At 54.0% G+C, this 69,517-nt stretch overlaps 1 long non-coding RNA gene across 2 annotated transcripts; it reads right to left on the bottom strand.

The window, feature by feature from the left end:
• Positions 1 to 15,796: 15,796 nt before the first annotated feature.
• Positions 15,797 to 45,062, bottom strand: LOC309653602. Of its 2 annotated transcripts, none has more exons than XR_014259267.1 (3): positions 44,789 to 45,062; positions 36,676 to 36,720; positions 15,797 to 15,942 (listed from the first exon to the last, which is right to left on the bottom strand). It is a non-coding gene; the product is annotated as an uncharacterized lncRNA (long non-coding RNA). The 2 variants fall into 2 exon arrangements; XR_014259268.1 differs by lacking the exon at positions 44,789 to 45,062 and adding an exon at positions 39,031 to 39,118.
• Between the last annotated feature and the right edge of the window lie 24,455 nt (positions 45,063 to 69,517).

Below are 69,517 nucleotides of genomic sequence, written 5' to 3'. Positions count from 1 at the left end.
CTTCGTGAGATGGGACAAGCTGCGGCAACCTAGGTTTCCAAAGGAAGAGAGAGAGCAGTGTGCCGCCCTGGGCTATTCATGCAAGAAATGTTCCGAAGAACCTACACGGCTGCTTGTTGTTCAGCAGGCAGAGAGGAGACGTGGGGGGGATCCAAGTGGTAGCATGGTAAACCGTGCGGAGGGCAGAGTGCTTGGAGTCCTGAAAGCTATCCTCGCGTTCCATTGAAGCACCACAATGGTGGAGACCTCATGGAAACCGAGGCAGGCAGAGCTTGCCGGTGGAAACTTCGGCACTACCCTGAGGCTCAGTGTGGCATTTCGCTTTCCTAGGAGGAACGAGGTCTGCAGAATTAACTCTCCTCCAGCGTGGCAGGATCCTGGTTTCTCGGGGGAAAGTGCTCGTTTGCTACGCGAGCGTACCTGCGGAGGCTAGAACCCGGGAAACTTCAAGGTTTCGCAAGCAGCCCCTGAGACACTAGAATCCAAGCTTCCAAAGGGAAAAGGCTGCTTTTGTCGGCAGAGCCACCTACCCTTGTTAGCACCCAGCATAAGAACCTGCAGGATGGGAATTGCGAAGGGAAACAAACGGGACACACTGGGCACCTGAGAAGTTCCCCTCGACACTTGCAAGCAGCCTGTTTCTCTGGGGGAACATACTCGTTTCCTCCTCGTTGGTGCCTGCAGTGATTAGAAGCTGGGCCTTCCTAGGTTTTCGAAACAGCTCCGAGGCTACAAGAATCCAGATTTCCAAAGGGGAAAAGACTGCTTTTCGAAGCAGGGCCATCTATCCTAGTTCACAGCAAACATGAGTTCCTGCAGTAGTGGAGCTGCCGAGGGAGAGCATGGCGAAACCCTGGGAACTTCGCTAAGTACCTTTTATTGTGCAGGCTTTGAAGTGTGGCAAGATCCCTGAAGCGAGGGCTAGTTGGCCTGAGCGAGGCCTAGTTGGCTCTACCTCTTCCGGGGCCTAGCAGGGTAAAGGAAGAATTGTGCTCTTTGCTCAGCTTGGACCTCACATAGACGTCCTGCTAAACCAACGAGCCAGGCGGTGTGAGCTCATGGATGGAAGGCTGAGCAGAGTGCTTTTCTGAGTGCAGGTAGGGCCCTTGTCCTCACTGAGTCCACGTTTCCCATCACATGAGAACGGCTCTGACTGTCTTTACGAGCTGTTACAAGCTGCGGCAACCTAGGTTTCCAAAGGAAGAGAGAGAGCAGTGTGTCGCCTTGGGCTGTGCATGCAATAAGTGTTTCAAAGTGCCTACAAGGCTGCTTGTTGCTCTGCAGGCAGAGAGGAGACGTTGGGGGGATGCGTGTCGTAGCATGTGAAACGCTGCAGATGCCAGAGTGCTTGGAGTCCTGAAGCTATCCTCACGTTCCACTGAAGCACAACAACGGTGGAGACCTCATGGAAACCGTGCCACGCACAGCTTGCCCAGTAGAAACTTAGGCACTACCCTGAGGCTCAGGGTGGCCTTGTGCTTTCCCAAGAAGAACGAGGTATGCGGGATTAACTCTTCTCTAGCGTGGCAGGAACCCGATTTCTCGGGGGAAAGTGCTCAATGCTACGCAAGTGTACCTGCGGAGGCTAAAACCCGGGGAACTTCAAGGTATGGCAAACAGCCCTTGAGACACTAGAATCCAAGCTTCCAAAGGGAAAAGGCTGCTTTTTTCGGCAGAGCCACCTACCCTTGTTAGCACCCAGCATAAGTACCTGCAGGATGGGAGCTGCGAAGGAAAACAAACGGGACACAATGGGCCGCTGAGAAGCTCCCCTCGGCACTTGCAAGCAGCCTGTTTCTCTGGGGGAACAAACTCGTTTTCTCCTCGTTCGTGCCTGCAGTGAGTAGAAGCTGGGCCTTCCTAGGGTTTCGCAAACAGCTCCGAGGCTACAAGAATCCAGATTTCCAAAGGGGAGAAGACTGCTTTTCGAAGCAGGGCCACCTATCCGAGTTCACAGCAAACATGAGTCCCTGCAGTAGTGGAGCTGCCGAGGGAGAGCATGGCGAACCCTGGGAACTTCGCTAAGTACCTTTTCCTGTGCAGGCTGTGAAGTGTGGCAAGATCCCTGAAGGAGCGCTGGCCTGAGCGAGGCCTAGTTGGCTCTACCTCTTCCGGGGACTAGCAGGGTAAAGGAAGAATTGTGCTCTTTGCTCAGCTTGGACCTCACATCGACGCCCTGCTAAACCAAGAGCCAGGCGGTGTAAGCTTATGGATGGGAGGCTGAGCAGAGTGCTTTTCTGAGTGCAGGTTGGGCCCTTGTCCTCACTGAATCCACGATACCCAGCACATGACACCGGCTCTGACTGTCTTCGTGATATGGGACAAGCTGCGGCAAACTAGGTTTCCAAAGGAACAGAGAGAGCAGTGTGCCGCCTTGGGCTATTCATGTAAGAAATGTTCCGAAGGGACTACACGGCTGCTTGTTGCTCAGCAGGCAGAGAGGAGTCGTGGGAGGCATCCGTGTGGTAGCATGGGAAAAGGTGCGGAGGCCAGAGTCCTTGGAGTCCCGAAAGCTATTCTCGTGTTCCATTGAAGCACAACAACGGTGGAGACCTCATGGAAACTGAGGCACGCAGAGCTTGCCCGGTGGAAACTTAGGCACTAACCTGAGGCTCAGGGTGGCCTTGCGCTTTCCCAGGAGGAACGAGGTCTGCGGCATTAACTCTCCTCCAGCGTGGCAGGAACCCGGTTTCTCGGTGGAAAGTGCTCGTTTGTTACGCAAGCGTACCTGCGGAGGCTAGAACCTGGGCAACTTAAAGGTTTGGCAAGCAGCCCTGAGACATTAGAATCCAAGCTTCCAAAGGGAAAATGCTGCTTTTGTTGGCAGAGCCACCTACTCTTGTTAGCACCCAGCATAAGTACCGGCAGGATGGGAGCTGCGAAGGGAAACAAACGGGACACACTGGGCCCCTGAGAAGCTCCCCTCCACACTTGCAAGCAGCCTGTTCTCTGGAGGAACATACTCGTTTCCTCCCCGGGCGTGCCTGCAGTGAGTAGAAGCTAGGCCTTCCTAGGGTTTCGCAAACAGCTCCGAGGCTACAAGAATCCAGATTTCCAAAGGGGAAAAGACTGCTTTTGGAAGCAGGGCCATCTATCCTAGTTCACAGCAAACATGAGTCCCTGCAGTAGTGGAGCTACTGAGGGAGAGCATGGCGAACCCTGGGAACTTCGCTAAGTACCTTTTACTGTGCAGGCTTTGAAGTGTGGCAAGATCCCTGAAGGAGGGCTGGCCTGAGCGAGGCCTAGTTGGCTCTACCTCTTCCGGGGCCTAGCAGGGTAAAGGAAGAATTGTGCTCTTTGCTCAGCTTGGACCTCACATCGACGTCCTGCTAAACCAACGAGCCAGGCGGTGTGAGCTGATGGATGGAAGGCTGAGCAGAGTGATTTTCTGAGTGCAGGTTGGGCCCTTGTATTCACTGAATCCACGATACCCAGCACATGACACCGGCTCTGACTGTCTTCGCGAGATGGGACAAGCTGCGGCAACCTAGGTTTCCAAAGGAAGAGAGAGAGCAGTGTGCCGCCTTGGGCTCTGCATGCAAGAAATGTTCCGAAGGGACTACACGGCTGCTTGTTGCTCAGCAGGCAGAGAGGAGACGTGGGAGGCATCGGTGTGGTAGCATGGGAAAAGGTGCGGAGGCCAGAGTCCTTAGAGTCCCGAAAGCTATTCTCGTGTTCCATTGAAGCACAACAACGGTGGAGACCTCATGGAAACTGAGGCACGCAGAGCTTGCCCGGTGGAAACTTAGGCACTAACCTGAGGCTCAGGGTGGCCTTGCGCTTTCCCAGGAGGAACGAGGTCTGCGGCATTAACTCTCCTCCAGCGTGGCAGGAACCCGGTTTCTCGGGGGAAAGTCCTCGTTTGTTACGCAAACGTACCTGTGGAGGCTAGAACCTGGGCAACTTCAAGGTTTGGCAAGCAGCCCTGAGACATTAGAATCCAAGCTTCCAAAGGGAAAATGCTGCTTTTGTTGGCAGAGCCACCTACCCTTGTTAGCACCCAGCATAAGTACCGGCAGGATGGGAGCTGCGAAGGGAAACAAACGGGACACACTGGGCCCCTGAGAAGCTCCCCTCCACACTTGCAAGCAGCCTGTTCTCTGGGGGAACATACTCGTTTCCTCCCCGGGCGTGCCTGCAGTGAGTAGAAGCTAGGCCTTCCTAGGGTTTCGCAAACAGCTCCGAGGCTACAAGAATCCAGATTTCCAAAGGGGAAAAGACTGCTTTTGGAAGCAGGGCCACCTATCCGAGTTCAGAGCAAACATGAGTCCCTGCCGTAGTGGAGCTGCTGAGGGAGAGCGTGGCGAAACCCTGGGAACTTCGCTAAGTACCTTTTATTCTGCAGGCTTCGAAGTGTGGCAAGATCCCTGAAATAGTGCTGGCCTGACCGAAGCCTAGTTGGCTCTATCTCTTTGGGGGCCTAGCCGGGTAAAGGAGGAATTGTGCTCTTTGCTCAGCTTGGACCTCACATCGACGTCCTGCTAAACCAATGAGAGAGGCGGTGTGAGCTCCTGGATGGAAGGCTGAGCAGAGTGTTTTTCTGAGTGCAGGTAGCGCCCTTGTCCTCACTGAGTCCACGTTACCCAGCACATGAGACTGGCTCTGACTTTCTTGTGAGCTGGGACAAGCTGCGGCAAACTAGGTTTCCAAAGGAAGAGAGAGAGCAGTGTGCCGCTTTGGGCTGTGCATGCAATAATTGTTTCAAAGTGCCTACAAGACTGCTTGTTACTCAGCAGGCAGAGAGGAGACGTGGGGGGTGGGGGGTCCGTGTGGTAGCATGGGAAACGGGGCGGAGGGCAGAGTGCTTGGAGTCCTGAAAGCTATCCTCGCGTCCATTGAAGCACAACAACGGTGGAGACATCATGGAAACCGAGGCACGCAGAGCTTGCCCAGTAGAAACTTAGGAACTACCCTGAGGCTTAGGGTGGCCTTGCGCTTTCCCAGGAAGAACGATTTCTGCGGGATTAATTCTTCTCCAGCGTGGTAGGAACCCGATTTCTCGATGGAAAGTGCTCGTTTGCTACACAAGCGTACCTGCGTAGGCTAGAACCCGGGAAACTTCAAGGTTTGGCAAGGAGCCCCTGAGACACTAGAATCCAAGCTTCCTAAGGGAAAAGGCTGCTTTTGTCGGGAGAGACACCTACCGTTGTTAGCACCCAGCATAAGTACCTGCAGGATGGGAGCTGCGAAGGGAAACAAACGGGACACACTGGGCACCTGAGAAGCTCCCCTCGACACTTGCAAGCAGCCTGTTTCTCTGGGGGAACATACTCGTTTCCTCCTCTTTGGTGCCAGCAGTGAGTAGAAGATGGGCCTTCCTAGGGTTTCGCAAAAAGCTCCAAGGCTATAAAAATCCAGATTTCTAAAGGGGAAAAGACTGCTTTTGGAAGCAGGGCCACCTCTCCTAGGTGAGAGCAAACATGAGTCCTGCAGTAGTGGAGCTGCCGAGGGAGAGCATGGCGAAACCCTGGGGACCTCGCTAAGTTGCTTTTAAACTGCAGGCTTCGAAGTGTGGCATGCAAGGAGGGCTGGCCTGAGCGAGGCCTAGTTGGCTGTACCTCTTCCGGGGCCTAGCAGGGTAAAGGAGGAATTGTGCTCTTTGCTCAGGTTGGACCTCACATCGACGTCCTGCTAAACCAACGAGCCAGGCGGTGTGAGCTCCTGGATGGAAGGCTGAGCAGAGTGTTTTTCTGAGTGCAGGTAGGGCCCTTGTCTTCACTGAGTCCACGTTACCTAGCACATTAGACCGGCTCTGACTGTCTTCGTAACCTGGGACGAGCTGCGGCAACCTAGGTTTCCAAAGGAAGAGAGAGAGCAGTGTGCTGCCTAGGGCTGTGCATGCAAGAAGTGTTCCGAAGAACCTACACGGCTGCTTTTTGCTCAGCAGGCACTGCGGAGACGTGGGGGGGTCCAAGAGGTAGCATGGGAAACGGTGCGCAGGGCAGAGTGTATGGAGTCCTGAAAGCTATCCTCGCACTTCGTTGAAGCACAAAACTGTGGACACCTCATGGAAACCGAGGCTCGCAGAGCTTGCACGGTGGAAACTTAGGCACTACCCTGAGGCTCAGGGTGGCATTTCGCTTTCCCAGGAGGAACGAGGTCTGCAGAATTAACTCTCCTCCAACATGGCAGGAACCCGGTTTCTCGGGTGAAAGTGCTCGTTTGCTACGCATGCGTACCTGCGGTGCCTAGAACCTGGGCAACATCAAGGTTTGGCAAGCAGCCCCTGAGACACTAGAATCCAAGCTTCCTAAGGGAAAAGGCTGCTTTTGTCGGCAGAGCCACCTACCCTTGTTAGCACCCAGCATAAGTACCTGCAGGATGGGAATTGCGAAGGGAAACAAACGGGACACACTGGGCACCTGAGAAGTTCCCCTCGATACTTGCATGCAGCGTGTTTCTCCGGGGGAACATGCTCGTTAACTCCTCGTTGGTGCCTGCAGTGAGTAGAAGCTGGGCCTTCCTAGGGTTTCGCAAACAGCTCCGAGGCTACAAGAATCCAGATTTCCAAACGGGAAAAGACTGCTTTTGGAAGCAGGGCCCCCTATCCTAGTTGAAAGCAAACATGAGTCCTGCAGTAGTGGAGCTGCCGAGGGAGACCATGGCGAAACCCTGGGGACCTCGCTAAGTTGCTTTTAATCTGCAGGCTTCTAAGTGTGGCAAGCAAGGAGGGCTGGCCTGAGCGAGGCCTAGTTGGCTCTACCTCTTCTGGGGCCTACCAGGCTAAAGAAGGAATTGTGCTCTTTGCTCAGCTTGGACCTCACATAGACATCCTGCTAAACTAACGAGCCAGTCGGTGTGAGCTCCTGGATGGAAGGCTGAGCAGAGTGCTTTTCTGAGTGCAGGTAGGCCTTTGTCCTCACTGAGTCCACGTTACCTAGCATATTAGACCGGCTCTTCTGTCTTCGTAAGCTGGGACAAGCTGCGGAAACCTACGTTTCCAAAGGAAGAGAGAGAGCAGTGTGCTGCCTTGGGCTGTGCATGCAAGAAGTGTTCCGAAGTACCTACACGGCTGCTTGTTGCTCAGAAGGTACTGCAGAGACTTGGGGGGGATCCAAGTGGTAACATGGCAAACGGTGCGGAGGGCAGAATGTATGGAGTCCTGAAAGCTATCCTCGCACTCCATTGAAGCACAACAACTGTGGAGACCTCATGGAAACCGAGGAACGCAGAGCTTGCCCGGTGGAAACTTAGGCACTACCCTGAGGCTCAGGGTGGCATTTCGCTTTCCAAGGAGGAACGAGGTCTTCAGAATTAACTCTGCTCCAACGTGGTAGGAACCCGGTTTCTCGGGGGAAAGTGATCGTTTGCTACTCAAGCATACCTGCGGTGCCTAGAACCTGGGCAACATCAAGGTTGGGCAAGCATCCCCTGAGACACTAGAATCCAAGCTTCCTAAGGGAAAAGGCAGCTTTTGTCGGCAGAGCCACCTACCCTTGTTAGCACCCAGCATATGTACCTGCAGGATGGCAGCTGCGAAAGGAAACAAACGGGACACACTGGGCACCTGAGAAGCTCCCCTCGACACTTGCAAGCAGCCTGTTTCTCCGGGGTAACATACTCGTTTCCTCCTCGTTGGTGCCTGCAGTGAGTAGAAGCTGGGCCTTCCTAGGGTTTCGCAAACAGCTCCGAGGCTACAAGAATCCAAATTTCCAAAGGGGAAAAGACTGCTTTTGGAAGCAGGGCCACCTATCCTAGTTCACAGCAAGCATGAGTCCCTGCAGTAGTGGAGCTGCCGAGGGAAAGCATGGCGAAACCCTGGGAACTTCGCTAAGTATCTTTAACTGTGCAGGCTTTGTAGTGGGACAAGATCCCTCAAGGAGGGCTGGCCTGAGCGAGGCCTAATTGACTCTACCTCTTCCGGGACCCTTGCAGGGTAAGGAGGAATTGTGCTCTTTGCTCAGCTTGGACCTCACATCGACGTCCTGCTAAACCAACGAGCCAGGCGGTGTGAGCTCCTGGATGGAAGGCTGAGCAGAGTGTTTTTCTGAGTGCAGGTAGCGCCCTTGTCCTCACTGAGTCCACGTTACCCAGCACATGAGACCGGCTCTGACTTTCTTGTGAGCTGGGACAAGCTGCAGCAAACTAGGTTTCCAAAGGAAGAGAGAGAGCAGTGTGCCGCCTTGGGCTGTGCATGCAATAAGTGTTTCAAAGTGCCTACAAGGCTGCTTGTTACTCAGCAGGCAGAGAGGAGACGTGGGGGGGTGGGGAGATCCGTGTGGTAGCATGGGAAACGGTGCGGGGGCAGTGTGCTTGGAGTCCTGAAAGCTATCCTTGCGTTCCATTGAAGCACACAACTGTGGAGACTTCATGGAAACCGAGGAACGCAGAGCTTGCACGGTGGAAACTTAGGCACTACCCTGAGGCTCAGGGTGGCATTTCGCTTTCCCAGGAGGAACGAGGTCTGCAGAATTAACTCTCCTCTAGCGTGGCAGGAACCCGGTTTCTCGGGGGAAAGTGCTCGTTTGCTACACAAGCGTACCTGCAGAAGCTAGAACCCGGGAAACTTCAAGGTTTGGGAAGCAGCCCCTGAGACACTAGAATCCAAGCTTCCAAAGGGAAAAGGCTGCTTTTGTCGGCAGAGCCACCTACCCTTGTTAGCACCCAGCATAAGTACCTGCAGGATGGGAGCTGCGAAGGGAAACAAACGGGACACACTGGGCACCTGAGAAGCTCCCTTCGACACTTGCAAGCAGCCTGTTTCTCCGGGGGAACATACTCGTTTCCTCCTCGTTGGTGCCTGCAGTGAGTAGAAGCTGGGCCTTCCTAGGGTTTCGCAAACAGCTCCGAGGCTACAAGAATCCAGATTTCCAAACGGGAAAAGACTGCTTTTGGAAGCAGGGCCACTTATCCTAGTTGAGAGCAAACATGAGTCCTGCAGTAGTGGAGCTGCCGAGGGAGAGCATGGCGAAACCCTGGGAACCTCGCTAAGTTGCTTTTAATCTGCAGGCTTCGAAGTGTGGCAAATCCCTCAAGGAGGGCTGGCCTGAGCGAGGCCTAGTTGACTCTACCTCTTCCGGGGCCTAGCAGGGTAAAGGAGGAATTGTGCTCTTTGCTCAGCTTGGACCTCACATCGACGTCCTGCTAAACCAACGAGCCAGGCGGTGTGAGCTCCTGGATGGAGGGCTGAGCAGAGTGTTTTTCTGAGTGCAGGTAGGGCCCTTGTCTTCACTGAGTCCACGTTACCTAGCACATTAGACCGGCTCTGACTGTCTTCGTAACCTGGGACGAGCTGCGGCAACCTAGGTTTCCAAAGGAAGAGAGAGAGCAGTGTGCTGCCTAGGGCTGTGCATGCAAGAAGTGTTCCGAAGAACCTACACGGCTGCTTGTTGCTCAGCAGGCACTGCGGAGACGTGGGGGGGTCCAAGAGGTAGCATGGGAAACGGTGCGCAGGGCAGAGTGTATGGAGTCCTGAAAGCTATCCTCGCACTTCGTTGAAGCACAAAACTGTGGAGACCTCATGGAAACCGAGGCTCGCAGAGCTTGCACGGTGGAAACTTAGGCACTACCCTGAGGCTCAGGGTGGCATTTCGCTTTCCCAGGAGGAACGAGGTCTGCAGAATTAACTCTCCTCTAACGTGGCAGGAACACGGTTTCTCGGGGGAAAGTGCTCGTTTGCTACGCGAGCGTACCTGCGGAGGCTAGAACCCGGGAAACGTCAAGGTTTCGCAAGCAGCCCCTGAGACACTAGAATCCAAGCTTCCAAAGGGAAAAGGCTGCTTATGTCTGCAGAGCCACCTACCCTTGTTAGCACCCAGCATAAGAACCTGCAGGATGGGAGCTTCGAAGGAAAACAAACGGGACATACTGGGCCCCTGAGAAGCTCCCCTCGACACTTGCAAGCAGCCTGTTTCTCTGGGGGAACATACTCGATTCCTCCTCGTTCGTGCCTGCAGTGAGTAGAAGTTGGGCCTTCCTAGGGTTTCGAAACAGCTCCGAGGCTACAAGAATCCAGATTTCCAAAGGGCAAAAGGCTGCTTTTCGAAGCAGGGCCATCTATCCTAGTTCACAGCAAACATGAGTCCCTGCAGTAGTGGAGCTGTCGAGGGAGAGCATGGCGAAACCCTGGGAACTTCGCTAAGTACCTTTTATTGTGCAGGCTTTGAAGTGTGGCAAGATCCCTGAAGCGAGGCCTAGTTGGCCTGAGCGAGGCCTAGTTGGCTCTACCTCTTCCGGGGCCTAGTAGGGTAAAGGAAGAATTGTGCTCTTTGCTCAGCTTGGACCTCACATCGACGTCCTGCTAAACAAACGAGCCAGGCGGTGTGAGCTCATGGATGGAAGGCTGAGCAGAGTGCTTTTCTGAGTGCAGGTTGGGCCCTTTTCCTCACTGAGTCCACGATACCCAGCACATGACACCGGCTCTGACTGTCTTCGTGAGATGGGACAAGCTGCGGCAACCTAGGTTTCCAAAGGAAGAGAGAGAGCAGTGTGCCGCCTTGGGCTATGCATGCAAGAAATGTTGCGAATGGACTACACGGCTGCTTGTTGCTCAGCAGGCAGAGAGGAGACGTGGGAGGCATCCGTGTGGTAGCATGGGAAAAGGTGCAGAGGCCAGAGTCATTGGAGTCCCGAAAGCTATTCTCGTGTTCCATTGAAGCACAACAACGGTGGAGACCTCATGGAAACTGAGGCACGCAGAGCTTGCCCGGTGGAAACTTAGGCACTAACCTGAGGCTCAGGGTGGCCTTGCACTTTCCCAGGAGGAACGAGGTCTGCGGGATTAACTCTCCTCCAGCGTGGCAGTAACCCGGTTTCTCGGGGGAAAGTGCTCGTTTGTTACGCAAGCGTACCTGCGGAGGCTAGAATCTGGGCAACTTCAAGGTTTGGCAAGCAGCCCCTGAGACACTAGAATCCAAGCTTCCCAAGGGAAAAGGCTGCTTTTGTTGGCAGAGCCACCTACCCTTGATAGCACCCAGCATAAGTAGCGGCAGGATGGGAGCAGCGAAGGGAAACAAACGGGAAACCCTGGGCCCCTGAGAAGCTCCCCACCACACTTGCAAGCAGCCTGTTCTCTGGGGGAACATACTCGTTTCCTCCCCGGGCGTGCCTGCAGTGAGTAGAAGCTAGGCCTTCCTAGGGTATCGCAAACTGCTCCGAGGCTACAAGAATCCAGATTTCCAAAGGGGAAAAGACTGCTTTTGGAAGCAGGGCCATCTATCCTACTTCACAGCAAACATAAGTCCCTGCCGTAGTCGATCTGCCGAGGGAGAGCATGACGAAACCCTGGGAACTTCGCTAAGTACCTTTTATTGTGCAGGCTTCGAAGTGTGGCAAGATCCCTGAAATAGTGCTGGCCTGACCGAAGCCTAGTTGGCTCTATCTCTTCTGGGGGCCTAGCCGGGTCAAGGAGGAATTGTGCTCTTTGCTCAGCTTGGACCTGACATCGACGTCCTGCTAAACCAATGAGCCAGGCGGTGTGAGCTCCTGGATAGAAGGCTGAGCAGAGTGTTTTTCTGAGTGCAGGTAGGGCCCTTGTCCTCACTGAGTCCACGTTACCCAGCACATGAGAACGGCTCTGACTGTCTTCACGAGCTGTTACAAGCTGCGGCAACCTAGGTTTCCAAAGGAAGAGAGAGAGCAGTGTGTCGCCTTGGGCTGTGCATGCAATAAGTGTTTCAAAGTGCCTACAAGGCTGCTTTGTGCTCAGCAGGCAGAGAGCAGACGTTGGGGGGATGCGTGTCGTAGCATGGGAAACGCTGCAGAGGCCAGAGTGCTTGGAGTCCTGAAGCTATCCTCGCGTTCCAGTGAAGCACAACAACGGTGGAGACCTCTTGGAAACCGTGCCACGCACAGCTTGCGCAGTAGAAAGATAGGCACTACCCTGAGGCTCAGGGTGGCCTTGCGCTTTCCCAAGAAGAACGAGGTATGCGGGATTAACTCTTCTCTAGCGTGGCAGGAACCCGATTTCTCGGGGGAAAGTGCTCAATGCTACACAAGTGTACCTGCGGAGGCTAAAACCCGGGGAACTTCAAGGTATGGCAAGCAGCTCCTGAGACACTAGAATCCAAGCTTCCAAAGGGAAAAGGCTGCTTTTGTCGGCAGAGCCACCTACCCTTGTTAGCACCCAGCATAAGTACCTGCAGGATGGGAGCTGCGAAGGAAAACAAACGGGACACAATGGCCCCTGAGAAGCTCCCCTCGGCACTTGCAAGCAGCCTGTTTCTCTGGGGGAACATACTCGTTTCCTCCTCGTTGGTGCCTGCAGTGAGTAGAAGCTGGGCCTTCCTAGGGTTTCGCAAACAGCTCCGAGGCTACAAGAATCCAGATTTCCAAAGGGGAAAAGACTGCTTTTGGAAGCAGGGCCATCTATCCTAGTTCACAGCAAACATGAGTCCCTGCAGTAGTGGAGCTGCCGAGGGAGAGCATGGCGAAACCCTGGGAACTTCGCTAAGTACCTTTTACTGTGCAGGCTTTGAAGTGTGGCAAGATCCCTGAAGGAGGGCTGGCCTGAGCGAGGCCTAGTTGGCTCTACCTCTTCCGGGGCCTAGCAGGGTAAAGGAAGAATTGTGCTCTTTGCTCAGCTTGGACCTCACATCGACGTCCTGCTAAACCAACGAGCCTGGCGGTGTGAGCTCATGGATGGAAGGCTGAGCAGAGTGCTTTTCTGAGTGCAGGTTGGGCCCTTGTCCTCACTGAATCCACGATACCCAGCACATGACACCGGCTCTGACTGTCTTCGTGAGATGGGACAAGCTGCGGCAACCTAGGTTTCCAAAGGAAGAGAGAGAGCAGTGTGCCGCCCTGGGCTATTCATGCAAGAAATGTTCCGAAGAACCTACACGGCTGCTTGTTGTTCAGCAGGCAGAGAGGAGACGTGGGGGGGATCCAAGTGGTAGCATGGTAAACCGTGCGGAGGGCAGAGTGCTTGGAGTCCTGAAAGCTATCCTCGCGTTCCATTGAAGCACCACAATGGTGGAGACCTCATGGAAACCGAGGCAGGCAGAGCTTGCCGGTGGAAACTTCGGCACTACCCTGAGGCTCAGTGTGGCATTTCGCTTTCCTAGGAGGAACGAGGTCTGCAGAATTAACTCTCCTCCAGCGTGGCAGGATCCTGGTTTCTCGGGGGAAAGTGCTCGTTTGCTACGCGAGCGTACCTGCGGAGGCTAGAACCCGGGAAACTTCAAGGTTTCGCAAGCAGCCCCTGAGACACTAGAATCCAAGCTTCCAAAGGGAAAAGGCTGCTTTTGTCGGCAGAGCCACCTACCCTTGTTAGCACCCAGCATAAGAACCTGCAGGATGGGAATTGCGAAGGGAAACAAACGGGACACACTGGGCACCTGAGAAGTTCCCCTCGACACTTGCAAGCAGCCTGTTTCTCTGGGGGAACATACTCGTTTCCTCCTCGTTGGTGCCTGCAGTGATTAGAAGCTGGGCCTTCCTAGGTTTTCGAAACAGCTCCGAGGCTACAAGAATCCAGATTTCCAAAGGGGAAAAGACTGCTTTTCGAAGCAGGGCCATCTATCCTAGTTCACAGCAAACATGAGTTCCTGCAGTAGTGGAGCTGCCGAGGGAGAGCATGGCGAAACCCTGGGAACTTCGCTAAGTACCTTTTATTGTGCAGGCTTTGAAGTGTGGCAAGATCCCTGAAGCGAGGGCTAGTTGGCCTGAGCGAGGCCTAGTTGGCTCTACCTCTTCCGGGGCCTAGCAGGGTAAAGGAAGAATTGTGCTCTTTGCTCAGCTTGGACCTCACATAGACGTCCTGCTAAACCAACGAGCCAGGCGGTGTGAGCTCATGGATGGAAGGCTGAGCAGAGTGCTTTTCTGAGTGCAGGTAGGGCCCTTGTCCTCACTGAGTCCACGTTTCCCATCACATGAGAACGGCTCTGACTGTCTTTACGAGCTGTTACAAGCTGCGGCAACCTAGGTTTCCAAAGGAAGAGAGAGAGCAGTGTGTCGCCTTGGGCTGTGCATGCAATAAGTGTTTCAAAGTGCCTACAAGGCTGCTTGTTGCTCTGCAGGCAGAGAGGAGACGTTGGGGGGATGCGTGTCGTAGCATGTGAAACGCTGCAGATGCCAGAGTGCTTGGAGTCCTGAAGCTATCCTCACGTTCCACTGAAGCACAACAACGGTGGAGACCTCATGGAAACCGTGCCACGCACAGCTTGCCCAGTAGAAACTTAGGCACTACCCTGAGGCTCAGGGTGGCCTTGTGCTTTCCCAAGAAGAACGAGGTATGCGGGATTAACTCTTCTCTAGCGTGGCAGGAACCCGATTTCTCGGGGGAAAGTGCTCAATGCTACGCAAGTGTACCTGCGGAGGCTAAAACCCGGGGAACTTCAAGGTATGGCAAACAGCCCTTGAGACACTAGAATCCAAGCTTCCAAAGGGAAAAGGCTGCTTTTTTCGGCAGAGCCACCTACCCTTGTTAGCACCCAGCATAAGTACCTGCAGGATGGGAGCTGCGAAGGAAAACAAACGGGACACAATGGGCCGCTGAGAAGCTCCCCTCGGCACTTGCAAGCAGCCTGTTTCTCTGGGGGAACAAACTCGTTTTCTCCTCGTTCGTGCCTGCAGTGAGTAGAAGCTGGGCCTTCCTAGGGTTTCGCAAACAGCTCCGAGGCTACAAGAATCCAGATTTCCAAAGGGGAGAAGACTGCTTTTCGAAGCAGGGCCACCTATCCGAGTTCACAGCAAACATGAGTCCCTGCAGTAGTGGAGCTGCCGAGGGAGAGCATGGCGAACCCTGGGAACTTCGCTAAGTACCTTTTCCTGTGCAGGCTGTGAAGTGTGGCAAGATCCCTGAAGGAGCGCTGGCCTGAGCGAGGCCTAGTTGGCTCTACCTCTTCCGGGGACTAGCAGGGTAAAGGAAGAATTGTGCTCTTTGCTCAGCTTGGACCTCACATCGACGCCCTGCTAAACCAAGAGCCAGGCGGTGTAAGCTTATGGATGGGAGGCTGAGCAGAGTGCTTTTCTGAGTGCAGGTTGGGCCCTTGTCCTCACTGAATCCACGATACCCAGCACATGACACCGGCTCTGACTGTCTTCGTGATATGGGACAAGCTGCGGCAAACTAGGTTTCCAAAGGAACAGAGAGAGCAGTGTGCCGCCTTGGGCTATTCATGTAAGAAATGTTCCGAAGGGACTACACGGCTGCTTGTTGCTCAGCAGGCAGAGAGGAGTCGTGGGAGGCATCCGTGTGGTAGCATGGGAAAAGGTGCGGAGGCCAGAGTCCTTGGAGTCCCGAAAGCTATTCTCGTGTTCCATTGAAGCACAACAACGGTGGAGACCTCATGGAAACTGAGGCACGCAGAGCTTGCCCGGTGGAAACTTAGGCACTAACCTGAGGCTCAGGGTGGCCTTGCGCTTTCCCAGGAGGAACGAGGTCTGCGGCATTAACTCTCCTCCAGCGTGGCAGGAACCCGGTTTCTCGGTGGAAAGTGCTCGTTTGTTACGCAAGCGTACCTGCGGAGGCTAGAACCTGGGCAACTTAAAGGTTTGGCAAGCAGCCCTGAGACATTAGAATCCAAGCTTCCAAAGGGAAAATGCTGCTTTTGTTGGCAGAGCCACCTACTCTTGTTAGCACCCAGCATAAGTACCGGCAGGATGGGAGCTGCGAAGGGAAACAAACGGGACACACTGGGCCCCTGAGAAGCTCCCCTCCACACTTGCAAGCAGCCTGTTCTCTGGAGGAACATACTCGTTTCCTCCCCGGGCGTGCCTGCAGTGAGTAGAAGCTAGGCCTTCCTAGGGTTTCGCAAACAGCTCCGAGGCTACAAGAATCCAGATTTCCAAAGGGGAAAAGACTGCTTTTGGAAGCAGGGCCATCTATCCTAGTTCACAGCAAACATGAGTCCCTGCAGTAGTGGAGCTACTGAGGGAGAGCATGGCGAACCCTGGGAACTTCGCTAAGTACCTTTTACTGTGCAGGCTTTGAAGTGTGGCAAGATCCCTGAAGGAGGGCTGGCCTGAGCGAGGCCTAGTTGGCTCTACCTCTTCCGGGGCCTAGCAGGGTAAAGGAAGAATTGTGCTCTTTGCTCAGCTTGGACCTCACATCGACGTCCTGCTAAACCAACGAGCCAGGCGGTGTGAGCTGATGGATGGAAGGCTGAGCAGAGTGATTTTCTGAGTGCAGGTTGGGCCCTTGTATTCACTGAATCCACGATACCCAGCACATGACACCGGCTCTGACTGTCTTCGCGAGATGGGACAAGCTGCGGCAACCTAGGTTTCCAAAGGAAGAGAGAGAGCAGTGTGCCGCCTTGGGCTCTGCATGCAAGAAATGTTCCGAAGGGACTACACGGCTGCTTGTTGCTCAGCAGGCAGAGAGGAGACGTGGGAGGCATCGGTGTGGTAGCATGGGAAAAGGTGCGGAGGCCAGAGTCCTTAGAGTCCCGAAAGCTATTCTCGTGTTCCATTGAAGCACAACAACGGTGGAGACCTCATGGAAACTGAGGCACGCAGAGCTTGCCCGGTGGAAACTTAGGCACTAACCTGAGGCTCAGGGTGGCCTTGCGCTTTCCCAGGAGGAACGAGGTCTGCGGCATTAACTCTCCTCCAGCGTGGCAGGAACCCGGTTTCTCGGGGGAAAGTCCTCGTTTGTTACGCAAACGTACCTGTGGAGGCTAGAACCTGGGCAACTTCAAGGTTTGGCAAGCAGCCCTGAGACATTAGAATCCAAGCTTCCAAAGGGAAAATGCTGCTTTTGTTGGCAGAGCCACCTACCCTTGTTAGCACCCAGCATAAGTACCGGCAGGATGGGAGCTGCGAAGGGAAACAAACGGGACACACTGGGCCCCTGAGAAGCTCCCCTCCACACTTGCAAGCAGCCTGTTCTCTGGGGGAACATACTCGTTTCCTCCCCGGGCGTGCCTGCAGTGAGTAGAAGCTAGGCCTTCCTAGGGTTTCGCAAACAGCTCCGAGGCTACAAGAATCCAGATTTCCAAAGGGGAAAAGACTGCTTTTGGAAGCAGGGCCACCTATCCGAGTTCAGAGCAAACATGAGTCCCTGCCGTAGTGGAGCTGCTGAGGGAGAGCGTGGCGAAACCCTGGGAACTTCGCTAAGTACCTTTTATTCTGCAGGCTTCGAAGTGTGGCAAGATCCCTGAAATAGTGCTGGCCTGACCGAAGCCTAGTTGGCTCTATCTCTTTGGGGGCCTAGCCGGGTAAAGGAGGAATTGTGCTCTTTGCTCAGCTTGGACCTCACATCGACGTCCTGCTAAACCAATGAGAGAGGCGGTGTGAGCTCCTGGATGGAAGGCTGAGCAGAGTGTTTTTCTGAGTGCAGGTAGCGCCCTTGTCCTCACTGAGTCCACGTTACCCAGCACATGAGACTGGCTCTGACTTTCTTGTGAGCTGGGACAAGCTGCGGCAAACTAGGTTTCCAAAGGAAGAGAGAGAGCAGTGTGCCGCTTTGGGCTGTGCATGCAATAATTGTTTCAAAGTGCCTACAAGACTGCTTGTTACTCAGCAGGCAGAGAGGAGACGTGGGGGGTGGGGGGTCCGTGTGGTAGCATGGGAAACGGGGCGGAGGGCAGAGTGCTTGGAGTCCTGAAAGCTATCCTCGCGTCCATTGAAGCACAACAACGGTGGAGACATCATGGAAACCGAGGCACGCAGAGCTTGCCCAGTAGAAACTTAGGAACTACCCTGAGGCTTAGGGTGGCCTTGCGCTTTCCCAGGAAGAACGATTTCTGCGGGATTAATTCTTCTCCAGCGTGGTAGGAACCCGATTTCTCGATGGAAAGTGCTCGTTTGCTACACAAGCGTACCTGCGTAGGCTAGAACCCGGGAAACTTCAAGGTTTGGCAAGGAGCCCCTGAGACACTAGAATCCAAGCTTCCTAAGGGAAAAGGCTGCTTTTGTCGGGAGAGACACCTACCGTTGTTAGCACCCAGCATAAGTACCTGCAGGATGGGAGCTGCGAAGGGAAACAAACGGGACACACTGGGCACCTGAGAAGCTCCCCTCGACACTTGCAAGCAGCCTGTTTCTCTGGGGGAACATACTCGTTTCCTCCTCTTTGGTGCCAGCAGTGAGTAGAAGATGGGCCTTCCTAGGGTTTCGCAAAAAGCTCCAAGGCTATAAAAATCCAGATTTCTAAAGGGGAAAAGACTGCTTTTGGAAGCAGGGCCACCTCTCCTAGGTGAGAGCAAACATGAGTCCTGCAGTAGTGGAGCTGCCGAGGGAGAGCATGGCGAAACCCTGGGGACCTCGCTAAGTTGCTTTTAAACTGCAGGCTTCGAAGTGTGGCATGCAAGGAGGGCTGGCCTGAGCGAGGCCTAGTTGGCTGTACCTCTTCCGGGGCCTAGCAGGGTAAAGGAGGAATTGTGCTCTTTGCTCAGGTTGGACCTCACATCGACGTCCTGCTAAACCAACGAGCCAGGCGGTGTGAGCTCCTGGATGGAAGGCTGAGCAGAGTGTTTTTCTGAGTGCAGGTAGGGCCCTTGTCTTCACTGAGTCCACGTTACCTAGCACATTAGACCGGCTCTGACTGTCTTCGTAACCTGGGACGAGCTGCGGCAACCTAGGTTTCCAAAGGAAGAGAGAGAGCAGTGTGCTGCCTAGGGCTGTGCATGCAAGAAGTGTTCCGAAGAACCTACACGGCTGCTTTTTGCTCAGCAGGCACTGCGGAGACGTGGGGGGGTCCAAGAGGTAGCATGGGAAACGGTGCGCAGGGCAGAGTGTATGGAGTCCTGAAAGCTATCCTCGCACTTCGTTGAAGCACAAAACTGTGGACACCTCATGGAAACCGAGGCTCGCAGAGCTTGCACGGTGGAAACTTAGGCACTACCCTGAGGCTCAGGGTGGCATTTCGCTTTCCCAGGAGGAACGAGGTCTGCAGAATTAACTCTCCTCCAACATGGCAGGAACCCGGTTTCTCGGGTGAAAGTGCTCGTTTGCTACGCATGCGTACCTGCGGTGCCTAGAACCTGGGCAACATCAAGGTTTGGCAAGCAGCCCCTGAGACACTAGAATCCAAGCTTCCTAAGGGAAAAGGCTGCTTTTGTCGGCAGAGCCACCTACCCTTGTTAGCACCCAGCATAAGTACCTGCAGGATGGGAATTGCGAAGGGAAACAAACGGGACACACTGGGCACCTGAGAAGTTCCCCTCGATACTTGCATGCAGCGTGTTTCTCCGGGGGAACATGCTCGTTAACTCCTCGTTGGTGCCTGCAGTGAGTAGAAGCTGGGCCTTCCTAGGGTTTCGCAAACAGCTCCGAGGCTACAAGAATCCAGATTTCCAAACGGGAAAAGACTGCTTTTGGAAGCAGGGCCCCCTATCCTAGTTGAAAGCAAACATGAGTCCTGCAGTAGTGGAGCTGCCGAGGGAGACCATGGCGAAACCCTGGGGACCTCGCTAAGTTGCTTTTAATCTGCAGGCTTCTAAGTGTGGCAAGCAAGGAGGGCTGGCCTGAGCGAGGCCTAGTTGGCTCTACCTCTTCTGGGGCCTACCAGGCTAAAGAAGGAATTGTGCTCTTTGCTCAGCTTGGACCTCACATAGACATCCTGCTAAACTAACGAGCCAGTCGGTGTGAGCTCCTGGATGGAAGGCTGAGCAGAGTGCTTTTCTGAGTGCAGGTAGGCCTTTGTCCTCACTGAGTCCACGTTACCTAGCATATTAGACCGGCTCTTCTGTCTTCGTAAGCTGGGACAAGCTGCGGAAACCTACGTTTCCAAAGGAAGAGAGAGAGCAGTGTGCTGCCTTGGGCTGTGCATGCAAGAAGTGTTCCGAAGTACCTACACGGCTGCTTGTTGCTCAGAAGGTACTGCAGAGACTTGGGGGGGATCCAAGTGGTAACATGGCAAACGGTGCGGAGGGCAGAATGTATGGAGTCCTGAAAGCTATCCTCGCACTCCATTGAAGCACAACAACTGTGGAGACCTCATGGAAACCGAGGAACGCAGAGCTTGCCCGGTGGAAACTTAGGCACTACCCTGAGGCTCAGGGTGGCATTTCGCTTTCCAAGGAGGAACGAGGTCTTCAGAATTAACTCTGCTCCAACGTGGTAGGAACCCGGTTTCTCGGGGGAAAGTGATCGTTTGCTACTCAAGCATACCTGCGGTGCCTAGAACCTGGGCAACATCAAGGTTGGGCAAGCATCCCCTGAGACACTAGAATCCAAGCTTCCTAAGGGAAAAGGCAGCTTTTGTCGGCAGAGCCACCTACCCTTGTTAGCACCCAGCATATGTACCTGCAGGATGGCAGCTGCGAAAGGAAACAAACGGGACACACTGGGCACCTGAGAAGCTCCCCTCGACACTTGCAAGCAGCCTGTTTCTCCGGGGTAACATACTCGTTTCCTCCTCGTTGGTGCCTGCAGTGAGTAGAAGCTGGGCCTTCCTAGGGTTTCGCAAACAGCTCCGAGGCTACAAGAATCCAAATTTCCAAAGGGGAAAAGACTGCTTTTGGAAGCAGGGCCACCTATCCTAGTTCACAGCAAGCATGAGTCCCTGCAGTAGTGGAGCTGCCGAGGGAAAGCATGGCGAAACCCTGGGAACTTCGCTAAGTATCTTTAACTGTGCAGGCTTTGTAGTGGGACAAGATCCCTCAAGGAGGGCTGGCCTGAGCGAGGCCTAATTGACTCTACCTCTTCCGGGACCCTTGCAGGGTAAGGAGGAATTGTGCTCTTTGCTCAGCTTGGACCTCACATCGACGTCCTGCTAAACCAACGAGCCAGGCGGTGTGAGCTCCTGGATGGAAGGCTGAGCAGAGTGTTTTTCTGAGTGCAGGTAGCGCCCTTGTCCTCACTGAGTCCACGTTACCCAGCACATGAGACCGGCTCTGACTTTCTTGTGAGCTGGGACAAGCTGCAGCAAACTAGGTTTCCAAAGGAAGAGAGAGAGCATTGTGCCGCCTTGGGCTGTGCATGCAATAAGTGTTTCAAAGTGCCTACAAGGCTGCTTGTTACTCAGCAGGCAGAAAGGAGACGTGGGGGGGCGGGGAGATCCGTGTGGTAGCATGGGAAACGGTGCGGGGGCAGTGTGCTTGGAGTCCTGAAAGCTATCCTCGCGTTCCATTGAAGCACACAACTGTGGAGACTTCATGGAAACCGAGGAACGCAGAGCTTGCCCGGTGGAAACTTAGGCACTACCCTGAGGCTCAGGGTGGCATTTCGCTTTCCCAGGAGGAGCGAGGTCTGTAGAATTAATTCTCCTCCAGCGTGGCAGGAACCCGGTTTCTCGGGGGACAGTGCTCGTTTGCTACACAAGCGTACCTGCAGAAGCTAGAACCCGGGAAACTTCAAGGTTTGGCAAGCAGCCCCTGAGACACTAGAATCCAAGCTTCCAAAGGGAAAAGGCTGCTTTTGTCGGCAGAGCCACCTACCCTTGTTAGCACCCAGCATAAGTACCTGCAGGATGGGAGCTGCGAAGGGAAACAAACGGGACACACTGGGCACCTGAGAAGCTCCCTTCGACACTTGCAAGCAGCCTGTTTCTCCGGGGGAACATACTCGTTTCCTCCTCGTTGGTGCCTGCAGTGAGTAGAAGCTGGGCCTTCCTAGGGTTTCACAAACAGCTCCGAGGCTACAAGAATCCAGATTTCCAAACGGGAAAAGACTGCTTTTGGAAGCAGGGCCACTTATCCTAGTTGAGAGCAAACATGAGTCCTTCAGTAGTGGAGCTGCCGAGGGAGAGCATGGCGAAACCCAGGGGACCTCGCTAAGTTGCTTTTAATCTGCAGGCTTCGAAGTGTGGCAAATCCCTCAAGGAGGGCTGGCCTGAGCGAGGCCTAGTTGACTCTACCTCTTCCGGGGCCTAGCAGGGTAAAGGAGGAATTGTGCTCTTTGCTCAGCTTGGACCTCACATAGACCTCCTGCTAAACCAACGAGACAGGCGGTGTGAGCTCCTGATTGGAAGGCTGAGCAGAGTGTTTTTCTGAGTGAAGGTAGGGCCCTTGTCTTCACTGAGTCCACGTTACCTAGCACATTAGACCGGCTCTGACTGTCTTCGTAAGCTGGGACGAGCTGCGGCAACCTAGGTTTCCAAAGGAAGAGAGAGAGCAGTGTGCTGCCTAGGGCTGTGCATGCAAGAAGTGTTCCGAAGAAACTACACGGCTGCTTGTTGCTCAGCAGGCACTGCGGAGACGTGGGGGGGTCCAAGAGGTAGCATGGGAAACGGTGCGCAGGGCAGAGTGTATGGAGTCCTGAAAGCTATCCTCGCACTCCGTTGAAGCACAAAAGTGTGGAGACCTCATGGAAACTGAGGCTCGCAGAGCTTGCACGGTGGAAACTTAGGCACTACCCTGAGCCTCAGGGTGGCATTTCGCTTTTCCAGGAGGAACGAGGTCTGCAGAATTAACTCTCCTCTAACGTGGCAGGAACCCGGTTTCTCGGGGGAAAGTGCTAGTTTGCTACGCAAGCATACCTGCGGTGCCTAGAACCTGGGCAACATCAAGGTTTGGCAAGCAGCCCCGGACACACTAGAATCCAAGCTTCCTAAGAGAAAAGGCTGCTTTTGTCGGCAGAGCCACCTACCCTTGTTAGCACCCAGCATAAGTACCTGCAGGATGGGAAATGTTAAGGGAAACAAACGGGACACACTGGGCACCTGAGAAGCTCGCCTCGATACTTGCAAGCAGCCTGTTTCTCCGGGGGAACATGCTCGTTAACTCCTCGTTGGTGCCTGCAGTGAGTAGAAGCTGGGCCTTCCTAGGGTTTCGCAAACAGCTCCGAGGCTACAAGAATCCAGATTTCCAAAGGGGAAAAGACTGCTTTTGGAAGCAGGGCCCCCTATCCTAGTTGAGAGCAAACATGAGTCCTGCAGCAGTGGACCTGCCGAGGGAGAGCATGGCGAAACCCTGGGGACCTCGCTAAGTTGCTTTTAATCTGCAGGCTTCGAAGGGTGGCAAGCAAGGAGGGCTGGCCTGAGCGAGGCCTAGTTGGCTCTACCTCTTCTGGGGCCTACCAGGCTAAAGAAGGAATTGTGCTCTTTGCTCAGCTTGGACCTCACATAGACATCCTGCTAAACTAACGAGCCAGTCGGTGTGAGCTCCTGGATTGAAGGCTGAGCAGAGTGTTTTTCTGAGTGTAGGTAGGCCTTTGTCCTCACTGAGTCCACGTTACCTAGCATATTAGACCGGCTCTTCTGTCTTCGTAAGCTGGGACAAGCTGCGGAAACCTACGTTTCCAAAGGAAGAGAGAGAGCAGTGTGCTTCCTTGGGCTGTGCATGCAAGAAGTGTTCCGAAGTACCTAAACGGCTGCCTGTTGCTCAGCAGGTACTGCAGAGACTTGGGGGGGATCCAAGTGGTAACATGGCAAACGGTGCGGGGGGCAGAGTGTATGGAGTCCTGAAAGCTATCCTCGCACTCCATTGAAGCACAACAACTGTGGAGACCTCATGGAAACCGAGGAACGCAGAGCTTGCCCGGTGGAAACTTAGGCACTACCCTGAGGCTCAGGGTGGCATTTCGCTTTCCAAGGAGGAACGAGGTCTTCAGAATTAACTCTGCTCCAACATGGTAGGAACCCGGTTTCTCGGGGGAAAGTGCTCGTTTGTTACGCAAGCATACCTGCGGTGCCTAGAACCTGGGCAACATCAAGGTTTGGCAAGCAGCCCCTGAGACACTAGAATCCAAGCTTCCTAAGGGAAAAGGCAGCTTTTGTCGGCAGAGCCACCTTCCCTTGTTAGCACCCAGCATAAGTACCTGCAGGATGGCAGCTGTGAAAGGAAACAAACGGGACACACTGGGCACCTGAGAAGCTCCCCTCGACACTTGCAAGCAGCCTGTTTCTCCGGGGTAACATACTCGTTTCCTCCTCGTTGGTGCCTGCAGTGAGTAGAAGCTGGGCCTTCCTAGGGTTTCGCAAACAGCTCCGAGGCTACAAGAATCCAGATTTCCAAAGGGGAAAAGACTGGTTTTGGAAGCAGGGCCACCTATCCTAGTTCACAGCAAACATGAGTCCCTGCAGTAGTGGAGCTGCCGAGGGAGAGCATGGCGAAACCCTGGGAACTTCGCTAAGTATCTTTTACTGTGCAGGCTTTGTAGTGGGACAAGATCCCTCTAGGAGGGCTGTCCTGAACGAGGCCTCGTTGACTCTACCTCTTCCGGGGCCCTTGCAGGGTAAGGAGGAATTGTGCTCTTTGCTCAGCTTGGACCTCACATCGACGTCCTGCTAAACCAACGAGCCAGGCGGTGTGAGCTCCTGGATGGAAGGCTGAGCAGAGTGTTTTTCTGAGTGCAGGTAGCGCCCTTGTCCTCACTGAGTCCACGTTACCCAGCACATGAGACCGGCTCTGACTTTCTTGTGAGCTGGGACAAGCTGCAGCAAACTAGGTTTCCAAAGGAAGAGAGAGAGCAGTGTGCCGCCTTGGGCTGTGCATGCAATAAGTGTTTCAAAGTGCCTACAAGGCTGCTTGTTACTCAGCAGGCAGAGAGGAGACGTGGGGGGGTGGGGAGATCCGTGTGGTAGCATGGGAAACGGTGCGGGGGCAGTGTGCTTGGAGTCCTGAAAGCTATACTTGCGTTCCATTGAAGCACACAACTGTGGAGACTTCATGGAAACCGAGGAACGCAGAGCTTGCACGGTGGAAACTTAGGCACTACCCTGAGGCTCAGGGTGGCATTTCGCTTTCCCAGGAGGAACGAGGTCTGCAGAATTAACTCTCCTCCAGCGTGGCAGGAACCCGGTTTCTCGGGGGAAAGTGCTCGTTTGCTACACAAGCGTACCTGCAGAAGCTAGAACCCGGGAAACTTCAAGGTTTGGGAAGCAGCCCCTGAGACACTAGAATCCAAGCTTCCAAAGGGAAAAGGCTGCTTTTGTCGGCAGAGCCACCTACCCTTGTTAGCACCCAGCATAAGTACCTGCAGGATGGGAGCTGCGAAGGGAAACAAACGGGACACACTGGGCACCTGAGAAGCTCCCTTCGACACTTGCAAGCAGCCTGTTTCTCCGGGGGAACATACTCGTTTCCTCCTCGTTGGTGCCTGCAGTGAGTAGAAGCTGGGCCTTCCTAGGGTTTCGCAAACAGCTCCGAGGCTACAAGAATCCAGATTTCCAAACAGGAAAAGACTGCTTTTGGAAGCAGGGCCACTTATCCTAGTTGAGAGCAAACATGAGTCCTGCAGTAGTGGAGCTGCCGAGGGAGAGCATGGCGAAACCCTGGGGACCTCGCTAAGTTGCTTTTAATCTGCAGGCTTCGAAGTGTGGCAAATCCCTCAAGGAGGGCTGGCCTGAGCGAGGCCTAGTTGACTCTACCTCTTCCGGGGCCTAGCAGGGTAAAGGAGGAATTGTGCTCTTTGCTCAGCTTGGACCTCACATCGACGTCCTGCTAAACCAACGAGCCAGGCGGTGTGAGCTCCTGGATGGAGGGCTGAGCAGAGTGTTTTTCTGAGTGCAGGTAGGGCCCTTGTCTTCACTGAGTCCACGTTACCTAGCACATTAGACCGGCTCTGACTGTCTTCGTAATCTGGGACGAGCTGCGGCAACCTAGGTTTCCAAAGGAAGAGAGAGAGCAGTGTGCTGCCTAGGGCTGTGCATGCAAGAAGTGTTCCGAAGAACCTACACGGCTGCTTGTTGCTCAGCAGGCACTGCGGAGACGTGGGGGGGTCCAAGAGGTAGCATGGGAAACGGTGCGCAGGGTAGAGTGTATGGAGTCCTGAAAGCTATCCTCGCACTTCGTTGAAGCACAAAACTGTGGAGACCTCATGGAAACCGAGGCTCGCAGAGCTTGCACGGTGGAAACTTAGGCACTACCCTGAGGCTCAGGGTGGCATTTCGCTTTCCCAGGAGGAACGAGGTCTGCAGAATTAACTCTCCTCCAACATGGCAGGAACCCGGTTTCTCGGGTGAAAGTGCTCGTTTGCTACGCATGCGTACCTGCGGTGCCTAGAACCTGGGCAACATCAAGGTTTGGCAAGCAGCCCATGAGACACTAGAATCCAAACTTCCTAAGGGAAAAGGCTGCTTTTGTCGGCAGAGCCACCTACCCTTGTTAGCACCCAGCATAACTACCTGCAGGATGGGAATTGCGAAGGGAAACAAACGGGACACACTGGGCACCTGAGAAGTTCCCCTCGATACTTGCAAGCAGCGTGTTTCTCCGGGGGAACATGCTCGTTAACTCCTCGTTGGTGCCTGCAGTGAGTAGAAGCTGGGCCTTCCTAGGGTTTCGCAAACAGCTCCGAGGCTACAAGAATCCAGATTTCCAAAGGGGAAAAGACTGCTTTTGGAAGCAGGGCCCCCTATCCTAGTTGAAAGCAAACATGAGTCCTGCAGTAGTGGAGCTGCCGAGGGAGAGCATGGCGAAACCCTGGGGACCTCGCTAAGTTGCTTTTAATCTGCAGGCTTCGAAGTGTGGCAGGATCCCTCAAGGAGGGCAGCCTGAGCGAGGCCTAGTTGTCGCACTCTCTTCCGGGGCCTAGCAGGGTAAAGGAGGAATTGTGCTCTTTACTCAGCGTGGACTTCACATAGACGTCTTGCTAAACCAACGAGCCAAGCCTTGTGAGCTCCTGGATGGAAGGCTGAGCAGAGTCTTTTTCTGAGTACAGGTAGGGCCTTTGTCCTCACTGAGTCCACGTTACCTAGCATATTAGACCGGCTCTACTGTCTTCGTAAGCTGGGAGAAGCTGCGGCAAAGTAGGTTTCCAAAGGAAGAGAGAGAGCAGCGTGCTGCCTTGGGCTGTGCATGCAAGAGGTGTTCCGAAATGCCTACACGGCTGCTTGTTGCTCAGCAGGTACTGCGGAGACGTGGGGGGGACCCAATTGGTAACATGGCAAACGGTCTGGGGGGCAGAGTGTATGGAGTCCTGAAAGCTTTCCTCGCGTTCCATTGAATCACAACAACTGTGGAGACTTCATGGAAACCGAGGCACGCAGAGCTTGCCCGGTGGAAACTTAGGCACTACCCTGAGGCTCAGGGTGGCATTTCGCTTTCCCAGGAGGAACGAGGTCTGCAGAACTAACTCTCCACCGGCGTGGCAGGAACCCGGTTTCTCGAGGAAAAGTGCTCGTTTGTTACGCAAGCGTACCTGCGTAGGCTAGAACCCGGGAAACTTCAAGGTTTCGCAAGCAGCCCCTGAGACACTAAAACCCAAGCTTCCAAAGGGAAAAGGCTGCTTTGTCGGCAGAGCCACCTACCCTTGTTAGCACCCATCATAAGTACCTGCAGGATTGGAGCTGCAAATGGAAACAAACGGGACACACTGGGCACCTGAGAAGCTCCCCTCGACACTTGCAAGCAGCCTGTTTCTCTGGGGGAACATACTCGTTTCCTCCTCGTTGGTCCCTGCAGTGAGTAGAGCTGGGCCTTCCTAGGGTTTTGCAAACAGCTCCGAGGCTACAGGAATCCAGATTTCCAAAGGGGAAAAGACTGCTTTTGGAAGCAGGGCCACCTATCCTAGTTCACAGCAAACATGAGTCCCTGCAGTAGTGGAGCTGCCGAGGGAGAGCATGGCGAAACCCTGGGAACTTCGCTGAGTACCTTTTACTGTGCAGGCTTTGTAGTGGGACAAGATCCCTCAAGGAGGGCTGGCGTGAGCGAGGCCTAATTGACTCTACCTCTTCCGGGGCCCTTGCAGGGTAAGGAGGAATTGTGCTCTTTGCTCAGCTTGGACCTCACATAGACGTCCTGCTAAACCAACTAGACAGGCGGTGTGAGCTCCTGGATGGAAGGCTGAGCAGAGTGTTTTTCTGAGTGCAGGTAGCGCCCTTGTCCTCACTGAGTCCACGTTACCCAGCACATGAGACCGGCTCTGACTTTCTTGTGAGCTGGGACAAGCTGCGGCAACCTAGGTTTCCAAAGAAAGAGAGAGAGCAGTGTGCCGCCTTCGGCTGTGCATGCAATAAGTGTTTCAAAGTGACTACAAGGCTGCTTGTTGCTCAGCCGGCAGAGAGTAGACGTGGGGGGGGGGGGGGATCCGTGTGATAGCATGGGAAACGGTGCGGAGGGCAGAGTGCTTGGAGTCCTGAAAGCTATCCTCGCGTTCCATTGAAGCACAACAACGGTGGAGACCTCATGGAAACCGAGGCACGCAGAGCTTGCCCTTTAGAAACTTAGGCAATACCCTGAGGCTTTGGTTGGCCTTGCGCTTTCCCAGGAAGAACGAGCTGTGCGGGATTAACTCTTCTCCAGCGTGGCAGGAACCCGATTCCTCGGGGGATAGTGCTCGTTTGCTACACAAGCGTACCTGAGTAGGCTAGAACCCGGGAAACTTCAATGTTTGGCAAGCAGCCCCTGAGACACTAAAATCCAAGCTTCCAAAGGGAAAAGGCTGCTTTTGTCGGCAGAGCCACCTACCCTTGTTAGCACCCAGCATAAGTACCTGCAGGATGGGAGCTGCGAAGGGAAACAAACGGGACACACTGGGCACCTGAGAAGCTCCCCTTGACACTTGCAAGCAGCCTGTTTCTCTGGGGGAACATACTCGTTTCCTCCTCATTAGTCCCTGCAGTGAGTAGAGCTGGGCCTTCCTAGGGTTTCGCAAACAGCTCCGAGGCTACAGGAATCCAGATTTCCAAAGGGGAAAAGATTGCTTTTGGAAGCAGGGCCACCTATCCCAGTTGAGAGCAAACATGAGTCCTGCAGTAGTGGAGCTGCCGAGCGAGAGCATGGCGAAACCCTGGGGACCTCGCTATGTTGCTTTTAATCTGCAGGCTTCGAAGTGTGGCAGGATCCCTCAAGGAGGGCAGCCTGAGCGAGGCCTAGTTGTCGCACTCTCTTCCGGGGCCTAGCAGGGTAAAGGAGGAATTGTGCTCTTTACTCAGCTTGGACCTCACATAGACGTCTTGCTAAACCAACGAGCCAGGCCTTGTGAGCTCCTGGATGGAAGGCTGAGCAGAGTCTTTTTCTGAGTGCAGGTAGGGCCTTTGTCCTCACTGAGTCCACGTTACCTAGCATATTAGACCGGCTCTACTGTCTTCGTAAGCTGGGAGAAGCTGCGGCAAAGTAGGTTTCCAAAGGAAGAGAGAGAGCAGTGTGCTGCCTAGGGCTGTGCATGCAAGAAGTGTTCCGAAATACCTACACGGCTGCTTGTTGCTCAGCGGGTACTGCGGAGACGTGGGGGGGAACCAAGTGGTAACATGGCAAACGGTCTGGAGGGCAGAGTGTATGGAGTCCTGAAAGCTTTCCTCGCGTTCCATTGAATCACAACAACTGTGGAGACCTCATGGAAACCGAGGCACGCAGAGCTTGCCCGGTGGAAATTTAGGCACTACCCTGAGGCTCAGGGTGGCATTTCGCTTTCCCAGGAGGAACGAGGTCTGCAGAATTAACTCTCCTCTAACGTGGCAGGAACCCGGTTTCTCGAGGGAAAGTGCTCGTTTGTTACGCAAGCGTACCTGCTGAGGCTAGAACCAGGGAAACTTCAAGGTTTGGCAAGCAGTCCCTGAGACACTGAAATCCAAGCTTCCAAAGGGAAAAGGCTGCTTTTGTCGGCAGAGCCACCTACCCTTGTTAGCACCCAGCATAAGTACCTGCAGGATGGGAGCTGCGAAGGGAAACAAACGGGACACACTGGGCACCTGAGAAACTCCCCTCGACACTTGCAAGCAGCCTGTTTCTCTCGGGGAACATACTCGTTTCTTCCTCGTTGGTGCCTGCAGTGAGTAGAAGCTGGGTCTTCCTAGTGTTTCGCAAACAGCTCCGAGGCTACAAGAATCCAGATTTCCAAAGGGGAAAAGACTGCTTTGGAAGCAGGGCCACCTATCCTAGTTGAGAGCAAACATGAGCCCTGCAGTAGTGGAGCTGCCGAGGGAGAGCATGGCGAAACCCTGGGGACCTCGCTAAATTGCTTTTAATCTGCAGGCTTCGAAGTGTTGCAAATCCTCAAGGACGGCTGGCCTGAGCGAGGCCTAGTTGGCTCTACCTCTTCCGGGCCCCTTGCAGGGTAAAGGAGGAATTGTGCTCTTTGCTCAGCTTGGACGTCACATAGACGTCCTGCTAAACCAACGAGCCAGGCGGTGTGAGCTCCTGGATGGAAGGCTGAGCAGAGTGTTTTTCTGAGTGCAGGTAGCGCCCTTGTCCTCACTGAGTCCACGTTACCGAGCACATGAGACCGGCTCTGACTGTCTTCGTGAGCTGGGACAAGCTGCGGCAACCTAGGTTTCCAAAGGAAGAGAGAGACCAGTGTGCCGCCTTGGGCTGTGCATGCAATAAGTGTTTCAAAGTGACTACAAGGCTGCTTGTTGCTCAGCAGGCAGAGAGTAGACGTGGGGGGGGGGCATTCGTGTGATAGCATGGGAAACGGTGCGGAGGTCAGAGTGCTTGGAGTTCTGAAAGCTATCCTCGCGTTCCACTGAAGCACAACAACGGTGGAGACCTCATGGAAACCGAGGCACGCAGAGCTTGCCCTTTAGAAACTTAGGCACTACACTGAGGCTCAGGGTGGCCTTGCGCTTTCCCAGGAAAAACGAGGTCTGCGGGATTAACTCTTCTCCAGCGTGGCAGGAACCCGATTTCTCAGGGGAAAGTGCTCGTTTGCTACACAAGCGTACCTGCCTAGGCTAGAACCCGGGAAACTTCAAGGTTTGGTAAGAAGCCCCTGAGACACTAGAATCCAAGCTTCCTAAGGGAAAAGGCTGCTTTTCTCGGCAGAGCCACCTACCCTTGTTAGCACCCAGCATAAGTGCCTGCAGGATGGGAGCTGCGAAGGGAAACAAACGAGACACACTGGGCACCTGAGAAGCTGCCCTCGACACTTGCAAGCAGCCTGTTTCTCTGGGGGAATATACTCGTTTCCTCCTCGTTGGTGCCTGCGGTGAGTAGAAGCTGGGCCTTCCTAGGGTTTCGCAAACAGCTCCGAGGCTACAGGAATCCAGATTTCCAAAGGGGAAAAGACTGCTTTTGGAAGCAGGGCCACCTATCCTAGTTCACAGCAAACATGAGTCCCTGCAGTAGTGGAGCTGCCGAGGGAGAGCATGGCGAAACCCTGGGAACTTCGCTGAGTACCTTTTACTGTGCAGGCTTTGTAGTGGGACAAGATCCCTCAAGGAGGGCTGGCCTGAGCGAGGCCTAACTGACTCTACCTCTTCCGGGGCCCTTGCAGGGTAAGGAGGAATTGTGCTCTTTGCTCAGCTTGGACCTCACATCGACGTCCTGCTAAACCAACGAGCCAGGCGGTGTGAGCTCCTGGATGGAAGGCTGAGCAGAGTGTTTTTCTGAGTGCAGGTAGCGCCCTTGTCCTCACTGAGTCCACGTTACCCAGCACATGAGACCGGCTCTGACTTTCTTGTAGGCTGGGACAAGCTGCGGCAACCTAGGTTTCCAAAGGAAGAGAGAGAGCAGTGTGCCGCCATGGGCTGTGCATGCAATAAGTGTTTCAAAGTGCCTACAAGGCTGCTTGTTACTCAGCAGGCAGAGAGGAGACGTGGGGGGGGGGATCCGTGTGGTAGCATGGGAAACGGTGCGAAGGGCAGAGTGGTTGGAGTCTTGAAAGTTATCCTCGCGTTCCATTGAAGCACAACAACGGTGGAGACTTCATGGAAACCGAGGAACGCAGAGCTTGCCCGGTGGAAACTTAGGCACTACCCTGAGCCTCAGGGTGGCCTTTCGTTTCCCAGGAAAAACGAGGTGTGCGGGATTAACTCTTCTCCAGCGTGCAGCAACCCGATTTCTCGGGGGAAAGTGCTTGGTTGCTACACAAGCGTACCTGCGTAGGCTAGAACCCGAGAAACTTCAATGTTTGGCAAGCAGCCCCTGAGACACTAAAATCCAAGCTTCCAAAGGGAAAAGGCTGCTTTTGTCGGCAGAGCCACCTACCCTTGTTAGCACCCAGCATAAGTACCTGCAGGATGGGAGCTGCGAAGTGAAACAAACGGGACACACTGAGCACCTGAGAAGCTCCCCTCGACACTTGCAAGCAGCCTGTTTCTCTGGGGGACCATACTCCTTTCCTCCTCGTTGGTCCCTGCAGTGAGTAGAAGCTGGGCTTTCCTAGGGTTTTGCAAACAGCTGCGAGGCTACAAGAATCCAGATTTCAAAGGGGAAAGACTGCTTTTGGAATCAGGGCCACCTATCCTGGTGAGAGCAAACATGAGTCCTGCAGTAGTGGAGCTGCCGAGGGAGAGCATGGAGAAACCCTGGGGAACTCGCTAAGTTGCTTTTAATCTGCAGGCTTCGAAGTGTTGCAAATCCTCAAGGACGGCTGGCCTGAGCGAGGCCTAGTTGGCTCTACCTCTTCCGGGCCCCTTGCAGGGTAAAGGAGGAATTGTGCTCTTTGCTCAGCTTGGACCTCACATCGACGTCCTGCTAAACCAACGAGCCAGGCGGTGTGAGCTCCTGGATGGAAGGCTGAGCAGAGTGTTTTTCTGAGTGCAGGTAGCGCCCTTGTCCTCACTGAGTCCACGTTACCCAGCACATGAGACCGGCTCTGACTTTCTTGTGAGCTGGGACAAGCTGCGGCAACCTAGGTTTCCAAAGGAAGAGAGAGAGCAGTGTGCCGCCTTGGGCTGTGCATGCAATAAGTGTTTCAAAGTGACTACAAGGCTGCTTGTTGCTCAGCAGGCAGAGAGTAGACGTGGGGGGGGGGGGATCCGTGTGATAGCATGGGGAACGGTGCGGAGGGCAGAGTGCTTGGAGTCCTGAAAGCTATCCTCGCGTTCCATTGAAGCACAACAACGGTGGAGACCTCATGGAAACCGAGGCACGCAGAGCTTGCAAGGTGGAAACTTAGGCACTACCCTGAGGCTCAGGGTCGCATTTCGCTTTCCCAGGAGGAACGAGGTCTGCAGAATTAACTCTCCTCCAACGTGGCAGGAACCCGGTTTCTCGGGGGAAAGTGCTCAATGCTACGCAAGTGTACCTGTGGAGGCTAAAACCCGGGGAACTTCAAGGTATGGCAAACAGCCCTTGAGACACTAGAATCCAAGCTTCCAAAGGGAAAAGGCTGCTTTTGTCGGCAGAGCCACCTACCCTTGTTAGCACCCAGCATAAGTACCTGCAGGATGGGAGCTGCGAAGGGAAACAAACGGGACACAATGGGCCGCTGAGAAGCTCCCCTCGGCACTTGCAAGCAGCCTGTTTCTCTGGGGGAACATACTCGTTTCCTCCTCGTTCGTGCCTGCAGTGAGTAGAAGCTGGGCCTTCCTAGGGTTTCGCAAACAGCTCGTAGGCTACAAGAATCCAGATTTCCAAAGGGGAGAAGACTGCTTTTCGAAGCAGGGCCACCTATCCGAGTTCACAGCAAACATGAGTCTCTGCAGTAGTGGGGCTGCCGAGGGAGAGCATGGCGAACCCTGGGAACTTCGCTAAGTACCTTTTACTGTGCAGGCTTTGAAGTGTGGCAAGATCCCTGAAGGAGCGCTGACCTGAGCGAGGCCTAGTTGGCTCTACCTCTTCCGGGGACTAGCAGGGTAAAGGAAGAATTGTGCTCTTTGCTCAGCTTGGACGTCACATAGACGTCCTGCTAAACCAACGAGCCAGGCGCTGTGAGCTCATGGATGGAAGGCTGAGCAGAGTGCTTTTCTGAGTGCAGGTTGGGCCCTTGTCCTCACTGAATCCACGATACCCAGCACATGACACCGGCTCTGACTGTCTTCGCGAGATGGGAGAAGCTGCGGCAACCTAGGTTTCCAAAGGAAGAGAGAGAGCAGTGTGCCGCCTTGGGCTATGCATGCAAGAAATGTTCCGAAGGGACTACACGGCTGCTTGTTGCTCAGCAGGTACTGCGGAGACGTGGGGGGGACCCAATTGGTAACATGGCAAACGGTCTGGGGGGCAGAGTGTATGGAGTCCTGAAAGCTTTCCTCGCGTTCCATTGAATCACAACAACTGTGGAGACCTCATGGAAACCGAGGAACGCAGAGCTTGCCCGGTGGAAACTTAGGCACTACCCTGAGTCTCAGGGTGGCATTTCGCTTTCCCAGGAGGAACGAGGTCTGCAGAATTAACTCTCCACCGGCGTGGCAGGAACCCGGTTTCTCGAGGAAAAGTGTTCGTTTGTTACGCAAGCGTACCTGCGTAGGCTAGAACCCGGGAAACTTCAAGGTTTCGCAAGCAGCCCCTGAGACACTAAAACCCAAGCTTCCAAAGGGAAAAGGCTGCTTTGTCGGCAGAGCCACCTACCCTTGTTAGCACCCAGCATAAGTACCTGCAGGATTGGAGCTGCAAAGGGAAACAAACGGGACACACTGGGCACCTGAGAAGCTCCCCTCGACACTTGCAAGCAGCCTGTTTCTCTGGGGGAACATACTCGTTTCCTCCTCGTTGGTCCCTGCAGTGAGTAGAGCTGGGCCTTCCTAGGGTTTTGCAAACAGCTCCGAGGCTACAGGAATCCAGATTTCCAAAGGGGAAAAGACTGCTTTTGGAAGCAGGGCCACCTATCCTAGTTCACAGCAAACATGAGTCCCTGCAGTAGTGGAGCTGCCGAGGGAGAGCATGGCGAAACCCTGGGAACTTCGCTGAGTACCTTTTACTGTGCAGGCTTTGTAGTGGGACAAGATCCCTCAAGGAGGGCTGGCCTGAGCGAGGCCTAACTGACTCTACCTCTTCCGGGGCCCTTGCAGGGTAAGGAGGAATTGTGCTCTTTGCTCAGCTTGGACCTCACATCGACGTCCTGCTAAACCAACGAGCCAGGCGGTGTGAGCTCCTGGATGGAAGGCTGAGCAGAGTGTTTTTCTGAGTGCAGGTAGCGCCCTTGTCCTCACTGAGTCCACGTTACCCAGCACATGAGACCGGCTCTGACTTTCTTGTAGGCTGGGACAAGCTGCGGCAACCTAGGTTTCCAAAGGAAGAGAGAGAGCAGTGTGCCGCCATGGGCTGTGCATGCAATAAGTGTTTCAAAGTGCCTACAAGGCTGCTTGTTACTCAGCAGGCAGAGAGGAGACGTGGGGGGGGGATCCGTGTGGTAGCATGGGAAACGGTGCGAAGGGCAGAGTGGTTGGAGTCTTGAAAGTTATCCTCGCGTTCCATTGAAGCACAACAACGGTGGAGACTTCATGGAAACCGAGGAACGCAGAGCTTGCCTGGTGGAAACTTAGGCACTACCCTGAGCCTCAGGGTGGCCTTTCGTTTCCCAGGAAAAACGAGGTGTGCGGGATTAACTCTTCTCCAGCGTGCAGCAACCCGATTTCTCGGGGGAAAGTGCTTGGTTGCTACACAAGCGTACCTGCGTAGGCTAGAACCCGAGAAACTTCAATGTTTGGCAAGCAGCCCCTGAGACACTAAAATCCAAGCTTCCAAAGGGAAAAGGCTGCTTTTGTCGGCAGAGCCACCTACCCTTGTTAGCACCCAGCATAAGTACCTGCAGGATGGGAGCTGCGAAGTGAAACAAACGGGACACACTGAGCACCTGAGAAGCTCCCCTCGACACTTGCAAGCAGCCTGTTTCTCTGGGGGACCATACTCCTTTCCTCCTCGTTGGTCCCTGCAGTGAGTAGAAGCTGGGCTTTCCTAGGGTTTTGCAAACAGCTGCGAGGCTACAAGAATCCAGATTTCAAAGGGGAAAGACTGCTTTTGGAATCAGGGCCACCTATCCTGGTGAGAGCAAACATGAGTCCTGCAGTAGTGGAGCTGCCGAGGGAGAGCATGGAGAAACCCTGGGGAACTCGCTAAGTTGCTTTTAATCTGCAGGCTTCGAAGTGTTGCAAATCCTCAAGGACGGCTGGCCTGAGCGAGGCCTAGTTGGCTCTACCTCTTCCGGGCCCCTTGAAGGGTAAAGGAGGAATTGTGCTCTTTGCTCAGCTTGGACTTCACATCGACGTCCTGCTAAACCAACGAGCCAGGCGGTGTGAGCTCCTGGATGGAAGGCTGAGCAGAGTGTTTTTCTGAGTGCAGGTAGCGCCCTTGTCCTCACTGAGTCCACGTTACCGAGCACATGAGACCGGCTCTGACTGTCTTCGTGAGCTGGGACAAGCTGCGGCAACCTAGGTTTCCAAAGGAAGAGAGAGACCAGTGTGCCGCCTTGGGCTGTGCATGCAATAAGTGTTCCAAAGTGACTACAAGGCTGCTTGTTGCTCAGCAGGCAGAGAGTAGACGTGGGGGGGGGGCATGCGTGTGATAGCATGTGAAACGGTGCGGAGGGCAGAGTGCTTGGAGTTCTGAAAGCTATCCTCGCGTTCCACTGAAGCACAACAACGGTGGAGACCTCATGGAAACCGAGGCACGCAGAGCTTGCCCTTTAGAAACTTAGGCACTACCCTGAGGCTCAGGGTGGCCTTGCGCTTTCCCAGGAAAAACGAGGTCTGCGGGATTAACTCTTCTCCAGCGTGGCAGAAACCCGATTCCTCGGGGGAAAGTGCTCCTTTGCTACACAAGCGTACCTGCGTACGCTCAACCCGGGAAACTTCAAGGTTTGGCAAGCAGCCCCTGAGACACTAAAATCCAAGCTTCCAAAGGGAAAAGGCTGCTTTTGTCGGCAGAGCCACCTACCCTTGTTAGCACCCAGCATAAGTACCTGCAGGATGGGAGCTGCGAAGGGAAACAAACGGGACACACTGGGCACCTGAGAAACTCCCCTCGACACTTGCAAGCAGCCTGTTTCTCTCGGGGATCATACTCGTTTCTTCCTCGTTGGTGCCTGCAGTTAGTAGAAGCTGGGCCTTCCTAGGGTTTCGCAAACAGCTCCGAGGCTACAAGAATCCAGATTTCCAAAGGGGAAAAGATTGCTTTTGGAAGCAGGGCCACCTATCCCAGTTGAGAGCAAACATGAGACCTGCAGTAGTGGAGCTGCCGAGCGAGAGCATGGCGAAACCCTGGGGACCTCGCTAAGTTGCTTTTAATCTGCAGGCTTCGAAGTGTGGCAGGATCCCTCAAGGAGGGCAGCCTGAGAGAGGCCTACTTGTCGCACTCTCTTCCGGGCCCTAGCAGGGTAAAGGAGGAATTGTGCTCTTTACTCAGCTTGGACCTCACATAGACGTCTTGCTAAAGCAACGAGCCAGGCCTTGTGAGCTCCTGGATGGAAGGCTGAGCAGAGTCTTTTTCTGAGTATAGGTAGGGCCTTTGTCCTCACTGAGTCCACGTTACCTAGCGTATTAGACCGGCTCTACTGTCTTCGTAAGCTGGGACAAGCTGCGGCAAAGTAGGTTTCCAAAGGAAGAGAGAGAGCAGTGTGCTGCCTTGGGCTGTGCATGCAAGAAGTGTTCCGAAATACCTACACGGCTACTTGTTGCTCAGCAGGTACTGCGGAGACGTGGGGGGGACCCAAGTGGTAACGTGGCCAACGGTCTGGATGGCAGAGTGTATGGAGTCCTGAAAGCTTTCCTCGCGTTCCATTGAATCACAACAACTGTGGAGACTTCATGGAAACCAAGGCACGCAGAGCTTGCCCGGTGGAAACATAGGCACTACCCGGAGGCTCAGGGTGGCACTTCGCTTTCCCAGGAGGAACGAGGTATGCAGAATTAACTCTCCACCAGTGTGGCAGGAGCCCGGTTTCTCGGGGGAACGTGCTCGTTTGCTACACAAGCGTTCCTGCGGAAACTAGAACCCGGGAAACTTCAAGGTTTCGCAAGCAGCCCCTGAGACACTAGAATCCAAGCTTCCAAAAGGAAAAGGCTGCTTTTTTCGGCAGAGTCACCTACCCTTGTTATCACCCAGCATAATTACCTGCAGGATGGGAATTTCGAAGGAAACAAACAGGACACACTGGGCACCTGAGAAGCTCCCCTCGATACTTGCAAGCAGCCTGTTTCTCCGGGGGAACATACTCGTTTCCTCCTCGTTGGTGCCTGCAGTGAGTAGAAGCTGGGCCTTCCTAGGGTTTCGCAAACAGCTCCGAGGCTACAAGAATCCAGATTTCCAAAGGGGAAAAGACTGCTTTTGGAAGCAGGGCCACCTATCCTAGTTCACAGCAAACATGAGTCCCTGCAGTAGTGGAGCTGCCGAGGGAGAGCTTGGCGAAAACCTGGGGACCTCGCTAAGTTGCTTTTAATCTGCAGGCTTTGAAGTGTGGCAGGATCCCTCAAGCAGGGCTGGCCTGAGCGAGGCATAGTTAACTTTACCTCTTCCGGGCCCTAGCAGGGTAAAGGAGGAATTGTGCTCTTTGCTCAGCTTGGACCTCACATAGACGTCTTGCTAAACCAACGAGCCAGGCCTTGTGAGCTCCTGGATGGAAGGCTGAGCAGAGTCTTTTTCTGAGTGCAGGTAGGGCCTTTGTCCTCACTGAGTCCACGTTACCTAGCATATTAGACCGGCTCTACTGTCTTCGTAAGCTGGGACAAGCTGCGGCAAAGTAGGTTTCCAAAGGAAGAGATAGACCAGTGTGCCGCCTTGGGCTGTGAATGCAATAAGTGTTCCAAAGTGACTACAAGGCTGCTTGTTTCTCAGCAGGCAGAGAGTAGACGTTGGGGGGGTGTGGCATCCGTGTGATAGCATGGGAAACGGTGCGGAGGGCAGAGTGATTGGAGTTCTGAAAGCTATCCTCGCGTTCCACTGAAGCACAACAACGGGGGAGACCTCATGGAAATCGAGGCACGAAGAGCTTGCCCAGTAGAAACTTAGGCACTACCCTGAGGCTCAGGGTGGCCTTGCGTTTTCCCAAGAAAAACGAGCTGTGCGGGATTAACTCTTGTCCAGCGTGGCAGGAAACCGATTCCTCGGGGGAAAGTGCTCGTTTGCTAAACAAGCGTACCTGCGTAGGCTAGAACCCGGGAAACTTCAAGGTTTGGCAAGCAGCCCCTGAGACACTAAAATCCAAGCTTCCAAAGGGAAAAGGCTGCTTTTCTCGGCAGAGCCACCTACCCTTGTTAGCACCCAGCATAAGTACCTGCAGGATGGGAGCTGCGAAGGGAAACAAACGGGACACACTGGGCACCTGAGAAGCTCCCCTCGACACTTGCAAGCAGCCTGTTTCTCTCGGGGAACACACTCGTTTCTTCCTCGTTTGTGCCTGCAGTGAGTAGAAGCTGGGCCTTCCTAGGGTTTCGCAAACAGCTCGAGGCTACAAGAATCCAGATTTCCAAAGGGGAAAAGACTGCTTTTGGAAGTAGGGCCACCTATCCTAGTTGAGGGCAAACATGAGTACCTGCAGTAGTGGAACTGCCGAAGGAGAGCATGGCGAAACCCTGGGGACCTCGCTAAGTTGCTTTTAATCTGCAGGCTTCGAAGTGTGGCAAATCCCTCAAGGAGGGCTGGCCTGAGCGAGGCCTAGTTGGCTCTACCTCTTCCGGGGCCTAGCAGGGTAAACGAGGAATTGTGCTCTTTGCTCAGCTTGGACCTCACATAGACGTCCTGCTAAACCAACGAGCCAGGCGGTGTGAGCTCCTGGATGGAAGGCTGAGCAGAGTGTTTTCTGAGTGCAGGTAGCGCCCTTGTCCTCACTGAGTCCACGTTACCCAGCACATGAGACCGGCTCTGACTTTCTTGTGAGCTGGGACAAGCTGCGGCAACCTAGGTTTCCAAAGGAAGAGATAGAGCAGTGTGCCGCCTTGGGCTGTGCATGCAAGAAGTGTTCCGAAGAACCTACACGGCTGCTTGTTGCGCAGCAGGTACTGCGGAGACGTGGGGGGGATCCAAGTGGTAACATGGAAAACGGTGCGGAGGGCAGAGTGTATGGAGTCCTGAAAGCTATCCTCGCGTTCCATTGAAACACAACAACTGTGGAGACATCATGGAAACCGAGGAACGCAGAGCTTGCCCGGTGGAAGCTTAGGCACTACCCTGAGGCTCAGGGTGGAATTTCGCTTTCCCAGGAGGAACGAGGTCTGCAGAATTAACTCTCCTCCTGCGTGGCAGGAACCCGGTTTCTCGGGGGAACGTGCTCGTTTGCTACACAAGCGTACCAGCGGAAGATAGAACCCGGGAAACTTCAAGGTTTGCCAAGCAGCCGCTGAGACACTAGAATCCAAGCTTCCTAAGGGAAAAGGCTGCTTTTGTCGGCAGAGCCACCTACCCTTGATAAAACCCAGCATAAGTACCTGCAGGATGGGAGCTGCGAAGGGAAACAAAAGGGACACACTGGGCACCTGAGAAGCTCCCCTCGACACTTGCAAGCAGCCTGTTTCTCTGGGGGAACATATTGCTTTCTTTCTCGTTGGTACCTGCAGTGAGTAGAAGCTCTGCTTTCCTAGGGTTTTGCAAACAGCTCCGAGGCTACAAGAATCCAAATTTCAAAGGGGAAAAGACTGCTTTTGGAAGCAGGGCCACCTATACTAGTTGAGAGCAAACATGAGTCCTGCAGTAGTGGAGCTGCCGAGCGAGAGCATGGCGAAACCCTGGGAACTTCGCTAAGTACCTTTTAATGTGCAGGCTTTGTAGTGGGACAAGATCCCTCAAGGAGGGCTGGCCTGAGTGAGGCCTAGTTGACTCTACCTCTTCCGGGGCCCTTGCAGGGTAAGGAGGAATTGTGCTCTTAATCAGCTTGGATCTCACATCGAAGTCCTGCTAAACCAACGAGCCAGGCGGTGTGAGCTCCTGGATGGAAGGCTGAGCAGAGTGTTTTTCTGAGTGCAGGTAGCGCCCTTGTCCTCACTGAGTCCACGTTACCCAGCACATGAGACCGCCTCTGACTTTCTTGTGAGCTGGGACAAGCTGCGGGAACCTAGGTTTCCAAAGGAAGAGAGAGAACAGTGTGCCGCCTGGGCTGTGCATTCAATAAGTGTTTCAAAGTGCCTACAAGGCTGCTTGTTACTCAGCAGGCAGAGAGGAGACGTTAGGGGGATGCGTGTCGTAGCATGGGAAACGCTGCAGAGGCCAGAGTGCTTGGAGTCCTGAAGCTATCCTCGCGTTCCACTGAAGCACAACAACGGTGGAGACCTCATGGAAACCGAGGCACGCAGAGCTTGCCCAGTAGAAACTTAGGCACTACCCTGAGGCTTAGGTTGGCCTTGTGCTTTCCCAGGAAGAACGAGGTCTGCGGGATTAATTCTTCTCCAGCGTGGCAGGAACCCGATTTGTCGGGTGAACGTGCTCGTTTGCTACACAAGCGTACATGCGTAGGCTAGAACCCAGGAAACGTCAAGGTTTGGCAAGCAGCCCCTGAGACACTAGAATCCAAGCTTCCTAATGGAAAAGGCTGCTTTTGTCGGGAGAGCCACCTACCCTTGTTAGCACCCAGCATAAGTACCTGCAGGATGGGAGCTGCGAAGGGAAACAAACGGGACACAATGGGCCGCTGAGAAGCTCCCCTCGGCACTTGCAAGCAGCCTGTTTCTCTGGGGGAACATACTCGTTTCTTCCTCGTTCGTGCCTGCAGTGAGTAGAAGCTGGGCCTTCCTAGGGTTTCGCAAACAGCTCGGAGGCTACAAGAATCCAGATTTCCAAAGGGGAGAAGACTGCTTTTCGAAGCAGGGCCACCTATCCGCGTTCACAGCAAACATGAGTCTTTGCAGTAGTGGAGCTGCCGAGGGAGAGCATGGCGAACCCTGGGAACTCCGCTAAGTACCTTTTACTGTGCAGGCTTTGAAGTGTGGCAAGATCCCTGAAGGAGCGCTGGCCTGAGCGAGGCCTAGTTGGCTCTACCTCTTCCGGGGACTAGCAGGGTAAAGGAAGAATTGTGCTATTTGCTCAGCTTGGACCTCACATCGACGTCCTGCTAAACCAACGAGCCAGGCGCTGTGAGCTCATGGATGGAAGGCTGAGCAGAGTGCTTTTCTGAGTGCAGGTTGGGCCCTTGTCCTCACTGTGTCCACGATACCCAGCACATGACACCGGCTCTGACTGTCTTCACGAGATGGGAGAAGCTGCGGCAACCTAGGTTTCCAAAGGAAGAGAGAGAGCAGTGTGCCGCCTTGGGCTATGCATGCAAGAAATGTTCCGAAGGGACTACACGGCTGCTTGTTGTTCAGCAGGAAGAGAGGAGACGTGGGAGGCATCCGTGTGGTAGCATGGGAAATGGTGCGGAGGCCAGAGTCCTTGGAGTCCCGAAAGCTATTCACGGGTTCCATTGAAGCACAACCACGGTGGAGACCTCATGGAAACCGAGGCACGCAGCGCTTGCCCAGTAGAAACTTAGGCAATACCCTGAGGCTTAGGGTGGCCTTGCGCTTTCCCAGAAAGAACAAGGTCTGCGGGATTAATTCTTCTCCAGCGTGGCAGGAACCCGGTTTCTCGGGGGAAAGTGCTGGTTTGCTACACAAGCGTATCTGCGTAGGCTATATCCCGGGAAACTTCAAGGTTTGGCAAGCAGCCCCTGAGACACTAGAATCCAAGTTTCCAAAGGGAAAAGGCTACTTTTGTCGGCAGAGCCACTGACCCTTGTTAGCACCCAGCATAAGTACCTGCAGGATGGGAGCTGCGAAGTGAAACAAACGGGACACACTGGGCACCTGAGAATCTCCCCTCGACACTTGCAAGCCGCCTGTTTCTCCGGAGGAACATACTCGTTTCCTCCTCGTTGGTGCCTGCAGTGAGTAGAAGCTGGGCCTTCCTAGGGTTTCGCAAACAGCTCCGAGGCTACAAGAATCCAGATTTCCAAAGGGGAAAAGACTGCTTTTGGAAGCAGGGCCAACTATCCTAGTTCACAGCAAACATGAGTCCTGCAGTAGTGGAACTGCCGAGGGAGAGCATGGCGAAACCCTGGGAACTTCGCTAAGTACCTTTTACTGTGCAGGCTTTGTAGTGGGACAAGATCCCTCAAGGAGGGCTGGCCTGAGCGAGGCCTAATTGACTCTACCTCTTCCGGGGCCCTTGCAGGGTAAGGAGGAATTGTGCTCTTTGATCAGCTTGGACCTCACATCGATGTCCTGCTAAACCAACGAGCCAGGCGGTGTGAGCTCCTGAATGGAAGGCTGAGCAGAGTGTTTTTCTGAGTGCAGGTAGCGCCCTTGTCCTCACTGAGTCCACGTTACCCAGCACATGAGACCGGCTCTGACTGTATTCGTGAGCTGGGACAAGCTGCGGCAACCTAGGTTTCCAAAGGAAGAGAGAGAGCAGTGTGCCGCCTTGGGCTGTGCATGCAATAAGTGTTTCAAAGTGCCTACAAGGCTGCTTGTTACTCACTAGGCAGAGCGGAGACGTGGGGGGGGGGGGGGGAATCCGTGTGGTAGCATGGGAAACGGTGCGGAGGGCAGAGTGCTTGGAGTTCTGAAAGCTATCTTCGCGTTCCATTGAAGCACAACAACGGTGGAGACTTCATGGAAACCGAGGCACGCAGAGCTTGCCCTTTAGAAACTTAGGCACTACCCTGAGGCTTAGGGTGGTCTTGCGCTTTCCCAGGAAGAACGAGGTCTGCGGGAATAATTCTTCTCCAGCTTGGCAGGAACCCGATTTCTCGGCGGAACGTGCTCGTTTGCTACACAAGCGTACCTGCGTAGGCTAGAACCCGGGAAACGTCAAGGTTTGGCAAGCAGCCCCTGAGACACTAGAATCCAAACTTCTTAAGGGAAAAGGCTGCTTTTGTCGGGAGAGCCACCTACCCTTGTTAGCACCCAGCATAAGTACCTGCAGGATGGGAGCTACGAAGGGACACAAACGGGACACACTGGGCACCTGAGAAGCTCCCCCTCGACACTTGCAAGCAGCCTGTTTCTCTGGGGGAACATACTCGTTTCCTCCTCGTTGGTGCCTGCAGTGAGTAGAAGCTGGGATTTCCTAGGGTTTCGCAAACAGCTTCGAGGCTACAAGAATCCAGATTTCTAAAGGGGAAAAGACTGCTTTTGGAAGCAGGGCCACCTATCCTATTTGAGAGCAAGCATGAATCCTGCAGTAGTGGAGCTTCCGAGGGAGAGCTTGGCGAAACACTGGGGACCTCGCTAGTTGCTTTTAATCTGCAGGCTTCGAAGGGTGGCAAGCAAGGAGGGCTGGCCTGAGCGAGGCCTAGTTGGCTGTACCTCTTCCGGGGCCTAGTAGGGTAAAGGAGGAATTGTGCTCTTTGCTCAGCTTGGACCTCACATAGACATCCTGCTAAACCAATGAGCCAGTCGGTGTGAGCTCCTGGATGGAAGGCTGAGCAGAGTGTTTTTCTGAGAGCAGGTAGGCCTTTGTCCTCACTGAGTCTACGTTAACTAGCGTATTAGACTGGCTCTACTGTCTTCGTAAGCTGGGACAAGCTGCGGAAAGCTACGTTTCCAAAGGAAGAGAGGGAGCAGTGTACTGCCTTGGACTGTGCATGGAAGAAGAGTTCCGAAGTACCTACACGGCTGCTTGTTGCTCAGCAGGTACTGCAGAGACTTGGGGCGGAACCAAGTGGTAACATGGCAAAAGGTGCGGAGGGCAGAGTGTATGGAGTCCTGAAAGCTATCCTCGCACTCCACTGAAGCACAACAACTGTGGAGACCTCATGGAAACCGAGGAACGCAGAGCTTGCCCGGTGGAAACTTAGGCACTACCCTGAGGCTCAGGGTGGCATTTCGCTTTCCCTGGAGGAACGAGGTCTGCAGAAGTAACTCTCCTCTAACGTGGCAGGAACCCAGTTTCTCGGGGGAAAGTGCTCGTTTGCTACGCAAGCATACCTGCGGTGCCTAGAACCTGGGCAACATCAAGATTTGGCAAGCAGCCCCTGAGACACTAGAATCCAAGCTTCCTAAGGGAAAAGGCTGCTTTTGTCGGCAGAGCCACTGACCCTTGTTAGCACCCAGCATAAGTACCTGCAGGATGGGAGCTACGAAGGGAAACAAACGGGACACACTGGGCACCTGAGAAGCTTCAATCGACACTTGCAAGCAGCCTGTTTCTCCGGGGGAACATACTCGTTTCCTCCACGTGGGTGCCTGCAGTGAGTAGAAGCTGGGCCTTCCTAGGGTTTCGCAAACAGCTCCGAGGCTACAAGAATCCAGATTTCAAAGGGGAAAAGACTGCTTTTGGAAGCAGGGCCATCTATCGTAGTTCACAGCAAACATGAGTCCCTGCAGTAGTGGAGCTGCCGAGGGAGAGCATGGCGAAACCCTGGGGACCTTGCTAAATTGCTTTTAATCTGCAGGCTTCGAAGTGTTGCAAATCCTCAAGGACGGCTGGCCTGAGCGAGGCCTAGTTGGCTCTACCTTTTCCGGGCCCCTTGCAGGGTAAAGGAGGAATTGTGCTCTTTCCTCAGCTTGGACCTCACATCGACGTCCTGCTAAACCAACGAGCCAGGCGGTGTGAGCTCCTGGATGGAAGGCTGAGCAGAGTGTTTTTCTGAGTGCAGGTAGCGCCCTTGTCCTCACTGAGTCCACGTTACCGAGCACATGAGACCGGCTCTGAATGTCTTCGTGAGCTGGGACAAGCTGCGGCAACCTAGGTTTCCAAAGGAAGAGAGAGACCAGTGTGCCGCCTTGGGCTGTGCATGCAATAAGTGTTCCAAAGTGACTACAAGGCTGCTTGTTGCTCAGCAGGCAGAGAGTAGACGTGGGGGGGGGGGGGCATCCGTGTGATAGAATGGGAAACGGTGCGGAGGTCAGAGTGCTTGGAGTTCTGAAAGCTATCCTCGCGTTCCACTGAAGCACAACAACGGTGGAGACCTCATGGAAACCGAGGCACGCAGAGCTTGCCCTTTAGAAACTTAGGCACTACCCTGAGGCTCAGGGTGGCCTTGCGCTTTCCCAGGAAAAACGAGGTCTGCGGGATTAACTCTTCTCCAGCGTGGCAGGAACCCGATTTCTCGGGGGAAAGTGCTCGTTTGCTACACAAGCGTACCTGCGTAGGCTAGAACCCGGGAAACTTCAAGGTTTGGTAAGAAGCCCCTGAGACACTAGAATCCAAGCTTCCTAAGGGAAAAGGCTGCTTTTGTCGGCAGAGCCACCTACCCTTGTTAGCACCCAGCATAAGTACCTGCAGGATGGGAGCTGCGAAGGGAATCAAACGGGACACACTGGGCACCTGAGAAGCTCCCCTTGACACTTGCAAGCAGCCTGTTTCTCTGGGGGAACATACTCGTTTCCTCCTCATTGGTCCATGCAGTGAGTAGAGCTGGGCCTTTGTAGGGTTTCGCAAACAGCTCCGAGGCCACAGGAAGCCAGATTTCCAAAGGGGAAAAGATTTCTTTTGGAAGCAGTGCCACCTATCCCAGTTGAGAGCAAACATGAGATCTGCAGTAGTGGAGCTGCCGAGCGAGAGCATGGCGAAACCCTGGGGACCTCGCTAAGTTGCTTTTAATCTGCAGGCTTCGAAGTGTGGCAGGATCCCTCAAGGAGGGTAGCCTGAGCGAGGCCTAGTTGTCGCACTCTCTTCCGGGGCCTAGCAGGGTAAAGGAGGAATTGTGCTCTTTACTCAGCTTGCACCTCACATAGACGTCTTGCTAAAGCAACGAGCCAGGCCTTGTGAGCTCCTGGATGGAAGGCTGAGCAGAGTCTTTTTCTGAGTACAGGTAGGGCCTTTGTCCTCACTGAGTCCACGTTACCTAGCATATTAGACCGGCTCTACTGTCTTCGTAAGCTGAGACAAGCTGCGGCAAAGTAGGTTTCCAAAGGAAGACAGAGAGCAGTGTGCTGCCTTGGGCTGTGCATGCAAGAAGTGTTCCGAAATACCTACACGGCTGCTTGTTGCTCAGCAGGTACTGCGGAGACGTGGGGGGGACCCAAGTGGTAACATGGCAAACGGTCTGGAGGGCAGAGTGTATGGAGTCCTGAAAGCTTTCCTCGCGTTCCATTGAATCACAACAACTGTGGAGTCCTCATGGAAACCGAGGCACGCAGAGTTTGCCCGGTTGAAACTTAGGCACTACCCTGAGGCTCAGGGTGGCATTTCGCTTTCCCAGGAGGAAGGAGGTATGCAGAATTAACTCTCCACCAGTGTGGCAGGAACCCGGTTTCTCGAGGGAAAGTGCTCGTTTGTTACGCAAGCGTACCTGCTGAGGCTAGAACCCGGGAAACTTCAAGGTTTCGCAAGCAGCCAGTGAGACACTAAAATCCAAGCTTCCAAAGGGAAAAGGCTGCTTTTGTCGGCAGAGCCACCTACCCTTATTAGCACCCAGCATAAGTACCTGCAGGATGGGAGCTGCGAAGGGAAACAAACGGGACACACTGGGCACCTGAGAAGCTCCCCTCGACACTTCCGAGCAGCCTGTTTCTCTGGGGGAATATACTCGTTTCCTCCTCGTTGGTGCCTGCAGTGAGTAGAAGCTGGGCCTTCCTAGGGTTTCGCAAACAGCTCCGAGGCTACAAGAATCCAGATTTCCAAAGGGGAAAAGACTGCTTTTGGAAGCAGGGCCACCTATCCTAGTTCACAGCAAACATGAGTCCCTGCAGTAGTGGAGCTGCCGAGGGAGAGCATGGAGAAACCCTGGGGAACTCGCTAAGTTGCTTTTAATCTGCAGGCTTCGAAGTGTTGCAAATCCTCAAGGACGGCTGGCCTGAGCGAGGCCTAGTTGGCTCTACCTCTTCCGGGCCCCTTGCAGGGTAAAGGAGGAATTGTGCTCTTTGCTCAGCTTGGACCTCACATCGACGTCCTGCTAAACCAACGAGCCAGGCGGTGTGAGCTCCTGGATGGAAGGCTGAGCAGAGTGTTTTTCTGAGTGCAGGTAGCGCCCTTGTCCTCACTGAGTCCACATTACCGAGCACATGAGACCGGCTCTGACTGTCTTCGTGAGCTGGGACAAGCTGCGGCAACTTAGGTTTCCAAAGGAAGAGAGAGACCAGTGTGCCGCCTTGGGCTGTGCATGCAATAAGTGTTCCAAAGTGACTACAAGGCTGCTTGTTGCTCAGCAGGCAGAGAGTAGACGTGGGGGGGGGGCATGCGTGTGATAGCATGGGAAACGGTGCGGAGGGCAGAGTGCTTGGAGTTCTGAAAGCTATCCTCGCGTTCCACTGAAGCACAACAACGGTGGAGACCTCATGGAAACCGAGGCACGCAGAGCTTGCCCATTAGAAACTTAGGCACTACCCTGAGGCTCAGGGTGGCCTTGCGCTTTCCCAGGAAAAACGAGGTCTGCGGGATTAACTCTTCTCCAGCGTGGCAGAAACCCGATTCCTCGGGGGAAAGTGCTCCTTTGCTACACAAGCGTACCTGCGTACGCTAGAACCCGGGAAACTTCAAGGTTTGGCAAGCAGCCCCTGAGACACTAAAATCCAAGCTTCCAAAGGGAAAAGGCTGCTTTTGTCGGCAGAGCCACCTACCCTTGTTAGCACCCAGCATAAGTACCTGCAGGATGGGAGCTGCGAAGGGAAACAAACGGGACACACTGGGCACCTGAGAAGCTCCCCTCGACACTTGCAAGCAGCCTGTTTCTCTCGGGGATCATACTCGTTTCTTCCTCGTTGGTGCCTGCAGTTAGTAGAAGCTGGGCCTTCCTAGGGTTTCGCAAACAGCTCCGAGGCTACAAGAATCCAGATTTCCAAAGGGGAAAAGACTGCTTTGGAAGCAGGGCCACCTATCCTACTTGAGAGCAAACATGAGTCCCTGCAGTAGTGGAGCTGCCGAGCGAGAGCATGGCGAAACCCTGGGAACTTCGCTAAGTACCTTTTAATGTGCAGGCTTTGTAGTGGGACAAGATCCCTCAAGGAGGGCTGGCCTGAGTGAGGCCTAGTTGACTCTACCTCTTCCGGGGCCCTTGCAGGGTAAGGAGGAATTGTGCTCTTAATCAGCTTGGATCTCACATCGAAGTCCTGCTAAACCAACGAGCCAGGCGGTGTGAGCTCCTGGATGGAAGGCTGAGCAGAGTGTTTTTCTGAGTGCAGGTAGCGCCCTTGTCCTCACTGAGTCCACGTTACCCAGCACATGAGACCGCCTCTGACTTTCTTGTGAGCTGGGACAAGCTGCGGCAACCTAGGTTTCCAATGGAAGAGAGAGAACAGTGTGCCGCCTGGGCTGTGCATGCAATAAGTGTTTCAAAGTGCCTACAAGGCTGCTTGTTACTCAGCAGGCAGAGAGGAGACGTGGGGGGGGGGATCCGTGTGGTAGCATGGGAAACGATGCGGAGGGCAGAGTGCTTGGAGTCCTGAAAGCTATCCTCGCATTCCATTGAAGCACAACAACGGTGGAGACCTCATGGAAACCGAGGCACGCAGAGCTTGCCCAGTAGAAACTTAGGCACTACCCTGAGGCTTAGGGTGGCCTTGTGCTTTCCCAGGAAGAACGAGGTCTGCGGGATTAATTCTTCTCCAGCGTGGCAGGAACCCGATTTGTCGGGGGAACGTGCTCGTTTGCTACACAAGCGTACCTGCGTAGGCTAGAACCCGGGAAACGTCAAGGTTTGGCAAGCAGCCCCTGAGACACTAGAATCCAAGCTTCCTAATGGAAAAGGCTGCTTTTGTCGGGAGAGCCACCTACCCTTGTTAGCACCCAGCATAAGTACCTGTAGGATGGGAGCTACGAAGGGAAACAAACGGGACACACTGGGCACATGAGAAGCTCCCCTCGACACTTGCAAACAGCCTGTTTCTCTGGGGGAACACTCGTTTCCTCCTCGTTGGTGCCTGCAGTGAGTAGAAGCTGGGATTTCCTAGGGTTTCGCAAACAGCTCCGAGGCTACAAGAATCCAGATTTCTAAAGGGGAAAAGACTGCTTTTGGAAGCAGTGCCACCTATCCTATTTGAGAGCAAGCATGAATCCTGCAGTAGTGGAGCTGCCGAGGGAGAGCTTGGCGAAACCCTGGGGACCTCGCTAAGTTGCTTTTAATCTGCATGATTTGAAGGGTGGCAAGCAAGGAGGGCTGGCCTGAGCGAGGCCTAGTTGGCTGTACCTCTTCCGGGGCCTAGCAGGGTAAAGGAGGAATTGTGCTCTTTGCTCAGCTTGGACCTCACATAGACATCCTGCTAAACCAATGAGCCAGTCGGTGTGAGCTCCTGGATGGAAGGCTGAGCAGAGTGTTTTTCTGAGAGCAGGTAGGCCTTTGTCCTCACTGAGTCTACGTTAACTAGTGTATTAGACCGGCTCTACTGTCTTCGTAAGCTGGGACAAGCTGCGGAAAGCTACGTTTCCAAAGGAAGAGAGGGAGCAGTGTACTGCCTTGGACTGTGCATGCAAGAAGTGTTCCGAAGTACCTACACGGCTAGTTGTTGCTCAGCAGGTACTGCAGAGACTTGGGGGGGAACCAGTGGTAACATGGCAAAAGTTGTGGAGGGCAGAGTGTATGGAGTCCTGAAAGCTATCCTCGTACTCCATTGAAGCACAACATCTGTGGAGACCTGATGGAAACCGAGGAACGCAGAGCTTGCCCGGTGGAAACTTAGGCACTACCCTGAGGCTCAGGGTGGCATTTCGCTTTCCCAGGAGGAACGAGGTCTGCAGAATTAACTCTCCTCTAACGTGGCAGGAACACGGTTTCTCGGGGGAAAGTGCTCGTTTGCTACGCAAGCATACCTGCGGTGCCTAGAACCTGGGCAACATCAAGGTTTGGCAAGCAGCCCCTGAGACACTAGAATCCAAGCTTCCTAAGGGAAAAGGCTGCTTTTGTCGGCAGAGCCACCTACCCTTGTTAGCACCCAGCATAAGTACCTGCAGCAAGGCAGCTGCGAAGGGAAACAAACGGGACACACTGGGCACCTGAGAAGCTCCCCTCGATACTTGCAAGCAGCCTGTTTCTCCGGGGGAACATACTCGTTTCCTCCTCGTTGGTGCCTGCAGTGAGTAGAAGCTGGGCCTTCCTAGGGTTTCGCAAACAGCTCCGAGGCTACAAGAATCCAGATTTCCAAAGGGGAAAAGACTGCTTTTGGAAGCAGGGCCACTTATCCTAGTTGAGAGCAAACATGAGTCCTGCAGTAGTGGAGCTGCCGAGGGAGAGCTTGGCGAAACCTTGGGAACTTCGCTAAATTGCATTTAATCTGCAGGCTTCGAAGTGTGGCAAGATCCCTCAAGGAGGGCTGGCCTGAGGGAAGCATAGTTGACTTTACCTCTTCCGGGGCCTAGCAGGGTAAAGGAGGAATTGTGCTCTTTGCTCAGCTTGGACCTCACATCGACGTCCTGCTAAATAAACGAGCCAGGCGGTGTGAGCTCCTGGATTGAAGGCTGAGCAGAGTGTTTTTCTGAGTGCAGATAGGGCCGTTGTCTTCACTGAGTCCACGTTACCTAGCACATTAGACCGGCTCTGACTGTCTTCCTAGCCTGGGACGAGCTGCGGCAACCTAGGTTTCCAAAGGAAGAGAGAGAGTAGTGTGCTGCCTTGGGCTGTGCATGCAAGAAGTGTTCCGAAGAACCTACACGGCTGCTTGTTGCTCGGCAGGTACTGCGGAGACGTGCGGGGGAACCAAGTGGTAACATGTCAAACGGTGCGGAGGGCAGAGTGTAGGGAGTCATGAAAGCTATCCTCGCGTTCCATTGAAGCCCAACAACTGTGGAGACCTCATGGAAACCGAGAAACGCAGAGCTTGCCCGGTTGAAACTTAGGCACTACCCTGAGGCTCAGGGTGGCATTTCGCTTTCCCAGGAGGAACGAGGTCTGCAGAATTAACTCTCCACCAGCGTGGCAGGAACCCGGTTTCTCGGGAGAACGTGCTCGTTTGCTACACAAGCGTACCTGCGAAAGATAGAACCCGGGAAACTTCAAGGTTTGGCAAGCAGCCCCTGAAACACTAGAATCCAAGCTTCCTAAGGGAAAAGGCTGCTTTTGTCGGCAGAGCCACCTACCCTTGTTAGCACCCAGCATAAGTACCTGCAGGATGGGAGCTGCGAAGGGAAACAAACGGGACACACTGGGCACCTGAGAAGCTCCCCTCGACACTTGCAAGCAGCCTGTTTCTCTGGGGGACCATACTCCTTTCCTCCTCGTTGGTCCCTGCAGTGAGTAGAAGCTGGGCTTTCCTAGGGTTTTGCAAACAGCTGCGAGGCTAGAAGAATCCAGATTTCAAAGGGGAAAAGACTGCTTTTGGAAGCAGGGCCACCTATCCTAGTTGAGAGCAAACATGTGTCCTGCAGTAGTGGAGCTGCCGAGGGAGAGCATGGCGAAACCCTGGGAAGTTCGCTAAGTACCTTTTACTCTGCAGGCTTTGTAGTGGGACAAGATCCCTCAAGGAGGGCTGGCCTGAGCGAGGCCTAGTTGACTCTATCTCTTCCGGGGCCATTGCAGGGTAAGGAGGAATTGTGCTCTTAATCAGCTTGGATCTCACATCGACGTCCTGCTAAACCAACGAGCCAGGCGGTGTGAGCTCCTGGATGGAAAGCTGAGCAGAGTGTTTTTCTGAGTGCAGGTAGCGCCCTTGTCCTCACTGAATCCACGTTACCCAGCACATGAGACCGGCTCTGACTTTCTTGTGAGCTGGGACAAGCTGCGGCAACCTAGGTTTCCAAAGGAAGAGAGAGACCAGTGTGCCGCCTTGGGCTGTGCATGCAATAAGTGTTCCAAAGTGACTACAAGGCTGCTTGTTGCTCAGCAGGCAGAGAGTAGACGTGGGGGGGGGGGGACATCCGTGTGATAGCATGGGAAACGGTGCGGAGGTCAGAGTGCTTGGAGTTCTGAAAGCTATCCTCGCGTTCCACTGAAGCACAACAACGGTGGAGACCACATGGAAACCGAGGCACGCAGAGCTTGCCCTTTAGAAACTTAGGCACTACCCTGAGGCTCAGGGTGGCCTTGCGCTTTCCCAGGAAAACCGAGGTCTGCGGGATTAACTCTTCTCCAGCGTGGCAGGAACCCGATTTCTCGGGGGAAAGTGCTCGTTTGCTACACAAGCGTACCTGCGTAGGCTAGAACCCGGGAAACTTCAAGGTTTGGTAAGAAGCCACTGAGACACTAGAATCCAAGCTTCCTAAGGGAAAAGGCTGCTTTTGTCGGCAGAGCCACCTACCCTTGTTAGCACCCAGCATAAGTACCTGCAGGATGGGAGCCGCGAAGGGAAACAAACGGGACACACTGGGCACCTGAGAAGCTCCCCTTGACACTTGCAAGCAGCCTGTTTCTCTGGGGAAACATACTCGTTTCCTGCTCATTGGTCCATGCAGTGAGTAGAGCTCGGCCTTCCTAAGGTTTCGAAAACAGCTCCGAGGCTACAGGAATCCAGATTTCCAAAGGGGAAAAGATTGCTTTTGGAAGCATGGCCACCTATCCCAGTTGAGAGCAAACATGAGACCTGCAGTAGTGGAGCTGCCGAGCGAGAGCATGGCGAAACCCTGGGGACCTCGCTAAGTTGCTTTTAATCTGCAGGCTTCGAAGTGTGGCAGGATCCCTCAAGGAGGGCAGCCTGAGCGAGGCCTAGTTGTCGCACTCTCTTCTGGGGCCTAGCAGGGTAAAGGAGGAATTGTGCTCTTTACTCAGCTTGGACCTCACATAGACGTCTTGCTAAAGCAACGAGCCAGGCCTTGTGAGCTCCTGGATGGAAGGCTGAGCAGAGTCTTTTTCTGAGTACAGGTAGGGCCTTTGTCCTCACTGAGTCCACGTTACCTAGCGTATTAGACCGGCTCTACTGTCTTCGTAAGCTGGGACAAGCTGCGGCAAAGTAGGTTTCCAAAGGAAGAGAGAGAGCAGTGTGCTGCCTTGGGCTGTGCATGCAAGAAGTGTTCCGAAATACCTACACGGCTACTTGTTGCTCAGCAGGTACTGCGGAGACGTGGGGGGACCCAAGTGGTAACAAGGCCAACGGTCTGGAGGGCAGAGTGTATGGAGTCCTGAAAGCTTTCCCCGCGTTCCATTGAATCACAACAACTGTGGAGACTTCATGGAAACCGAGGCACGCAGAGCTTGCCCGGTGGAAACATAGGCACTACCCGGAGGCTCAGGGTGGCATTTCGCTTTCCCAGGAGGAACGAGGTATGCAGAATTAACTCTCCACCAGTGTGGCAGGAACCCGGTTTCTCGGGGGAACGTGCTCGTTTGCTACACAAGCGTTCCTGCGGAAGCTAGAACCCGGGAAACTTCAAGGTTTCGCAAGCAGCCCCTGAGACACTAGAATCCAAGCTTCCAAAAGGAAAAGGCTGCTTTTGTCGGCAGAGTCACCTACCCTTGTTATGACCCAGCATAAGTACCTGCAGGATGGAATTTCGAAGGAAACAAACAGGACACACTGGGCACCTGAGAAGCTCCCCTCGATACTTGCAAGCAGCCTGTTTCTCCGGGGGAACATACTCGTTTCCTCCTCGTTGGTGCCTGCAGTGAGTAGAAGCTGGGCCTTCCTAGGGTTTCACAAACAGCTCCGAGGCTACAAGAATCCAGATTTCCAAAGGGGAAAAGACTGCTTTTGGAAGCAGGGCCACCTATCCTAGTTCACAGCAAACATGAGTCCCTGCAGTAGTGGAGCTGCCGAGGGAGAGCTTGGCGAAAACCTGGGGACCTCGCTAAGTTGCTTTTAATCTGCAGGCTTTGAAGTGTGGCAGGATCCCTCAAGCAGGGCTGGCCTGAGCGAGGCATAGTTAACTTTACCTCTTCCGGGCCCTAGCAGGGTAAAGGAGGAATTGTGCTCTTTGCTCAGCTTGGACCTCACATAGACGTCTTGCTAAACCAACGAGCCAGGCCTTGTGAGCTCCTGGATGGAAGGCTGAGCAGAGTCTTTTTCTGAGTGCAGGTAGGGCCTTTGTCCTCACTGAGTCCACGTTACCTAGCATATTAGACCGGCTCTACTGTCTTCGTAAGCTGGGACAAGCTGCGGCAAAGTAGGTTTCCAAAGGAAGAGAGAGACCAGTGTGCCGCCTTGGGCTGTGCATGCAATAAGTGTTCCAAAGTGACTACAAGGCTGCTTGTTGCTCAGCAGGCAGAGAGTAGACGTGGGGGGGGGGGCATCCGTGTGATAGCATGGGAAACGGTGCGGAGGGCAGAGTGATTGGAGTTCTGAAAGCTTTCCTCGCGTTCCACTGAAGCACAACAACGGGGGAGACCTCATGGAAATCGAGGCACGAAGAGCTTGCCCAGTAGAAACTTAGGCACTACCCTGAGGCTCAGGGTGGCCTTGCGTTTTCCCAAGAAAAACGTGCTGTGCGGGATTAACTCTTCTCCAGCGTGGCAGGAAACCGATTCCTCGGGGGAAAGTGCTCGTTGGCTAAACAAGCGTACCTGCGTAGGCTAGAACCCGGGAAACTTCAAGGTTTGGCAAGCAGCCCCTCAGACACTAAAATCCAAGCTTCCAAAGGGAAAAGGCTGCTTTTGTCGGCAGAGCCACCTACCCTTGTTAGCACCCAGCATAAGTACCTGCAGGATGGGAGCTGCGAAGGGAAACAAACGGGACACACTGGGCACCGGAGAAGCTCCCCTCGACACTTGCAAGCAGCCTGCTTCTCTCGGGGAACACACTCGTTTCTTCCTCGTTTGTGCCTGCAGTGAGTAGAAGCTGTGCTTTCCTAGGGTTTCGCAAACAGCTCCGAGGCTACAAGAATCCAGATTTCAAAGGGGAAAAGACTGCTTTTGGAAGCAGGGCCACCTATACTAGTTGAGAGCAAACATGAGTCCTGCAGTAGTGGAGCTGCCGAGCGAGAGCATGGCGAAACCCTGGGAACTTCGCTAAGTACCTTTTAATGTGCAGGCTTTGTAGTGGGACAAGATCCCTCAAGGAGGGATGGCCTGAGTGAGGCCTAGTTGACTCTACCTCTTCCGGGGCCCTTGCAGGGTAAGGAGGAATTGTGCTCTTAATCAGCTTGGATCTCACATCGAAGTCCTGCTAAACCAACGAGCCAGGCGGTGTGAGCTCCTGGATGGAAGGCTGAGCAGAGTGTTTTTCTGAGTGCAGGTAGCGCCCTTGTCCTCACTGAGTCCACGTTACCCAGCACATGAGACCGCCTCTGACTTTCTTGTGAGCTGGGACAAGCTGCGGCAACCTAGGTTTCCAAAGGAAGAGAGAGAACAGTGTGCCGCCTGGGCTGTGCATGCAATAAGTGTTTCAAAGTGCCTACAAGGCTGCTTGTTACTCAGCAGGCAGAGAGGAGACGTGGGGGGGGGGATCCGTGTGGTAGCATGGGAAACGATGCGGAGGGCAGAGTGCTTGGAGTCCTGAAAGCTATCCTCGCATTCCATTGAAGCACAACAACGGTGGAGACCTCATGGAAACCGAGGCACGCAGAGCTTGCCCAGTAGAAACTTAGGCACTACCCTGAGGCTTAGGGTGGCCTTGTGCTTTCCCAGGAAGAACGAGGTCTGCGGGATTAATTCTTCTCCAGCGTGGCAGGAACCCAATTTGTCGGGGGAACGTGCTCGTTTGCTACACAAGCGTACCTGCGTAGGCTAGAACCCGGGAAACGTCAAGGTTTGGCAAGCAGCCCCTGAGACACTAGAATCCAAGCTTCCTAATGGAAAAGGCTGCTTTTGTCGGGAGAGCCACCTACCCTTGTTAGCACCCAGCATAAGTACCTGCAGGATGGGAGCTACGAAGGGAAACAAACGGGACACACTGGGCACTTGAGAAGCTCCCCTCGACACTTGCAAACAGCCTGTTTCTCTGGGGGAACACTCGTTTCCTCCTCGTTGGTGCCTGCAGTGAGTAGAAGCTGGGATTTCCTAGGGTTTCGCAAACAGCTCCGCGGCTACAAGAATCCAGATTTCTAAAGGGGAAAAGACTGCTTTTGGAAGCAGTGCCACCTATCCTATTTGAGAGCAAGCATGAATCCTGCAGTAGTGGAGCTGCCGAGGGAGAGCTTGGCGAAACCCTGGGGAACTCGCTAAGTTGCTTTTAATCTGCATGATTCGAAGGGTGGCAAGCAAGGAGGGCTGGCCTGAGCGAGGCCTAGTTGGCTGTACCTCTTCCGGGGCCTAGCAGGGTAAAGGAGGAATTGTGCTCTTTGCTCAGCTTGGACCTCACATAGACATCCTGCTAAACCAATGAGCCAGTCGGTGTGAGCTCCTGGATGGAAGGCTGAGCAGAGTGTTTTTCTGAGAGCAGGTAGGCCTTTGTCCTCACTGAGTCTACGTTAACTAGTGTATTAGACCGGCTCTACTGTCTTCGTAAGCTGGGACAAGCTGCGGAAAGCTACGTTTCCAAAGGAAGAGAGGGAGCAGTGTACTGCCTTGGACTGTGCATGCAAGAAGTGTTCCGAAGTACCTACACGGCTAGTTGTTGCTCAGCAGGTACTGCAGAGACTGGGGGGGAACCAAGTGGTAACATGGCAAAAGTTGTGGAGGGCAGAGTGTATGGAGTCCTGAAAGCTATCCTCGTACTCCATTGAAGCACAACAACTGTGGAGACCTGATGGAAACCGAGGAACGCAGAGCTTGCCCGGTGGAAACTTAGGCACTACCCTGAGGCTCAGGGTGGCATTTCGCTTTCCCAGGAGGAACGAGGTCTGCAGAATTAACTCTCCTCTAACGTGGCAGGAACACGGTTTCTCGGGGGAAAGTGCTCGTTTGCTACGCAAGCATACCTGCGGTGCCTAGAACCTGGGCAACATCAAGGTTTGGCAAGCAGCCCCTGAGACACTAGAATCCAAGCTTCCTAAGGGAAAAGGCTGCTTTTGTCGGCAGAGCCACCTACCCTTGTTAGCACCCAGCATAAGTACCTGCAGCATGGCAGCTGCGAAGGGAAACAAACGGGACACACTGGGCACCTGAGAAGCTCCCCTCGATACTTGCAAGCAGCCTGTTTCTCCGGGGGAACATACTCGTTTCCTCCTCGTTGGTGCCTGCAGTGAGTAGAAGCTGGGCCTTCCTAGGGTTTCGCAAACAGCTCCGAGGCTACAAGAATCCAGATTTCCAAAGGGGAAAAGACTGCTTTTGGAAGCAGGGCCACTTATCCTAGTAGAGAGCAAACATGAGTCCTGCAGTAGTGGAGCTGCCGAGGGAGAGCTTGGCGAAACCCTGGGAACTTCGCTAAATTGCTTTTAATCTGCAGGCTTCGAAGTGTGGCAAGATCCCTCAAGGAGGGCTGGCCTGAGGGAAGCATAGTTGACTTTACCTCTTCCGGGGCCTAGCAGGGTAAAGGAGGAATTGTGCTCTTTGCTCAGCTTGGACCTCACATCGACGTCCTGCAAAATAAACGAGCCAGGCGGTGTGAGCTCCTGGATTGAAGGCTGAGCAGAGTGTTTTTCTGAGTGCAGATAGGGCCCTTGTCTTCACTGAGTCCACGTTACCTAGCACATTAGACCGGCTCTGACTGTCTTCCTAGCCTGGGACGAGCTGCGGCAACCTAGGTTTCCAAAGGAAGAGAGAAAGTAGTGTGCTGCTTTGGGCTGTGCATGCAAGAATTGTTCCGAAGAACCTACACGGCTGCTTGTTGCTCGGCAGGTACTGCGGAGACGTTCGGGGGAACCAAGTGGTAACATGGCAAACGGTGCGGAGGGCAGAGTGTATGGAGTCATGAAAGCTATCCTCGAGTTCCATTGAAGCCCAACAACTGTGGAGACCTCATGGAAACCGAGAAACGCAGAGCTTGCCCGGTTGAAACTTAGGCACTACCCTGAGGCTCAGGGTGGCATTTCGCTTTCCCAGGAGGAACGAGGTCTGCAGAATTAACTCTCCACCAGCGTGGCAGGAACCCGGTTTCTCGGGAGAACGTGCTCGTTTGCTACACAAGCGTACCTGCGAAAGATAGAACCCGGGAAACTTCAAGGTTTGGCAAGCAGCCCCTGAAACACTAGAATCCAAGCTTCCTAAGGGAAAAGGCTGCTTTTGTCGGCAGAGCCACCTACCCTTGTTAGCACCCAGCATAAGTACCTGCAGGATGGGAGCTGCGAAGGGAAACAAACGGGACACACTGGGCACCTGAGAAGCTCCCGTCGACACTTGCAAGCAGCCTGTTTCTCTGGGGGACCATACTCCTTTCCTCCTCGTTGGTCCCTGCAGTGATTAGAAGCTGGGCTTTCCTAGGGTTTTGCAAACAGCTGCGAGGCTAGAAGAATCCAGATTTCAAAGGGGAAAAGACTGCTTTTGGAAGCAGGGCCACCTATCCTAGTTGAGAGCAAACATGTGTCCTGCAGTAGTGGAGCTGCCGAGGGAGAGCATGGCGAAACCCTGGGAAGTTCGCTAAGTACCTTTTACTCTGCAGGCTTTGTAGTGGGACAAGATCCCTCAAGGAGGGCTGGCCTGAGCGAGGCCTAGTTGACTCTATCTCTTCCGGGGCCCTTGCAGGGTAAGGAGGAATTGTGCTCTTAATCAGCTTGGATCTCACATCGACGTCCTGCCAAACCAACGAGCCAGGCTGTGTGAGCTCCTGGATGGAAAGCTGAGCAGAGTGTTTTTCTGAGTGCAGGTAGCGCCCTTGTCCACACTGAGTCCACGTTACCCAGCACATGAGACCGGCTCTGACTTTCTTGTGAGCTGGGACAAGCTGCGGCAACCTAGTTTTCCAAAGGAAGAGAGAGAGCAGTGTGCCGCCTTGGGCTGTGCATGCAATAAGTGTTTCAAAGTGCCTACAAGGCTGCTTGTTACTCAGCAGGCAGAGAGGAGACGTGGGGGGATCCGTGTGGTAGCATGGGAAACGGTGCGGAGGGCAGAGTGCTTGGAGTCCTGAAAACTATCTTCGCGTTCCATTGAAGCACACAACTGTGGAGACTTCATGGACACCGAGGAACGCAGAGCTTGCCCGGTGGAAACTTAGGTACTACCCTGAGGCTCAGGGTGGCATTTCGCTCTCCCAGGAGGAACGAGGTATGCAGAATTAACTCTGCTCCAACGTGGTAGGAACCCGGTTTCTCGGGGGAAAGTGCTCGTTTGCTACGCAAGCATCCCTGCGATGCCTAGAACCTGGGCAACATAAAGGTTTGGCAAGCAGACCCTGAGACACTAGAATCCAAGCTTCCTAAGGGAAAAGGCAGCTTTTGTCGGCAGAGCCAACTACCCTTGTTAGCACCCAGCATAAGTACCTGCAGGATGGCAGCTGCGAAAGGAAACAAACGGGACACACTGGGCACCTGAGAAGCTCCCCTCGACACTTGCAAGCAGCCGGTTTCTCTGGGGAAACATACTCGTTTCTTCCTCGTTGGTGCCTGCAGTGAGTAGAAGCTGGGCCTTCCTAGGGTTTCGCAAACAGCTCCGAGGCTACAAGAATCCAGATTTCCAAAGGGGAAAAGACTGCTTTTGGAAGCAGGGCCACCTATCCTAGTTCACAGCAAACATGAGTCCCTGCAGTAGTGGAGCTGCCGAGGCAGAGCATGGCGAAACCCTGGGAACTTCGCTAAGTACCATTTACTGTGTAGGCTTTGTAGTGGGACAAGATCCCTCAAGGAAGGCTGGCCTGAGCGAGGCCTAGTTGACTCTACCTCTTCAGGGCCCCTTGCAGGGTAAGGAGGAATTGTGCTCTTTGATCAACTTGGACCTCACATCGACGTCCTGGTAAACCAACGAGGCAGGCGGTGTGAGCTCCTGGATGGAAGGCTGAGCAGAGTGTTTTTCTGAGTGCAGGTAGTGCCCTTGTCCTCACTGAGTCCACGTTACCCAGCACATGAGACCGGCTCTGACTTTTTTGTGAGCTGGGAAAGGTGGGACAAGCTTCAGCAACCTAGGTTTCCAAAGGAAGAGAGAGAGCAGTGTGCCGCCTTAGGCTGTGCATGCAATAAGTGTTTAAAAGTGCCTACAAGGCTGCTTGTTACTCACCAAGCAGAGCGGAGACGTGGGGGGGGGGGGGATCCATGTGTTAGCATGGGAAACGGTGCGGAGGGCAGAGTGCTTGGAGTCCTGAAAGCTATCCTCGCGTTCCATTGAAGCACAACAACGGTGGAGACCTCATGGAAACCGAGGCTCGCAGAGCTTGCCCAGTAGAAACTTAGGCACTACCCTGAGGCTTAGGGTGGCCTTGCGCTTTCCCAGGAAGAACGAGGTCTGCGGGATTAATTCTTCTCCAGCGTGGCAGGAACCCGATTTCTCGGGGGAACGTGCTCGTTTGCTACACAAGCGTACCTGCGTAGGCTAGAACCCGGGAAACGTCAAGGTTTGGCAAGTAGCCCCTGAGACACTAGAAACCAAGCTTCCTAAGGGAAAAGGCTGCTTTTGTCGGGAGAGCCACCTACCCTTGTTAGCACCCAGCATAAGTACCTGCAGGATGGGAGCTACGAAGGGAAACAAACGGGACACACTGGGCACTTGAGAAGCTGCCCTCGACAATTGTAAGCAGCCTGTTTCTCTGGGGGAACATACTCGTTTCTTCCTCGTTGGTGCCTGCAGTGAGTAGAAGCTGGGATTTCCTAGGGTTTCGCAAACAGCTCCGAGGCTACAAGAATCCATATTTCTAAAGGGGAAAAGACTGCTTTTGGAAGCAGGGCCACCTATCCTATTTGAGAGCAAGCATGAATCCTGCAGTAGTGGAGCTGAGGAGGGAGAGTTTGGCGAAACCCTGGGGACCTCGCTAAATTGCTTTTAATCTGCAGGCTTCGAAGAGTGGCAAGCAAGGAGGGCTGGCCTGAGCGAGGCCTAGTTGGCTGTACCTCTTCCGGGGCCTAGCAGGGTAAAGGAGGAATTGTGCTCTTTGCTCAGCTTGGACCTCACATAGACATCCTGCTAAACCAATGAGCCAGTCGGTGGGAGCTCCTGGATGGAAGGCTGAGCAGAGTGTTTTTCTGAGAGCAGGTAGGCCTTTGTCCTCACTGAGTCTACGTTAACTAGCGTATTAGACCGGCTCTACTGTCTTCGTAAGCTGGGACAAACTGCGGAAAGCTACGTTTCCAAAGGAAGAGAGGGAGCAGTGTACTGCCTTGGACTGTGCATGCAAGAAGTGTTCCGAAGTACCTACACGGCTGCTTGTTGCTCAGCAGATACTGCAGAGACTTGGGGGGAACCAAGTGGTAACATGGCAAAAGGCGCAGAGGGCAGAGTGTATGGAGTCCTGAAAGCTATCCTCGCACTCCACTGAAGAACAACAACTGTGGCGACCTCATGGAAACCGAGGAACGCAGAGCTTGCCCGGTGGAAACTTAGGCACTACCCTGAGGCTCAGGGTGGCATTTCGCTTTCCCAGGAGGAACGAGGTCTGCAGAATTAACTCTCCTCTAACGTGGCAGGAACCCGGTTTCTCGGGGGAAAGTGCTCGTTTGCTACGCAAGCATACCTGCGGTGCCTAGAACCTGGGCAACATCAAGGTTTGGCAAGCAGCCCCTGAGACACTAGAATCCAAGCTTCCTAAGGGAAAAGGCTGCTTTTGTCGGCAGAGCCACCTACCCTTGTTAGCACCCAGCATAAGTACCTGCAGCATGGCAGCTGCGAAGGGAAACAAACGGGACACACTGGGCACCTGAGAAGCTCCCCTCGATACTTGCAAGCAGCCTGTTTCTCCGGGGGAACATACTCGTTTCCTCCTCGTTGGTGCCTGCAGTGAGTAGAAGCTGGGCCTTCCTAGGGTTTCACAAACAGCTCCGAGGCTACAAGAATCCAGATTTCCAAAGGGGAAAAGACTGCTTTTGGAAGCAGGGCCACTTATCCTAGTAGAGAGCAAACATGAGTCCTGCAGTAGTGGAGCTGCCGAGGGAGAGCTTGGCGAAACCCTGGGAACTTCGCTAAGTTGCTATTAATCTGCAGGCTTCGAAGTGTGGCAAGATCCCTCAAGGAGGGCTGGCCTGAGGGAAGCATAGTTGACTTTACCTCTTCCGGGGCCTAGCAGGGTAAAGGAGGAATTGTGCTCTTTGCTCAGCTTGGACCTCACATCGACGTCCTGCTAAACCAACGAGCCAGGCGGTGTGAGCTCCTGGATGGAAAGCTGAGCAGATTGTTTTGCTGAGTGCAGGTAGCGCCCTTGTCCTCACTGAGTCCACGTTACCCAGCACATGAGACCGGCTCTGAATTTCTTATGAGCTGGGACAAGCTGCGGCAACCTAGGTTTCCAAAGAAGAGAGAGACCAGTGTGCTGCCTAGGGCTGTGCATGCAAGAAATGTTCCGAAGAACCTACACGGCTGCTTGTTGCTCAGCAGGCACTGCGGAGACGTGACGGGGTCCAAGAGGTAGCATGGGAAATGGTGCGGAGGGCAGAGTGTATGGAGTCCTGAACGCTATCCTCGCAATCCTTTGAAGCACAAAACTTTGCAGACCTCACGGAAACCCTGTCACGCAGAGCTTGCACGGTGGAAACTTAGGCACTACCCTGAGCCTCAGGGTGGCATTTCGTTTTCCCAGGAGGAACGAGGTCTGCAGAATTAACTCTCCTCCAACGTGGCAGGAACCCGGTTTCTCGGGGGAAAGTGCTCGTTTTCTACGCATGCGTACCTGCGGTGCCTAGAACTTGGGCAACATCAAGGTCTGGCAAGCAGCCCCTGAGACACTAGAATCCAAGCTTCCTAAGGGAAAAGGCTGCTTTGGTCGGCAGAGCCACCTACCCTTGTTAGCACCCAGCATAAGTACCTGCAAGATGGCAGCTGCGAAAGGAAACAAAGGGGACACACTGGGCACCTGAGAAGCTCCCCTCGACACTTGCAAGCAGCCTGTTTCTCCGGGGGAACATACTCGTTTCCTCCTCGTAGGTGACTGCAGTGAGTAGAAGCTGGGCCTTCCTAGGGATTCGCAAACAGCTCCGAGGCTACAGGAATCCAGATTACCAAAGGGGAAAAGATTGCTTTTGGAAGCAGGGCCACCTATCCTAGTTGACAGGAAACATGAGTCCTGCAGTAGTGGAGCTGCCGAGGGAGAGCTTGGCGAAACGCTGGGGACGTCGCTAAGTTGCTTTTAATCTGCAGGCTTCGAAGTGTGGCAAGATCCCTTAAGGAGGGCTGGCCTGAGCGAGGCATAGTTGACTTTACCTCTTCCGGGGCCTAGCAAGGTAAAGGAGGAACTGTGCTCTTTGCTCAGCTTGGACATCACATACACGTCCTGCTAAACCAACGAGCCAGGCGGTGTGAGCTCCTGGATGGATGGCTGAGCAGAGTGTTTTTCTGAGTGCAGATAGGGCCGTTGTCTTCACTGAGTCCACGTTACCTAGCACATTAGACCGGCTCTGACTGTCTTCGTAGGCTGGAACGAGCTGCGGCAACCTAGGTTTCCAAAGGAAGAGAGAGAGCAGTGTGCCGCCATGGGCTGGGCATGCAATAAGTGTGTCAAAGTGCCTACAAGGCTGCTTGTTACTCAGCAGGCAGAGAGGAGACGTGGGGGGATCCGTGTGGTAGCATGGGAAACGGTGCGGAGGGCAGAGTGCTTGGAGTCCTGAAAACTATCCTCGCGTTCCATTGAAGCACACCACTGTGGAGACCTCATGGAAACCGAGGCACGCAGAGCTTGCCCGGTGGAAACTTAGGCACTACCCTGAGGCTCAGGGTGGCATTTCGCTTTCCCAGGAGGAACGAGGTCTGCAGAATTAACTCTCCACCTGCGTGTCAGGAACCCGGTTTCTCGACGGAAAGTGCTCGTTTGTTACGCAAGCGTACCTGCTGAGGCTAGAACCCGGGAAACTTCAAGGTTTGGCAAGCAGCCCCTGAGACAATAAAATACAAATTTCCAAAGGGAAAAGGCTGCTTTTGTCGGCAGAGCCACCTACCCTTGTTAGCACCCAGCATAAGTACCTGCAGGATCGGAGCTGCGAAGGGAAACAAACGGGACACATTGGGCCCCTGAAAAGCTCCCCTCGACACTTGCAAGCAGCCTGTTTCTCTGGGGGAACATACTCGTTTCTTCCTCGTTGGTGCCTGCAGTGAGTAGAAGCTGGGCCTTCCTAGGGTTTCGCAAACAGCTCCGAGGCTACAAGAATCCAGATTTCCAAAGGGGAAAAGACTGCTTTTGGAAGCAGGGCCACCTATCCTAGTTGAGAGCAAACATGAGTCCTGCAGTAGTGGAGCCTCCGAGGGAGAGCATGGCGAAACCCTGGGGACCTCCCTAAGTTGCTTTTAATCTGCAGGCTTCGAAGTGTGGCAAGATCCCTCAAATAGGGCTGGCCTGAGCGAGGCCTAGTTGGCTCGACCTCTCCCGGGGCCTAGCAGGGTAAAGGAGGAATTGTGCTCTTTGCTCAGCTTGGACCTCACATAGACATCCTGCTAAACAAACGAGCCAGGCGTTGTGAGCTCCAGGATGGAAGGCTGAGCAGAGTCTTTTTCTGAGTGCAGGTAGGGCCTTTCTCCTCACTGAGTCCACGTTACCTAGCATATTAGACCGGCTCCACTGTCTTTGTAAGCTGGGACAAGCTGCGGAAACCTAAGTTTCCAAAGGAAGAGAGAGAGCAGTGTGCTGCCTTGGGCTGTGCATGCAAGAAGTGTTCCGAAGAACCTACACGGCTGCTTGTGGTGCAGCAGGTACTGCGGAGACGTGGGGGGGATCCAAGTGGTAACATGGCAAACGGTGCGGAGGGCAGAGTATATGGAGTCCTGAAAGCTATCCTCGCGTTCCTTTGAAACACAACAACTGTGGAGACCTCATGGAAACCAAGGGACGCAGAGCTTTCCCGGTGGAAACTTAGGCACTTCCCAGAGGCTCGGGGTGGCATTGCGCTTTCCCAGGAGGAACGAGGTCTGCAGAATTAACTCTCCTCCTGCGTGGCAGGAACCCGGTTTCTCGGGGGAACGTGCTCGTTTCCTACACAAGCGTACCAGCGGAAGCTAGAACCCGGGAAACTTCAAGGTTTGGCAAGCAACCGCTGAGACACTAGAATCCAAGCTTCCTAAGGGAAAAGGCTGCTTTTGTCGGCAGAGCCACCTACCCTTGATAAAACCCAGCATAAGTACCTGCAGGATGGGAGCTGCGAAGGGAAACAAACGGGACATACTGGGCACCTGAGAAGCTCCCCTCGACACTTGCAAGCAGCCTGTTTCTCTGGGGGAACATACTGCTTTCTTTCTCGTTGGTCCCTGCAGTGAGTAGAAGCTGGGCTTTCCTAGGGTTTTGCAAACAGCTCCGAGGCTACAAGAATCCAGATTTCAAAGGGGAAAAGACTGCTTTTGGAAGCAGGGCCACATATCCTAGTTCACAGCAAATATGAGTCCCTGCAGTAGTGGAGCTGCCGAGGCAGAGCATGGCGAAACCCTGGGAACTTCGCTAAGTACCTTTACTGTGCAGGCTTTGTAGTGGGACAAGATCCCTCAAGGAGGGCTGGCCTGAGCGAGGCCTAGTTGACTCTACCTCTTCCGGGGCCCTTGCAGGTTAAGGAGGAATTGTGCTCTTTGCTCAGCTTGGACCTCACATCGACGTCCTGCTAAACCAACGAGCCAGGCGTTGTGAGCTCCTGGATGGAAGGCTGAGCAGAGTGTTTTTCTGATTAAGGTAGCGCCCTTGTCCTCACTGAGTCCACGTTACCCAGCACATGAGACCGCCTGTGACTGTGTTCGTGAGCTGGGACAAGCTGCGGCAACCTAGGTTTCCAAAGGAAGAGAGAGAGCAGTGTGCGGCCTTGGGCTGTGCATGCAATAAGTGTTTCAAAGTGACTACAAGGCTGCTTGTTGCTCAGCAGGCAGAGAGTAGACTTGGGTTTGGGGATCCGTGTGATAGCATGGGAAACGGTGCGGAGGGCAGAGTACTTGGAGTCCTGAAAGCTATCCTCGCGTTCCATTGAAGCACAACAACGGTGGAGACTTCATGGAAACGGAGGAACGCAGAGCTTGCCCGGTGGAAACTTAGGCACTACCCTGAGGCTCAGGGTGGCATATCGCTTTCCAAGGAGGAAGGAGGTCTGCAGAATTAACTCTCCTCCAACGTATCAGGAACCCGGTTTCCCGGGGGAAATTGCTCGTTTGCTACGCAAGCATACCTGCGGAGGCTAGAACCTGGGCAACATCAAGGTTTGGCAAGCAGCCCCTGAGACACTAGAATCCAAGCTTCCAAAGGGAAAAGGCTGCTTTTGTCGGCAGAGCCACCTACCCTTGTTAGCACCAAGCATAAGTACCTGCAGGATGGGAGCTACGAAGGGAAAGAAACGGGACACACTGCGCACCTGAGAAGCTCCCCTCGATACTTGCAAGCAGCCTGTTTCTCCTGGGGAACATACTCGTTTCCTCCTCGTTGGTGCCTGCAGTGAGAGGAAGCTGGGCCTTCCTAGGGTTTCGCAAACAGCTCCGAGGCTACAAGAATCCAGATTTCAAAGTGGAAAAGACTGCCTTTGGGAGCAGGGACACCTATCCTAGGTGAGAGCAAACATGAGTCCTGCAGTAGTGGAGTTGCCGAGGGAGAGCATGGCGAAACCCTGGGGACCTCGCTAAGTTGCTTTTAATCTGCAGGCTTCGAAGTGTTGCAAATCCTCAAGGACGGCTGGCCTGAGCCAGGCCTAATTGTCTCTACCTCTTCGGGGCCTAGCAGGGTAAAGGAGGAATTGTGCTCTTTGCTCAGCTTGGACCTCACATCGACGTCCTGCTAAACCAACGAGCCAGGCTTTGTGAGCTCTTAGATGGAAGGCTGAGCAGAGTGTTTTTCTGAGTGCAGGTGGCGCCCTTGTCCTCACTGAGTCCACGTTACCGAGCACATGAGACCGGCTCTGACTTTCTTGTGAGCTGGGAGAAGCTGCGGCAACCTAGGTTTCCAAAGGAAGAGAGAGAGCAGTGTGCCGCCATGGGCTGTGCATGGAATAAGTGTTTCAAAGTCCCTACAAGGCTGCTTGTTACTCAGCAGGCAGAGGGGAGACGTGGGGGGGGGATCCGTGTGGTAGCATGGGAAACGGCGCGGAGGTCAGAGTGCTTGGAGTCCTGAAAGATATCCTCGCGTTCCATTGAAGCACAACAACGGTGGAGACCTCATGGAAACCGAGGCACGCAGAGCTTGCCCAGTAGAAACTTAGGAACTACCCTGAGGCTCAGGGTGGCATGTCACTTTCCCAGGAGGAACGTGGTCTGCAGAATTAACTCTCCACCAGCGTGGCAGGAACCCGGTTTCTCGAGGGAAAGTGTTCGTTTGTTACGAAAGCGTACCTGCGGAGGCTAGAACCCGGGAAACTTCAAGGTTTGGCAAGAAGCCCCTGAGACACTAAAATCCAAGCTTTCAGAGGAAAAAGGCTGCTTTTGTCGGCAGAGCCACCTACCCTTGTTAGCACACAGCATAAATTCCTGCAGGATGGGAGCTGCGAAGGGAAACAAACGGGACACACTGGGCACCTGAGAAGCTCCCCTCGACACTTGCGAGAAGCCTGTTTCTCTGGGGGAACACACTCGTTTCTTCCTCGTTGGTGCCTGCAGTGAGTAGAAGCTGGGCCTTCATAGGGTTTCGCAAACAGCTCCGAGGCTACAAGAATCCAGATTTCCAAAGGGGAAAAGTCTGATTTTGGAAGCAGGGCCACCTATCCTAGTTGAGAGCAAACATGAGTCCTGTAGTAGTGGAGCTGCCAAAGGAGAGCATGGCGAAACCCTGGGGACACTGCTAAGTTGCTTTTAATCTGCAGGCTTCGAAGTGTGGCAAGATCCCTCAAGGAGGGCTGGGCTGAGCGAGGCCTAGTTGGCTCTACCTCTTCCGGGGCCTAGCAGGGTAAAGGAGGAATTGTGCTCTTTGCCCAGGTTGGACCTCACATAGACATCCTGTTAAACCAACGAGCCAGGCGTTGTGAGCTCCTGGATGGAAGGCTGAGCAGAGTCTTTTTCTGAGTGCAGGTAGGGCCTTTGTACTCACTGAGTCCACGTTACCTAGCATATTAGACCGGTCTACTGTCTTTGTAAGCTTGGACAAGATGCGGCAACGTAGGTTTCCAAAGGAAGAGAGAGAGCAGTGTGCTGCCTTGGGCTGTGCATGCAAGAAGTGTTCCGAAGAACCTACACAGCTGCTTGTTGCTCAGCAGGTACTGCGGAGACGTGCGGGGGAACCAAGTGGTAACATGGCAAACGGTGCGGAGGGTAAAGTGTATGGAGTCATGAAAGCTATCCTCCCGTTCGATTGAAGCACAACAACTGTGGAGACCTCATGGAAATCGAGGAACGCAGAGCTTGCCCGGTGGAAACTTAGGCACTACCCTGAGGCTCAGGGTGGCCTTGCGCTTTCCCAAGAAGAACGAGGTATGCGGGATTAACTCTTCTCTAGCGTGGCAGGAACCCGATTTCTCGGGGGAAAGTCCTCAATGCTACGCAAGCGTACCTGCAGAGGCTAGAACCTGGGCAACATCAAGGTTTGGCAAGCAGCTCTTGAGACACTAGAATCCAAGCTTCCAAAGGGAAAAGGCTGCTTTTGTCGGCAGAGCCACCTACCCTTGTTAGCACCCAGCATAAGTACCTGCAGGATGGGAGCTGCGAAGGGAAACAAACGGGACACACTGGGCACCTGAGAAGCTCCCCTCGACACTTGCAAGCAGCCTGTTTCTCTGGGGGAACATACCCGTTTTTTCCTCGTTGGTGCCTGCAGTGACTAGAAGCTGGGCCTTCCTAGGGTTTCTCAAACAGCTCCGAGGCTACAAGAATCCCGATTTCCAAAGGGGAAAAGACTGCTTTTGGAAGCAGGGCCACCTATCCTAGTTGAGAGCAAACATGAGTCCTGCAGTAGTGGAGCTGCCGAGGGAGAGCATGGCAAAACCATGAGGACCTCGCTAAGTTGCTTTTAATCTGCAGGCTTCGAAGTGTGGCAAGATCCCTCAAGGAGGGCTGGCCTGAGCAAAGCCTAGTTGGCTCTACCTCTTCCGGGGTCTAGCAGGGTTAAAGAGGTATTGTGCTTTTTGCTCAGCTTGGACCTCACATAGACATCCTGCTAAACAAACGAGCCAGGCGTTGTGAGCTCCAGGATGGAAGGCTGAGCAGAGTCTTTTTCTGAGTGCAGGTAGGGCCTTTGTCCTCACTGAGTCCACGTTACCTAGCATATTAGACAGGCTCCACTGTCTTTGTAAGCTGGGACAAGCTGCGGAAACCTAAGTTTCCAAAGGAAGAGAGAGAGCAGTGTGCTGCCTTGGGCTGTGCATGCAAGAAGTGTTCCGAAGAACCTACACGGCTGCTTGTTGTGCAGCAGGTACTGCGGAGACGTGGGGGGGATCCAAGTGGTAACATGGCAAACGGTGCGGAGGGCAGAGTGTATGGAGTCCTGAAAGCTATCCTCGCGTTCCATTGAAAAACAACAACTGTGGAGACCTCATGGAAACCGAGGAACGCAGAGCTTGCCCGGTGGAAACTTAGGCACTACCCTGAGGCTCAGTGTGGCATTTCGCTTTCCCAGGAGGAACGAGGTCTGCAGAATTAACTCTCCTCCTGCGTGGCAGGAACCCGGTTTCTCGGGGGA

The sequence above is a fragment of the Balaenoptera physalus genome (genome assembly GCF_965194825.1).
Source record: "Balaenoptera physalus genome assembly, contig: HAP1_SCAFFOLD_667, whole genome shotgun sequence".
NCBI lineage: Eukaryota > Metazoa > Chordata > Mammalia > Artiodactyla > Balaenopteridae > Balaenoptera > Balaenoptera physalus.
This window is presented reverse-complemented; position numbering and strand designations above follow the sequence as displayed.